Source organism: Barbus barbus (genome assembly GCF_936440315.1).
Source record: "Barbus barbus genome assembly, chromosome: 41".
NCBI lineage: Eukaryota > Metazoa > Chordata > Actinopteri > Cypriniformes > Cyprinidae > Barbus > Barbus barbus.
Genome location: NC_136719.1, coordinates 7,843,645 through 7,910,182, shown reverse-complemented (window position 1 = coordinate 7,910,182; position 66,538 = coordinate 7,843,645). Strand labels below are relative to the sequence as shown.

The window sequence follows — 66,538 nt, the reverse complement described above, 5'->3', positions numbered from 1 at the left end:
CAAAATAAAAATAGCTCAATTGTTACTCTACAATCAAATTACAATCAAAACGGTGCCGAGATTCAGATAATTGGGTATAAAATTACATCTTGCATGTACTGTATATTCTCTAGAAAAAAGTATACTACATTGGAAAAAAGAAGAATTCAAAATTATTGCATACACCAACACATGGAGATCAACTTTCAGACAAGAGGAAGCGGTAGAGGAGGTACGTTTCAGTTGGTCCTGCTTTTAACAGATCTAAGAGAAAGAAAAATATAATTTATAATGGTTCAGTCAGTTGGTCAGAGAGAGACACAGGGTAAAATCATATGCTTTTGATCAACCAAACTGACCAATAAAAGCACGTATGACTCATGTATACTCAAAAGAATTCAACATTATAAAAGACGTTTGTGTACATTTTCACTAAATGACCAGACCAAATAACCAGACACATATTAGTCTATAATATCAATATGAAAATACAAGCAGTCAGCTTTCAGAAATCATAAGAGCAGGTAGTTTTGTTTGAGAAATGAACAGTTCCTGTCCTCCAACAAATGATACCCCATAGTTTACCCCCTGGCTCAACAACTGTGCAGCCATCTGTCAGAAGACAACTGCCTGCAGTGTAGCCTCCTCAAGATGCTATAAGTGGAACAGACTAAATAACAAGTCTCTGGCGCGGCTTAAAGGGACTCGAGAGAGCTCCAAGCTTTGCCCAATGTTACTTAGGAAAAGCAACAGTAGCTTCTGACATCAAGCAGACCTCTCTGTTCTCTGTGACATCTAGGGCTTGACACTGACTTACAAGACCAAGCTGTGATGATGCAGTCTCTGTGTTGAGACAAGTCATAGAAGAGAAAGAAAAAACACTGAGCGGTAAAGAATCTGAAAATACCAAACAATGCATGCTGGGTATGAGACCATGGACATTGTCCTCTGAACAGGAATCAGTTGTGTGAACTTTCCTTTGTCATTTTCCCACTGTAAGATAGAGCTGAAGGTGTTAAATTTGCTCAAAGAACTATCCTAAGAAATATAAACATTTCAAGACCTCATGGTCAAACGGCAAACAAGGAAAAAGTCCATTTCATGTTTTTAAGAGCCTCCAAAATTCACCCAAAAATGAACAATTTTGTCATCATCACTTATTCACCATCATGTCGTTTCAGAACATTTAAACTTTTTTTAAAGCTACAGTCCATAAGTTTTGCCTCTTTGTCGCCATCTCTGTTTGAAAACCTGGAATTGCAGTTACTTGTGAAATTATCTTGATTACGTGGGTTGTACTCTGGCACGGCTCTAGCGCGGATGAATCTAATGTTTTGAGGTGAACGTGTAGCTGTCAGTCACCACACCGATGTGAATCCTGTACTTAGTAATCGGGCTAAAGTAAGGTGATAGTTTTGAACACTGGCTGGTTATGTATTTGCTCAAATAAGAATTTGGATCATTTTTAACCAAAAAAGTTACGTACTGCAGGTTTAACCATCTCAAAGGGGTCTAAAACAACACTGGACCCCATTGGAGATATTCAAAAAAATATCCACATTAGAAATAAAGTCCAATGTTGTTTGGAATGAAATGAGAGCTAGTAAATAATGACAGAATCGTCATTGTTGGGTGAACTATGCCTTTAACTGGCCTATCCTAACCAGCCAAATCTTTACTCACTCTCATTCTTACTATACTAAGCAGAAGAAGTGATATAACTGTTCTTCAAGATTCATTTATTCAGCTTAATTTACTTCCTTAATTGACTGACTGTCTCATTCAGACCAGCATTAACTGGATATCTGTCTGTATACTTGTAATAAAAAAAGATGATGAATATTTTTCCACAATTTTTTTCCACAATTTCTAAAGAAGTCAATAGCGATTGAAATTTCTTGGTCATGATTTATGTGTCACAGGATTAGGTCAAGTTCAGGTCACCCAGTTCACCGTGGCTTATATCACTGAATTTTTGATGAAGTCCTACTTGGAAACTCCATAAGCTTCAAGCAAGCCTTTACAACATCAGACAGGTTAATATTTTGAGAATTTCCATTTATATTCATAATCCATTTATATTCATATAATGACCTTTGGTGCCCACCATCATTATAAGCTTATCCAGAAAATCTTTCATCTGTAAAATTCAGTCTTTCCAGATACTTTTCCGCTACAGGTATACCTCTGGATAATATATTGTGTAAAATTACTATTTACCCTTATATAGTAAATATATGCTGAGCATTCTCCTTAAAAAGTGCAGTGCACCAAAGAGAGTCTCAAAAATGTACTACTTCAGTTAACTGAGTGAAAGTGGAGCAGGTCCGAGATGGTGGGATTGTGTGGAGGTGGGGACTAATTTGTGTATTTTTGGGACCATGTATATAGTAAATGAGGTATTGGTGTAGATTTATATTTAAGCTATTTTAAAGGGATAGTTCACCCCAAAAATTATCATTAATATGTCATAAATTTCTCATCCTCATGTCATTCCAAACCTGTAAGACCTTCACTTATCTTCAGAACACAAATTAAAATGTCTTTGATGAAATGCGAGAGCTCTCTGAACCTGCATAGACAGCAACACAACTGACATGTTCAAGGCCCAGAAAGGTAGTAGACATCATTAAAATAGTCATGTGACATCAGTGGTTCAACTCTAATTTTATGAAGATACAAGAATAATTTTTGTGCACACTACTCTTGTGAACACGCTTCGAAGACTGTTCAGACAGTTTTGAATATACAGTAGTTGTAATTTTTGTTTCTTTGCTGTGTAATTCATAAACGCAAATTTATTATGCACAGTACAATCAGATGACTGACTTTTTTTTCTTTTTTTATATTTTATTTAAAGTTTAGAAGTTATATTAACAAACACAAATGCAAAAAAATAGTAACCAACATAGGATAACAAAATAGACATATTTACACCCCAAAAAAAAAAATATATATATATATATATATATAAACATAAATGTCAATATTCACAATTGTTTTATAAATCCAGTACTCCAGGAATGTATATTTTTATACAGGAATGTAGGTTTACAGAATACAGAAATTAAATTTAGGTCCCCATGTGGCTTTAAATCTTTTCTGTGAGGAGAGCTCACCAAAACTTAACTATTCCATTTGGATAATGTAGAGCATCTCATTCAACCATCTCTGAAAAAAGGGCTTTGTGGAGATTTAATTGAGTAGTATCACTTTTTTGGCTGCAATCATGCCTATCATTAGAGCCTGTTGATGAGTATTGGCGGGGCTCGCAAAATGTCTAAATCCCTGGTAGCCCTTCGGGCAGGTACTCTCTAGATTTTGGTAGCCCGAAAAATTAATTTAACCCAAATAAAATAAAGACCATAAATGTCAATCAATAACATTTTCAATACACAAATATCAAGGAAAGAGTTTTATTTGACTATTTACAAGGTATCTGCAGAATTCTTAATTTAAGGCAATTTGAAAAATTATTTCTTATACCATTTAACGTATTTAAATAATAAAAACTCTTCAGTTTAGTTGTATCAAATTTAAGGACCTGTGGGAGCAATGTTCCCTCTAATTATTTTTCTTGCTGAGCAAAACTTTTCTCTATCGGGCGGACATTTCGGGCACCTGAGCAAAAGCCTTCTTTATACCAGACCTGTACAGCACGCACACAAAGTGTGTAACTTTTAACTTTAATGTGCTATTTATATTTGATTTGACCCTTGATGTAAGTAAATGATGTACATTTTAGGTTACCTGAGAAAACATGTCTGCTGTACAATACTGCAGTTCAAAAGTGCTCATCAAGGCTGTATCTATTTGATAAAAAATACTGAATATTATTTCACAAAATAATATTGTGAAATATCATTGCAATTTAAAATAAATGTTTTCTATTTTAATATACTTTAAAATGTAATTAATTCCAGTGAAGCAAAGCAGTATTTTCAGAGTCACATGATGCTTTAGAAGTCATTTTAATATGCTGATTTTTCATCAATTTTGGAAACAGTTGTACTGCTTTTTTATTTTATTTTATTTTTTATACTGTATTTTTTGGGACCTGAGATATATATAAAAAAAAAGCAGCATACTCAAATACAGCGTGTTTTGGCTCATACCCTAAAAGTGGCAATTTTAACAAGCTATAAAATATTATCTGTGGGGTATTTTGAGCTAAAACTTCACATACACACTTCAAGCACAGAAAAGTATGGCAACTTAAGACATTAAGGGCACAGAAGCCACAAGAGAGAAGCAAGGGCTCTCTATGTTAGATGATCATTGTTGAGAGTGAATTATCTGCCACAGCTGCAGAACCTCTGTGAGCACAGTATTTGTGGTAGAAATCTGTCCCGGGTCGCTCTCTATGGTGCTAAAGCCCTGATTACCCTGCCATCGGCCCACATTACCCACAATGCACATCTAGCTCCTGCAGCGCATGCAACTTTCAATGTAAAATGTGTAAGACAGTCATATATGCTGAAAATGATTGCACATCACAGAATGACACACCGATAAGCGCATCACAAACACGTCTTGAAAAGCACTTCTGACTCTGACGTGGGCGTGTGATGGTTCAGAATAGAAATATGCCTTAATGTTCTCTGTGAGTATTGCCAAATGTGTATATTTGCTCTTTAAAGATCCTCATTGACTCTCTGGTGAGTCACTTGAAGTCATTTTCATCCTTCTGTGTCTCTTCATTGTTTTTTTCCCACCTCCCCTCCCCCGTTTCCCCTTCGCTCACACCCACTCAGTCTCTCTCTCTTTCTCTATCCTTCCCCTGACTCCATCCTCTTCCCTTTAAATGCATTACAGTCATGGTTTCACTTACCGTTTAACACAAACAGACACTTAGGTAACTTCGTCTCTTCGGGCAGCGCTGAAATTCATTGAATCACGATCAGCACAATAAACTCCGGTTCAGCTGAGCAACACCATCCATCCAAGGCAGCTCCGCTCCAGCTTATGAATGAGAAATGAGCGTATGAAATATTTTAGATGGTTCAGGTATGCCGAGAGTGAGACCTGCTCTTTCCAACAGCATTGCATTCAATATTAACTACATTTCCTCGCTCAATCGCTCAGCAAAAGCAGAGAGCCAAGATACTCAGATCTGTTGACTGTGCAGAACTGTGATTACAATTTGGACCCATATTATTCACTCTAATGGCCTCCCATAGGAAAGAGGAATCTCTTTTCATTCAACATTTTGGAGTTGGTAAGATCATTTAATGCTTTTGATGGATAGAGTAGAAAAAAATATAAAAATACATTAAAAAGAGCAATATTGTGAAATATTATTACACTTTAAAATGATTGTTTTCTATCTGAATATGTAAAATGTCATTTATTTCTGTGATGCAAAGCTGAATTTTCAGCATCGTTACTCCAGTCTTCAGTCACATGATCCTTCAGAAATCATGCTGATTTGCTCCTCAAGAAACTTTTCTTATGATTATCAATGCTGTTATCAAACAGTCGTGCTGCTTCATATTTTTGTGCAAATATAAAACTGATTTTTTTTTCTGGATTCTTTAATAAATAAAAAGAAATGTTAAGAATCCTAAACTATTAATTATTTTTAAATTTAGTAATTTTATTGTGGATGAACTATAGAGTAATGTCTTAATACTGTTGTCATTATGCTCTGGGGTCTCTGATATACACAACTGAAAAGACAGCCTGTCGTACGCCTTATCTGCTCTGTGTTGTATCTCTGGGGAGGTCGCTGAGCTTGTTGTTGTGTTCAGTTTTCACGCCTGAGGAGAGCTGGGAGCCGCTGAACTGTGCTTGACAAGGTCAGGTCTTGTCTCCTCTTGTACACTATGCAATGCATATACCTTAGTCTGCATTAAGGAAAGACAATCCCAAGATGGAACGACACCTAAGGATTTTTAACGCAAAAGCCACTGGCGTATGCATGCGAGAAGTATAGCAACAATGTTGTTATCACCTAGCACCTTTGCAATGGTTAGAACCACTGTTGATCATACTTAGGGTTAGGGGTTTGAACACACACAACACCTGATCTTCAGCACATAACAGTCTCACGCATTAGAGCAACTGACACCTTATTATGTGGATTGTTGTGAAAAGGTGTTATATTATTTTTCACATACTTGCACTGAAGGTGGCATCCAAACCAAGAGATCAGAATATCATAAAGCGGTTGGCTTTTTGGTTTCCAGCAAGCCAAAATCCAGAACACCCTGGCAACCACCAACGTTTGCACAAGCACAAACACGACTTGTGTTTTCAGAAAATGCAAACATCTAGTTATTTCTCATTCTTTGTACAGTCCATCCAGGATTTTGTGATCAACATTTCTGCATTTCTGTCTTTTTTCTACAAATTTTCCATATTAAAAAAAAATTAAACTGGGGGGCCAAATAAGCTAATCAAAATGCATAATTTGGTATGCATTTTGGTACCAAACTTGCATTGAAAGCAATGGGACTTTGATTCCATCAGCAAGGGTTTAAAAGGAGAGAAAAGTTCAGATAAGAGGCCCATTCAAGACACAAACATTCATATTTTATATTTTAAAGATTTAATAATATGCAATATTGTGATCTCAACACACACACACACACACATATGTTTTTTTTTGCCTGTCCTCATAATACCTGATGTTATCAATATTTTTCATCATTATTTTACTGGATATGCACCTTAATTATTGAAAGAATGCAATCACTGATAATATTAAATAATATTAAAAAAACTGCAAAACAAATGCAAAAACAAAATTATGTTTTGTATGCATTGCATACAATTATAAGAAGAGACCATGATAAAACTGTTAAATAAGATATTTAAAAGCAAAATATTGTCTAACACAATACTGTACTTTCAGTATTTACAGTTAACTGTACTCTTAGCATGACTAACACAAACTGCACAAGAACATCATGATTATTGCTGGGTTTTCACCGCAAAACAACACAAAATACATTTTTGCTGTTATCAATATTATTGCAAGCTGTAGTGAATTAATTTATTTTAGACCACAAAAAAAAAAAAAAAAAGTCCTGTAAAATCCCGGTGGAATAGTTTGTTAGCAAATTTGGAAAGATGTACTTAAGGGAAGGATAACAAACGTTGTCCAATCAAAATTCATAATCACATTAGATGTATTTATGTGCTGATCTAGAGCATGATGCTGCCTATCAAGAAATAGTGCACTGTCAAGGTATAATATCCCACAACTAATATCAATGCCGTGTGTGGATACCAGATAAGTAAAACCCATACAAGCAGTCATGATCAAGATCTGTAAGCTAGGCTAAACTCTGAGCTTGTGTTTGCCTTATACCTTCTACGTTTCATCTAATATTCACCAGAACTTCATACTGAGGGCTCTTACTCTTAAAAGACAACCGCTCATATCAACAATAACAGCAGCACAAGTTAAAGTAGCTTTAGTGAAACACTGATACTGCCTTTCAAGCCACTGCAAAACCAAACACAGGAGAATTCCACCATCTTCTTAAGAACACAATCACAGTCAGTCTAAAACAATGCTGTTTTATGCAAATCCAAAGAACCAAAGAAGTGAAAGATGCATGAAAAGAAATATCAAGGACCTTCTGGGCTATACCTTTTCATCAGACGCTACACACACCCTGGTGAAGAAGCGCTCGCACCAGCCAGCACAAGGGAAGCTGAGTCATAACGCACCTCAGAACACCAGCCTTTGTACCAACCCCAATGTAAGGTTATATGTTATTTACAAGAAACTTTCAAATATAGTTACATATAGCCAAGTAAGAGAGAAAGAGACTGCGATTTTGAAAGTGAGCATAATTATTAAGCATGATTTCTCTTACGTTACTAATAAAATATTCAGTACATTTTGCCTTGTGCAAAGGACATAAACAAAAACTGAAAAAGATCAAAGAAGTTAAGATGCATATATTTTAATGTCTTGAAATCAGTTTCTAGTCTCTTTATAAAGTGTCTTGAATACCCCAAAATGTTCACTTGATCATAGTTACAAATTATAAAAATGCTTCATTTTCATCTCATTTTTCTGGGGCACGAGGTTCACCAAACTGTGAAGACACTTTTAATGTGTAAAGAGGTGTGAAGTGAGCAGGGCATGTGGTGCATCATCTAAATTTAAGACTCTTTTAATGAACTTGATGATAATCTTATGGGACGATGCCTCAAATCTACTGATACGAATCAGATCTCAATCAGGATGTCTTCCAGTTCAACCTTTGAAGCATTTTTGTTTTTTACTGTTGTGCAGAGTTTAATAGGTTAACGCACCTCTGAGAGCTATGAGCAAGAGAATTATATGCTATGCTAACGCTATCTCACGACCAATTCGTAAGTATTTTACGAGGGGGCTAATTCGTACGAATTCGTACAACCTCACTTGTACGATTTGTCTATACCCAGTGATGGGTAGGTTTAGGGGCAGGGTTACGTGTAGGTCATTCGTACAAATTCATACGAATTAAATTACAACTCGTAAAATACGTACGATTTAGCAAAAATCGTATGAATTCATACGAATAGTAGCCACCTCGTAAAATATGTACGAATTGCCGTGAGATTGGGCTGGTTATGCTAGTAGTTTAGACAAATTAACCCTTTGATGCATGACATCCACTAAAGTAGTCAGACTTTAACCAATCATGGTGCTGCATTCAAACCATGAGTGATGAAGTTTAACCATAATTTTATAGGACATATCTCTATATATGTCACTATATATGTCAACATTAAATTAAAATGGATGTTTCAAGTGATGACTGGAGTGATGATGGAAAATACCTAAAACAAAGACCAGTATAATATAATATAATATAATATAATATAATATAATATAATATAATATAATATAATATAATATAATATAATATAATATAATATATAAGATGCATTAAATTGATAAAAGTGACAGTAAGGACATTTATAATCTCTTTAATAATTTAAAATAAATTTCAAATATTGTGAACATTCTACTTATCAACGTAAAACAAATTATCACAGTTTCCACAAAGATATTAAACAATGATTTTCATTATTAATAATAATAAATGTTTCTTGAGCATATCAGTATATTAGAATGATTTCTGAAGGATCATGTGACACTGAAGACTGGAGTAATGATGCTGAAAACTCATCTTTGAATCACAGGAATAAATTAATATTTTAAATTATAATAATATTTCACAATATTTGTTTGTGCTATATTATTGATCAAATAAACTTGGCCTTTGTGAGCATAAGAGATTTCAAAAACCAATTGAAAAACAAAAATCAAAAACATTTTTAAAAATCTTACTGACCCCAAACTTTTGAATAACATATTAGTACAATTATTACAAATGAAAAATATATTTATAATTACACAGGACTAACACATTTTCTCCTTTGTGATGTAATAATTGTTGCATCAGAGGGTTAAATTTGATATTTCCATTATAGTTCAGAGTAGGATGCTGACGCAATGACAGATACTCTTATGAAGTAAAGCGCTAGAACAGCATCATGACCAAGTGAAGTGTTAACAGGCATCTGTGAGTGGTGTGAACTTCATTGTTAAATCATGATGCAGCAGTCTTCTCCTGGTGTGATGTGCATTACAGAGAACGGCCACATATCGTTCAGACATTTAATTAATGAACGTTGAGCTCAGAAGAGAATGATGCATCACCTGCAGCATCTACCAGTCGATGAGTAACAGAAAGCACTAGTAAAGCACACCAGACTCACTCCATTACTCTGTCTCAATCTCACTCTCACTCTCTCTCTCTCTCTCTCTCTCAGCTCATATATCTTTCTTAGCTCCATCGGTTTTTCCCTGTGCATTTTAATGCAAAAGTAATTCTTTTAATGCATTATTTTTAAGAAAAACAATAAAGTGCCACTCAAAGCAGCTCTTTTTCTGTTGAGCATCTGCCCAAGATTAATCTAGAAATGTATTTCCTCTGTATTTAAAGGCCTAAAAATACCTGCACTCAACAGTGAACAGTCTCTTGTAAAATTGTGCTGCTCCCACACTGCCAGAGTAGAATGAAAGTACCTGCGGATGTCATGTTACATCTGATTTTTTCATCGCTAAAAAGAGAAAAGGTTAATATGACTCTTGGCCTCATTGATTGCTAGCACAGCCGTGATGAAATAGTGGTCCCTACAGAATAAACCAATAAAGCTAAAGGTGATACTGCGGGGGATTCAAAGAAGTCATCTTTATCGCAATAGATTTTATGTTCAGATTGAAAAAGATCAACTGGTATTTTCTCTTATTCTTTCCCAAGACAGATTGCTTGGTCATTGTGCATTATTTCCACTCAACTTATACACTGGACCTCACGTTCAAAGCAAAGCGCTCCTGGTGACTGAAAGTAAAGCATGTTCAAATCATATTTCACACAATATATATATACATACAGTTTTAGGACTATTAGAATAAGTATTTACATTATTTTAATGACAATTAAGCACATAATTTACCCAAAAATATTGCAAGTTGTAACACATTTGGACATTTCACTTTGTCACTGTCATAATATATTCTTATTGTCTTGACACAGTAGCTATATCAAGACAATTACAAAGTGACATTTCCAAATGTGTTGCAATGTTGTGTATGTATATTATATATTGTGTATTTATGTGTGTAATATATTATACGTATATATATATAGAGAGATGGTATTTCCCCCGGTTTCACAGATAAGGCTTAAGCCTATAGTCCCAGACTAAAGTATAAGTCTGAGCTGTTTAACTGAAAGAAACTTGCACTGACTGATCTTAAAATATATCAGTGCCTTTGTTTTGTCTCAAGATGCACACAGTATTGTTCTTTCTAAGTCATGTTAATAAAAATGACTTAAGAATCAAAAAAGTCAAACAGGCGTGCACATCCCAACCACCCAGATCGGGCTCAGGTGCAGGACAACCAAGGAACTTGAACAAAGAAAAAGGAGAGAAGTCCGCACACTGAAAATAGCTGCTCCAAATGAATTTAATAACAGCAACGTTTCGACCCTCAGCTCTTCATCAGGCTCAATACCCACATGGAATAAAATCAGCTTTAAATAGCAACAGGTAATCACCTTAATTGGGTCCACACACAAACAAATTAAAATGACTTACATTTCCTTACTGAACAATGGCCTAAGCCCTGTCTGTGAAACCGGGCCTTACAGTATATATACAGTAGGCCTACATATATGTACAATACATGATTATATACAGTATATACACATACAGTAATAAAGTAGTTATTAATAATGTGTTACATTGACATTGACAATTAAGCACATTTCACCCAACAATTCTCATTAAATGCAAGACTTTTTTCATATTTTCTTTATGGTGATTTACAGTAAAACATAATTAGATTCTAAAACATTCAATTATCCTAATATATAGATCAATATATTAAACGTTCAGCATGATTCAAGCAACACAACAATTGCTGATGCATACATAGTAACAAAACAATATTTTTTCACATGACGGTACTGAGAACTGAGCGCAGATATATGCTTAACTGTTTTGGAAATAAAGTCACAATGTAAAAAAAAAGTAGGGAATCCTAAAATTGGGCTCTTTCTGGTTTCTTATTATAGCACGGTCTTGTATTTCTTTCCTCTGAATTTGGGGTGTAATATGACCCGGACATTCTTGACAGGCTAGGTTTGATGAGATTCGCCCATTCTGTAATGACAATGAATACAAACCAGCAATTTCAGACCACACCAACCACTCCAAATCACAGACTCCATGAGATGTGCTTTTTGTCCACCATCAAGGAAAGCTGTAGTCTGTACAGTAGCATCTAGACACCTCACTACATCAGTTTCTCCAGGAGACACCATTGACCCTCACTGTTGAATAGGCAGGAGCAGTGAATGCGCAGTCTCAGTGCGGAACGAAGGTATCACACACACCAGCCAATGTTGCCAAAGCAGCAAAAAATGCATCTCATTTCATCAGGTCCTCAAACCTGTATTAAACGATCACAGAGATGCACAAGGAAGGCTGTGCACACGAGACAAAAGACAACGAGGATCCTCCCTCAGTGAAAATTAGGATCTAAATCTTTTTCTCTGCTGGTAGCATAAACCACAGTTGGCACATAATCTGCTATGCTGTTTTCTGTTATAGCAACCATAACACAGATCCATAGGGAAATATTACTATGGGAGCCAGATGCATTTCATCGGGATAGGCTACAGACAGAGCATCAAATGCGGTTTAATTTGATTGATCACACTGAAATGAAAGTGAGGCTATTAACGCAGATTATGGAGCCACTTTCACCTCCATAGCGCGTGCAAATGAAAAGCGCTTATTCTACTGGCATCTCCAGACAATAAATGCATCATCTTACCTGCGCTGTGCGAGAGATCAATGCCAGACTCGCTGAGGATGTTCGGGTCACTTTGAGATCTGCCTCTGTGCAGAAGACATTTGTCTATTCCGTCCGATGAAGCCATGAGGAGCTATGAATTAAATATTGAAATCCCTTTCAGAGGCAGTCAAACCCGACGGTGAGGCGGATGCGTCTCGGTCTAAGAGCATCCAGCAGCAGGCATGCTGCATTAAAACCCTTTACAGTGACTGTATGTCTGTGTGTGTGTGTGTGTGTGTGTGCATGAGGGAGCGAGACCGAGTGTCATGCGGGCTGGGGTATTTGTGTGTGTACGCGCGCGCGCAGATGCCACCTTTATCCACTTCACAATGACCCGAGCATACGCTCTGAATCACAGGATGCTAGAGAATGATGCTTACAGTGCCTTCTTAGATGAATTCATTAATTTGGGGGTTTTACAGTTTCGTTTGGGACGAATCGGTGACTTTGAAAGGAATGAATCTGTTGAGTTAACAGTTTCGCTCGCATAAGTCTCTCTAATGTGAAGCGCGTGAACGAGTTCTGCCTTTAAAACGCACTACAGCGTGAGAAAATACTCGAGTGAATCCGTTTCGAATCTCCACCAGATTCGGATCCAATCCGATTTGGTTGGGGAGGGTATTGAATGAAAATCTGATTTAAAAAATAATAATAATAAAACTTATTGTTCAGCGTGCTTGTAAGAATGAATCCTAATAACTTGTAACGTATTATTAATAACTAAATTATTATTTATAACATCAGAAGCCTTGCAATAACACCGTTAAATAATTAGCTTATATGAAATTATTCTGAATAAAGTTAATGTAGCATTTGTTATCTAATATAAATGCTCATAATTGTATTTTATTTACTATTTATCGTTTATTCTGCTGCGCTGATAAATGTTTATATTCTCGGCTCCCATTGGTCATTTTTCTACATACCATTCTCTGATTGGTCAACGACATCCCGGAAGTGTGTGCGGTAAAGGAAGCGGTGGCGAAAATGGCAGCGCACAGGTGCGGTTTGTCTCTAGGATTTATTTTGATTCTCTCTAGTTTAGCACGACCCAGTAGTTGTGACACGCTTGAAAAGGCAAACGATAATACAGGAGAAAAACAGAGCGTTTCAGACACGCCACGAGAGGTGGATAGTATGGCCGCAGAGGATCTGAATGAAAGGCAATGGCAGTCGACTGATGTTGAGGCGGACAGAAGCGATGGCACCAAAGACAGCGAGTCTTTTACCGCAGCAGCCAGAGATCAGTTTCAGGAGGAGCTGGTCATCCGGCCCCTGCACTCCGGAGACATTTATGCCAGTTTCCAGTTCCGCACACTGTGGGACATTGACTTCCTGCAAGAGCAACAGAAGAGTGAGTTATCATCGCTGTAGTTCTGTCCCATCACACACTGGATGTGTCTCTGTACAATAGCACTCAAGTGGACTCCTTTTATGAAATATCACAAATGAAGGTATATGAGTTTCAATGTTAAAATTTAATGTAGCACCCACAACTCTGCACACTTCATAATGTGCATCATTGGATGCCTGCATAAAGGAGTTCACATTTCAATTATTAGCTGCATTTCTTTCACTGTCTGGTCCAATTTATCCATTAAAAATAAATGAATGAATAGAAATCATGTGTAGAATAATAAAAAACTAGTTTCAAACATTTAAACATAAGCTACCAAAACAGAAAGTTACTGATTAAAAAAAGCATACTGTATATTCAGCCAAATGTAGTGCCTTGAAACTAATAAAAGTAAGTATAGTTTGGTGTTTATGAATACAATTAATTTGATGCACAGTCTATTCATTTTATTCATACTTTAACATACTTAATTTTATTTGCTATTTATCTATTCTTCTATTTTCATATATTAAAAACTACACCATACTCAGTTTCATTGACAGTCTAATTAATTTTACTCAAGTGTAATTCCTTGTAGTAAAAACTAATCAAATAAAGTATAATGTAGTGTTTTATAGGGATAAAATGAATACACATAATGAATAAAATTAAATATAGTGTACAATTTAAAACATGAATAAAATGAGGAGGCCTAATGAATAAAATTAAATATGGTGTAGTATTTAAAATATGAATAAAATGAATAGACTTTAGATAATAAAATTGATTATGGTTTAGTGTTTGGAATGTGAATAAAATGAATAGACCTGGTTTATCAAATTAAGACTGGTATGCTGTTTAAAAATATGAATAAAATGAATAGATTTCAGTCTATACTCTATTCTGATGATTATGCTATGTTGGAAGTGAAAGAAGTGAAAGTTTGATTGAAGAGCTGATCCTTGCCCAGCAATTTTGACCAAGTATCACCTCAAGTCCTAACATTTGTTTTCAAGATTTGTCTTTTTTGCCTCCAGGTTCTCATTACCGGCTGTTCCCCAAATCCCTCGGCCAAGTGCTCTCCAAGTTTTCAGTGCGAGAGCTGCACATCTCCTTCACCCAGGGCTTCTGGAGGACCATGCAGTGGGGGCAGCCCTTCATCCCCTCTCCACCTGGAGCAGAGCTGTGGGTGTGGTTCCATGACACAGTCAGCGAGTGAGTACCTATATGTGCTTAAATTAACTGTGGAAATCGAAGAATCCTTGATTTATAAGTGCATTTGTTTTATTCTGCAAAAATGTAACTCCATAATGAACTAACAGTCCCCTGACTTTTGGTCAATTCTCAGTGTGGATGGAAACTGGAAGGAACTTACCAACGTCCTCTCTGGAATCTTCTGTGCATCTCTGAACTTCATTGACCTGACCAACACCGTGCAGCCCAGTGCTTCTTTTAAACCGCTGGGTCTGGGAAATGGTACGGCCCTTTCTGTGAATTATAAAGCAGCGTTCAAACTGACACTGATTTGCAGTGATTCTTCTTGCCAGCCTGCACTCATTCAAATGAAAAAATGCATGTTAATGATCTTATTGTAAACAATTCAACCATGCATGTTTCATTTTTTTCATTTATTTGACCTTGAAACGGCAGATTCTTTCTCTCCACACAGCTACAGATCACCGTTTTTTACGCTATGCAACATTACCACGTGAAATCGTCTGCACTGAGAATCTCACACCCTGGAAGAAGCTTCTCCCTTGTGGTTCTAAGGTTCAAGATCATTGCTTGTGATTTTAATAAGTGGTAATTCTAAAGAAGCCATTAATTCATGCATTTGCTTTTTCTTTACTCCAGGCAGGTCTGGCGGTTCTCCTGAAGTCAGAGAAGCTGTTTCACAGCAGTTTCCATTCCCAGGCTGTTCACATCAGACCCGTCTGTCAGGTAAGCTTCTTTTCAAACCTTTCTTTAACAAATAGATTCAAAACAATTCAGAACTCAGCTTGTACATTGTCTGGAAAATGCCTTGCTTCCTGATGACCCTCCAGATTTTCTCTTTTAGGATGAGCAATGCACAAGTAAAGCGTGGGAGCTGAGACAAACTCTCAATGTTGTGTTTGATCTCTACACTTCAGGCCAAGGGAAAAAGGGTGAGTAATAAATGAACGTTTGATGTTAGAAGATTTTCTCCTTTCTTATTTCAGTGTGACAAATAGCCATTCGTAAATTGATTTACCTCAAGTGTGGAAAAACTATGATGCTTTCCAAACATCGCTCACTATGAGAAACTTAAATATTTTTAAAGACAATTAAAAAACAAATGGGAAATTTTAATTAAAAAGAAAATCATAAAAGCATAAAATGGCCTTGACTTTGCAAAAGCTTTGTTGCACCTTAATTTTGCAATTCAGTGTGTTGTTTCTAATGACAGAAACTTAAAACAATACTATGCTCAGTCCATCTGTGTATTAATTGCTATCTTCATCTTTTCACAGAATGGTCTTTGTTCAAGATGTTTTCTCGAACTTTGACAGAGGCTTGTCCTCTTGCTACCTCTAGTAAAGTCTATGTGGACATCACAGACAACCCTGAGGTGAATCTTAAACAACAATATACTTTCTTTCTGCTTTTTGATGCTTTAATGTTTCTCTAAATGGGAAGTAGAACTGGCTAAGAAGTGTTTTTAAATTCTAAATGGCATTTTCCTTTGTAGCTGACTGCTGTATTCAGTCAGTTTGAGTGTTGTGCTGTTTGTCCAACAGGGGGAGCTGTTTGAGTTGAGTCCTCCGACTCCTCTGCTCAGCCAAGCTGTGGTGCTGGGGGACCGCAGGACATATTCAGTGTTTGACCTGACCAGAGCTGAGACGTTTGGCCAGTTACGTTCACTCAATCTCCTTCTGCGCTGGAAAGGAGACAGTGGTATGAATGCATTTGATAGGTGGTCTTTGAATCAATTAACTATTTATGTTGTTGTTACAAAGTGAGAATCTGTATTCTCATTTTTTATATTCGTCTGTGTTAATAGATCTGTCATGCCAACTTGATTCTGTGGTTCTTTCACCTTGTGCTTTAGGCGAAATGCTTCGTCCTCTGCTGCATGCAGAGCGCTACGTGGCTGGTTTTGGGCTGCAGACAGGGGAAATCCACACTGTCATCTACAATAACCACCCATATCGGGCTTTTCCTGTGCTGCTGATGGATTCAGTGCCCTGGTACCTGCAACTGTACATTCACACCCTGACAGTCACCAGCAAGTCCCGTGATAACAAGCCCAGTGAGTAGATAACATGTCCACAGTAGTATCTGTGCAAAAAAAATATAATGTGTGCTTTCTATATATTTATCACTTGTTTTAGGGCAATTTTCCAATTAAGGCCTCTTTTGACTTCCAGTACTTTAATAATGAAAAATGCTATATTTATTATAATATAAATCTACTTTAAATAACTAAATATTTCTGATGTTTAAATGCCCATGCTGCCGTTCTGGCCTTTTCATTTTTCATTGGCATCTTAAGATTCATTCATTAATTTGTTTATTTGTATGGAAAAAATCATATTAGTTCTTTAAAATGCTTGGTTTGATGCACTGATCTGTATACATCAGTGCAGGGTCTGATGTAATGACAGTATTATTTGCTTATTACTGACATTATTAGACTGTTACTGTACATTGCCTGTCAAAAGTTTGGGGTCTCTAAGATTTTTTTTTGTGTGTTTTTGAACATTTTTGAAAGTGAAGCATTTTTGAAGCATGTCTTATGCTCACCAAGGCCGCATTTAAGAAATCAGAAATACAGTAAAACAGTAGTATTGTGAAATATGATTGCAGTTTAATTAAAATCTATTAAAATGTTTATTATGGTTATTTGGTGCTTAATATTTTTGTGGAAACCATGACACATTTTTCTTGATCCCTTTATGAATAGAAAGCTCAAAAGAAGAGCATTTATTTGATATAGAAATCTTTTGTAACATAATAAATGGCTTTACTGTCATTTTTGTTTAGTTGAATGCATCATTGCTGAATAAAGGTTACTTATTTTCTTATTCTTACTGATATATCAGTATTGAATACATATTTTCAAAGGTTTTTTTTTTTTAGCTCCCATTCCGGCCATGGGTGCAGCAGGTGCAATGATATTACGCAGCGCCTGAAAGTAGTCCCCAGCTATATCATAACTAGTTACCTAGCTGGGGACTACTTTCAGGCGCTGCGTCATATCATTGTGCCTGTTGCACTCATGGTACGGCAGCAAAGTCCCTTGATTATTACGCCGGAATGAGAGTATAGTTCCTAACCATATCGGCCTAGAAAATCACAACTTTTCATTTTCCGTCAGTCTTAGTACACGATGTAACTACAGAAGAGTCAAGTTTTATATAGGAAAAATATCAAAACTCTTTGCTCATTTTTGAGCTTGATGCTAATGGTCTAATCAGATTCAATGATCTATGCTAAGCTAAGCTAAAAGTGCTACCGCCAGACCCGGAGATCGGCTGAATGTATTCGAAAACGGTAAAACTCAACTGTTTAACTCAACTGTAGGGACTTAGAAAATAAGCCTATTTTCAAAAAAAGTGGAGTGTTCCTTTAAAACGTCTGGGCAGGGAACAAGCCCAAAATAGAGAATTCTTGGCAAATGTTTCAACACTCTTCAAAATGAGGAAGTATACATAAAAGTCACAGTAAACAGTAAGTTTAAAGTTTTTACAAACTTTTCCTGAATGGACAGAACAAGACCCTTGCTTATGAACACAGAGAATACAGCCTTTATAGACCTTGTGCCTTCTCCTGTAGGTTACGTTCACTACCAGCCTGCTAAAGACCGCCATCGTCCTCATCTACTGGAGATGCTGATCCAGTTACCCCCTCACTCTATGACAGAGGTCACTGTACAGTTTGAAAGGGCCCTGCTCAAATGGACTGAGTACACACCTGATCCTAACCACGGCTTCTACGTTGGGTAAAATGCTTGCTTATCAAGTATTTTGAAAGATCTTATCTGTCAAGAACATCTCCAGCTTCTTTTGCAAGATTTAGTCTTCTCTTACGATCCTTGACTAAAAATAATTGTTGTACAGATTTTATCCTGTGTGCCACTCCCTATATCTGATTGAAGTACTATAAATATGTTATTGCAGGTCCTCTGTGGTCAGCGCCCTTGTGCCAAGTATGGTTGCAATGAACACCAACTTCACACAAGACCAACCGTTGTTTAGCACTTTGTAAGTATGAATTGGCCTTGGTTGTAAAAGAATAGTTCCCCCCCAAAACTGAAAATGTGCTGAAAATACACTCACCCTCGGGCCATTCAAGATGTAGATGTGTTTGTTTCTTCATCAGAACAGATTTGTAGAAAATAATCATAATCACACACCAATGGATCCTCTGCAGTGAATGGGTGCCGTCAGAATGAGAGTCCAAACAGCTGATAAAAACATCACAATAGTCCACAAGTAAACCACACCACTCCAGTCCATCAGTTAATGTATTATGAAATGAAAATCTGCATGTTTGTAAGAAATTAATACCACATTAAGGCGTTTTACTGCTTTCTGCAGTGATGTCGTCTTGTATGAATAAGGAGAGAAATATGCACAGATCATGCACCATTTACAAGCAAAAACAGTTGTAAAGAAATATGTTGGTGGATTTTGATGTGAGAGGACAACAGGAATTTTTTTACTGGATGAAGCGTTATAGATTATGGACTCGTATTTTGGCCAGAAGTGACTACTGGATGATGGATTAGTTTCTTACAAATATGCATCTTTTTTATACAAGACATTATTGATGGACTGGAGTGGTGTGGTTTACTTGTGGATTATTGTGATGTTTTTATCAGCTGTTTGAACTCTCATTCTGACGGCACCCATTCACTGCAGAGCATCCACTGGTGAGAAAGTGATATAATGCTAAATTTCTCCAAATCTGTTCTGATCAAGAAATAAATTCATCTACATCTTGTATGGCTTGAGGGTGAGTAAATATTCAGCAGATTTCTATTTTTGTGTGAACTATTCCTTTAACAGTAAGAAAGTGTACCTTATTTGTTTTCTTTCTTTTTAACGGTTCACCTTTGACTTCCAGCGTCCCAGTCAAAGAAGAATCAAGCTACTTTGTGCGAGTGTACACCGAACCGCTGCTGGTAAATCTACCCACGCCTGACTTCAGCATGCCCTACAACGTCATCTGCCTCACCTGCACGGTGGTCGCGGTGGGCTACGGCTCCTTTTACAACTTGCTGACCCGCACCTTCCAGGTGGATGAACCGAGCCTGTCGCTGGCGAAGCGATTGGCCAACCTCATCCGCCGCATAAGGGGAGTGCCACTGCTGACCTAAACTGCCGAGAGCAGGTCTGATGCCCGAAATGTCCATTTTAGGCAGTGGAGTGTATCGTGATGCTTAAACGGCAGCTGCTGGAGTTTTAAGATGCTTTTCAGTCTGGAAAGATTCGATGCCAAGTGACGAATGAGCTACCAAGATGGATTAGCCTCCTTTTGAGTGATGTTAAGTCATCTCAGTTTACTCCAGCCTTCTTGAGAGCGTGACTGAGCCTCATAGAAACACAGACACTGCAATCCGACTACTGAAAATGGATGTCTAAGAATGTGGCAAATATTTTCCATGTTCTGTAATGCACTGATATTTAAATATGTGTTGTTTGGAAGAATTGGACTGTATTTTTTTTTTAGTGTTTTGTTTTTACTCTGTGCTTTTGTCTGTGGGCTGACCACATAATGACCTCCAGATTGGGTGTTATGGAATTAAAATGTTGATGATGTTAACACTGGTTAACTTTCCCATAATAAACTGACTAGAAACCCATGTGTTAAGAACAGTTTGACTCTTTAGTGCAACATTTTTTGTTTGTGCCTCAAGGGATTTTGCGGAAGAATGGAATGTTTTTTTGGAAGGTTTAGGAAACTATTTAGCATCCCAGCAGTGCCATTCTGCTTGAATTACTGTATGAAAGAGCCTCTGCATTGGCTGATTGTAAGTCTTTCTGTTATTTTGGAATTTTATAATATATATATGCACTTAAATGTAGATGTACATATTTCCATTAACTTACTGGTTTTTAAACTAAAAAGTATCACAGATCAAATCAGACTGTCCGAGCACCACATCATCAGCTTACCTATTTTTGCCTGGCACTGCTGACTCAAGTATGTTGGTTACAATGTGTCCTAACTAGGCACAATACAAAACAAATTTCCAGAGACAAGCGATCTGAATGTCAACAATGAATGTGAAACATGATACAATCCCAGCCAATCAAAAGAGATTTGATGTTATACATATAACGTATAGTTATGAAAGCGATTTTGGACTAGTGGGATTTGGAGTGGACAGAAATGGAAGCCAGTGATCTGGATTTTCTAAATAATTCTAAAGGTTTCAAGTATTTTGATTTAATAACCTCAAATATATGTATGTATATATTATTATCTTACTCTCATTTAAAAAATACAGTAAAAATAAAAAAAGAATTTTATTACAATTTACAATAACTGTTTTCTCATTTAATATATGTTAAAATGTCATTTATTCCAGTGATGCAAAGCTGAATTTTCATCAGCCTTTTTATCCATTCTTCAGTGTCACATGATCCTTCAGAAATCATTCTAATATGCTGATTTGCTGCTCAAGAAACATTTCTGAAAGTTCAAAAGAACAACATTTATTAAAAATATCTAGAGTTTATAGACCTTTTGATCAAATTTAAAAAACAGTGTCCCTGCTGATTAAAAGTATTTTTTGAATCCTACTAACCCTAAACTTTTGAATTGTAGTGTCTAAATCAAATTTGGCATTTCTTACACAAAAGATGCAAACTTTGCTCTGTTTTCCTCCAGACAGAGTTCACGGTCTGTTCACATTCCTGGAAGCTGATGCACACTAACCTCAGTTTAGCACAAATTTTCTTCATTTTTGCACATTCATCTTTTCTCTTTATGTGACTAAATTGCCAAAAGTGCAGTATTGTTACCCAGCATTCTTTGGCTGTTTCATTTCTGGTAATTTAGTAATTTAGTTCAAGGCTTTTCCATCACTGTCATGTTTTTGCAGACAAATGTTTTGACCCTTTTGCTGCCAAGCTCCTGGAGAGGATGGAAACAGAGGTCTCTTTCATTACAAGACGTTTTGCACGTGTTTGGGTCTCGGGGAGGGGAACTTGTACATTCCTAAGCACTGATGCCAATGAGCTGTTATGTGAGAAAAGAACAGCCAAAGGAACACTGGCATACCAAAATTACCAACTTTTCAATGAAGCAATTTTCTTTGTTATTTTGTGGGCAAAAAACTCAACCACTGAAAGAAGGCTTACTGAAACTATGAGGTTTATTGTGTGGTTATAAATGGGAAACCTATGAATAAAGCATTAAATGGTACAAAAAACTCAAGTATGTATCTTCCATTGACTCTTTCTTCCTATGGTTAAATCAGCATGGTGCACTGCATGCATGACCGCAGGTGGTTGGGCAACATTTCTGTTCAGCAGGACACTGGCCATCATGGTAACAGTATTCTGCACACATTGGAGTCCCCTTCGGTAGGGCACATCGACCAGGCTTCACTGCATGGACACAGACAAACAGTTTGTCCCTTTAGCAGCATTCAGTCTCAGATATACTGCACAAAACACTCAAAGCAACATCATTTTACTTACAGAGTAAATTGTACTATAGGTATTATTTCATGTAAATTCATTTTGTAAAGCCACCCTGTGCCTGGAGCAGTACTATATTATATATGACATGTAATAAAAGGCAAACCCAAACATTAAATAAAAATAATACAATAATATTCAAACCTGTATAACAGGATAAAAACATTAAATAATACTTATTACAAAATAACAGAAACTGAGGCAGAAAAAAAATAAATAAATAATAATAATTTCCTTACCTGTATAACAACATAATAACATTAAATAATACATATTGTTACAAAATAAAACACAAATTGAGAGGAAATGAGAAAGCTGACCCATACATTTATATAATACAAACATAATAAAATATAATTATATAATCTAATAATAATACTAATTTAATAATATAATCATTTCCAGCGATATCGTTGACTTGAATGCACAGATTTAAACTGAATTCAATAATGAAATGCCTTTAACTGAAAATTGAGTGCTTAATCTGGTCATTTTACACTATTGACACACTTTTTTGATATTGTAAAGTTGCTTTGACAAAATCTGTATTGTTAAAAGCGCTATATAAATAAAGGTGATTGACTATAATAATAATAATATAATATAATATAACATGCATACCTGTATATGGAGCCATACATTCATGTCCACATCCATTGCTGCAGCATTTCTCATTGTTTGGACAGTCACTGTCATTGACACAGAACTCGGCACACATTCCTGCTCCAAATTTTCTGCGTGGACACACTCCTGGCTTTGCTGTAATACAGACACATGTCAAAGACACCATACCACTGCATGCTGAATGCATTACTGTATAAAGTTCATTTTGAAGTTGCAACTAAAATAAAGCTCAATGGACAAAAATGCTGTTTCAGTATTTCTATTAAATGTAATATGGTGTTCTATGGTGTATTTCTTACTGAAAGCAGGCGGCACACACACAGCCCCGCAGTCAAAGACACAGCATTTGTGTCCTCCAGAGCAGTCTTTATCAGAAACACATCCCCGACTGGACGGCACGACCGTCAGCTTCGCCGGACAGTGACCCACCACTACAGAAGAGCAGGAGCAGCATTACAGGAGAGACCAGGGACTGATGTAAGAGTTTGACTCAGCAGCTGTTAGTCAGTGGTTTTCCAATATATGTCTCAAACTTTAATGATATATCTGCTTCAAATTAAAGTCAGATTCATCGTCAGTTTCAAATACAAATTGCTGTAACAACCTACACTGTCAAAAATGATTTTTAGAAGATGTAGTGCAGTGTGCTTCACAGTCTTTCTACTTGAAAATTTCACATTTAATTCTTTGCAATTATTTGTGAAATTTGCTAGCAATTTCAGATTGAAAATAGTTTCACCATCCAATTTTTCTCAGTGTTACTCATTGTGTATAATAGCGAATAGTAATACTAATAGAAAACATGGACATCAGTTCACATTTTGTTCATTAGTTTACTGTTGTATTCAAAATAATTGTTATCTTCATGTCTACCGTTACAGTATTTCGATTCAAAACAACAAACAAACTCAAAACAAATTCATAAATACATGCATTTCATGGCATGCATATCTGGTTAAAAAGTCTCGTAACCATAAATATTCTCGTTTTACTGTGATATTGGTCTTTCAATAATATTGGTCACTGTATGTGTTTTTTCTGAATTTATATATTTAATCTGAACTAATGCACATAGTTCACCTTTCACTGGAAGTACGTTCGTAAATTGTAATAATATCATATTTTGTGGTCAGATTACTTCCAAATTACATGACAAAAATTCTATTTAGTAACATAATCCATTACATTACACATTTTAGGTAATGCAATCAGATTTAAATGCGTCATATCTTGTACCATATTAATATAAAAAGAGTAATAAAATATACTCTATTTGTTATTAAATGCATTAAACATTACATTACGTCAAGGTTTCCCAAAGTGGGTTTGTGAAGGAACTGTAGGGGGTTTATGAGTTAAAAGAAAAGCTAATGTTAATTTTAAAATGAATCAAAATAAACCACTTACTGAAAAAATACAAAACATGAACATGGAAATGTGATACTTCATTATTAAAATATAAATTTTTTAAATCTCAGGGGTATTTCAAGTAAATATATTAGGTGCAAGAATCAGATGATGGATTTATGCATTTTAATGTGTCCATGTGTTTGAATGAGTCATAATTCAAATAAAAATGATTGTGTTCATCAGTAGTTGATGCAATGTTGAAACACTTCTTAAACCTGAAGTTATTTTTGTAAATCCAGTGGTTGAATGCTGTGACTAAAGACTGTGAATGTCCACAAAACTGGAAGAATTATATAAGCAGTAGGCTAAACGATGAGTTAGTTAGAATGAAGAGAGTTAGAAAGATGGAGAATCAATTAATTATTACTATGTAATCATCATGTAATCCAGTCTAATTACAGGTACTTCATTTTTTTAATCTGATTCTGTAATCCAGATTATGTCATGTTACTACACAGCTGTTTGTAAAGCACATTAATGCATTTCTTCGTGCTGCGTTATGAAGATAAAAGAGCATGTATCTTCTCACCTGTGCAGTTTGGTCCTGGAGCCGCGTCTGCTGTGCTCAAGCATCCAGACAGACACAATAAAAACACACTCACCAAAAAACACACTCGAGCCGTCATCCTCTCGAGCTGCGGTCACACAATGAACTGCGAGTCAGAGTCAGAGTCAGAGGAGGAGCGGAGAGCTTCGAGATCCTTGCGCGAGAAAGAAAGAAAGAAAAAGCATCTACTGAACCCCGCGGTTCTGCTTATTACTTTAGAATTGTTTTGCCATCCTATCTGTAAAATGGGAACAGTACATACTCATGCTCAAGTCGTATTTTTAAAACGATGTTTTAAATAGTGTGCATACACGCACACTAATATTACTAAAAGGTTGTCCAAAGAAATCACTTTTCTCCAGACTAGAGAGTATTGACTGCGGGCCGCGCCAGTCAGCCAATCAGAACACTTGAAGCCCGCTCTCAACCAATAGCGTGAGTTGGGGGCGGGATGATTTGGCAAACAATTAAACATGTGGGCACTTGAGATACAAGGTATGTTGGCACATGCAACCACAAAATACTCCTAATTCAGAACGATGCCAGTTTTACTTCATGGGTAGCCTACTTCCAGAGATGTGTGTATTTTTTAATCACTTGATCTGTAAATGCCACTTGACTGCAGTAGAGCAAGCAATGTATAAAATGTTTTTTTTTCCAAAATACACTGGGAAAAACAAAAAATGGTGAAGAAATTGCTAGTAAAAACAAACGGCAATTAACACTTTGAACTAAACATGAAAATTGATTGAAGTTGTATTTTCTTTTAAGTCATACTCCAAAAATATTTCTTTACAGTGCACGTGTGAATGAAGTATGATGCTTTATTTGCCACATAATAGTTTGATTTTGATTATAACAACACTTTTATGGCAGTGTGTGAGCTGATCTGAAACTAATCTCTAACACACTGGACAATTTTCACAGTAAGCTCAATGGAAACCCCTCAATTTCTGCATGGAATCAGTTGCACAGCACAGCTTTTTTTCCCATGGATTTTTGACATTTCCTCTGCAGATGCGGCAAATTACATTTACATTGCAATATGATTTCAAGTAAATAGAGCCCAGACTGTACGCATCGCTTTGGAACAGGTTGTGCATTGACACAATGTGCATTTATTTAGTGGAATTCTATAAAGTTTTATGTGACCACTAGATGGCAGATGACAGATTCTTACAAATGAGCTGTAGGTGTTTGTGTTGTCAGTGCTGTATGGTGCTCTAAAGAAAACCACATTTGGTGCTTTTAGAGAACAGTGTGTGTAAGGGACCATCAAAACTGAATTTTGTAATTAATGCATTTACAAAAAACAACAAAGTTAAAAGGCCATAGGTTTAAGATTTGAGAAATGGGTCCAGTTGCATAAAGTCACCTGACTTAAAAACTAGTCTAGCCAACTAGTAGTTAGCCAAAAGGTAATCAGTCTTTCTTTTTGGATTCAAATTAGATCTATTTTTTGTTTTTTTATGTAACTGACTTGTAAAATTGATGACCAGTCTTAAAGAAAAAAAAAAAAAGGGAAAGGGAAGTGGGGCAATCCCTACTCGGAATTTGTGCCCTGCATTTAACCCATCCAAGTGCACACACAGTAGTGAACATACACCCGGAGCAGTGGTCAGCCAATGCTGCGGCGCCCGGGGAGCAGTTGGGGGTTCGGTGCCTTGCTCAAGGGTCTCACCTCAGTCGTGGTATTGAGGGTTGTTGGTTATTCCCTCCCCCACCTACAATCCCTGCCAGACCCGAGACTCGAACCCATGACCTTAAGGTTACAAGTCCAACTCTCTATCCATTAGGCCACAACTGCCCCTAAAAATGTAATGTAATGACTAAAAAAATGTAATGACTAACTTGTAAGACTAGTCTAAGCAGTTTATGCAATTGTCCCCCAGAGGCTGAAACTGTCTTTAAATATGGGTTAAATATGATTCGAAAGACAGATAGAACAAAATGACTAAATAACTTACTAAAAATAAATAAATACTAAAATTCACAGTCTACTCTCTCACCCAAAGTTACCGAGGAACCTAAAAAAGGGGAGGAGAATATAACACAAATGATACTTTTCCAATAACATAGAACAGTGCAAATTCTATACATCTGAGAGCGATGCAAATAGTTTATTGAACTATTTCAGTGCCTAAAATCATTTGAAATACAAAATTTGAATAAAAACCTGGAAGCATTTAGTTATTGCAAAGGCTTTTAGTTTGCCAAAATGAAATTACCAAAAATGTGTGAAAACTTGTAAAACAGCTTTGTGAAGAGTATATTACTTTATAGATTCAACTATACCCAAAAACAATAAATAAATATATAAATAAATATATTCAAGTTCAAATTTAGTAGGTAACATAGGGAAAAACGGTAATCTGTTTAACAAGTATACAAAATTGTGTGCAAGGGACAACAATTTGTAAAACAATTTCATAAAGATTACATAAAAAAAAGAATGAGCTCAGATATTAAAACTTTAATTTTTGAGCGTATTCATTCAATAAAAAGGCTCTGTCTAATACATTAATGAATCAATCATATTATTTGGAAAAAAAAAAGTCCTAAAAAAGTAATGCACTGCCTAAATAAACTGTTGTGACCTGAAGTTTTAGAAGCAGTCTGAGCTCAAAAACAAAACATAAAGATTAAAATTGTAGTTCACAGCACCAAAAGGCTGTTGTAGCAGTATCTAACAATTTCATTCACAATTTACACCGAAAGAGGAAATTCCCTTTACTTTAATAATTCATACTGCATTCTTCACCAAAAAGGCAAATCAGTCCAAGGCAACTGAATGTAAACAGCAGAATAGAGTACACAGCCTCGTTTAATTCTTCCCAATGTCCACTCTAAAGAATGTGTGCTACAAGTGCTCAAATGATGGTTGACAGCTTTATAAGACACAAAACAACCAGTCTGCAACTCATGACAGCTGAAAATAGGGAATTAAGTGGTTCAAAAGTTCTGTGTGTCACAACAAAACATGGTTCCCAGGTGAGGATTTTATAGGATACAAAAATAAAAGTTCAATTTGTTAACACCAATTAAAGCATTAGAGCTATAATAAACTAATAATATATATGAATTCTGAAAAAGTATTATTAGTTTATAATGCCGAATGCATTAAAGGGATAGTTCACCCAAAAATGAAAATTTGTTCACCATTAGGACATCCAAGATGTAGATGAGTTTGTTCATCAGAACAGATATGGAGAAATTAAATATTATTTAGCAGTGAATGGGTGCCGTCAGAATGAGAGTCCAAACAGCTGATAAAAACAATCACAGTAATCCACACGACTCACAAAGAGAAAAGAGTCATTTATTTTAAACCAGTCCTTCACAAAGATGTTTTAACGTCAAACCGGCTAAAATACGAGTTTCATCATATTACTTTCTCCAGTGAAAAACTTCTCTCATCTCATCTGAATCAGGAGAGAAATATGCAGAGATCAAGCACCATTTATAAGTAAAAACAGTCCAAAATACTGTAATATGTTGGTGGATTTTGATGTGAGAGGACAACATGGATGGATGGGATGGACTTTTTCACTAGAGGAAGCAGAGTATTTTGACCAGAATCGAGAGGTTAAAGTTAAAAATGTCTTGATGGATTTGTTTCTAACAAACATACAGCTTTTCACTTCACACAACATTATCTGACGGATTTGAGTCATCTGGTTTACTTGTGGATTATTGTCATGTTTTTATCAGCTGTTTTGACTCTCATTCTGACGGCACCCATTCACTACAGTGGATCCTTTGGTGAGCAAGTGACATAATGCTAAATTTCTCCAAATCTGTTATGATGAAGAAACAAACTCATCTACATCTCGGATGGCCTGAGGGTGAGTAAATTTTAAGCACATTTTCATTTTTGGTCAATTATTCCTTTAAGTAATGTTAAAAAATTGAATCATATAGTAAAGAGTTGCCAAATAAAGAATAAGTCTATAATAAATGCTACTGAAATGTGCCCATGAAATGTATGTGTATTTTGCATGCTGTGCATTATACAGGTTAGTATTAATTCCACATGTTTCCTTAGTAAACTATCATACATATTCCTATCGGAATCATCCCTCATAACTTCTAATACTCATATTAAAAAATAATAATCCTGAATGCTTATGGGACATCGTCACTTTTGCTCTTAGCCCTGAACAGCCCCTCACTGTCCTCGATGTTCTCTTTAATTAGACACTCCTTTAGGTTGGGCTGATTCCCGATATCAATCCCCTGCTCCTGGATGTCCTGCAGAAGAGCTTCCCAGCGCCTCTTGTCCTTCGAGACCTTCCAGGACAGCCTGACGTTGGATTGAAGGAGCGGGATGAGCAGAGGGTGCAACTGATGCTGCTGCAAAGCCTCCTGGGAAGGCGCTAGGTCCTGCAGGGCTCGGTCGCAGTGTTCCTGAGCCTCACTGAGCTCTTCTAGTTCTTGAAAGCAGGTGACCAAGGCAGACAGCGTGAAGAACCAATGAACCCTCTGGAGCTGGTTGAGCTGCAGAAGCTGATGGCATCCTAACTTCTCCTGGAGTCGCAGAGCATTGAGAAGAGAGCCCAGGGCGTCTTGGTACCGGCCCACTCGCATCAGCATCTGGCCCGCACGCAGATCACCCAGGTAGAAGAACTCAAGAAATGTAGGTGTGCTCCGTAGTTCTGGAAGGGAGTGAAGGTGGGTCAGGTACTGCTCGAATGCCCGGCTGCGCTTGGCAATGGTCTCGGCGGCAAAGTTCTTGCGCAGCTTCTTGCGAGGGAAGAACACGCCATCCATCTCGTCTCCGTGACGACGGCGCAAGCGGCTGTGTAGACGCTCGAAGTCAGTGTAGCGCCGCGTGATGACCGCGGGAGTTTTGTCAAACATCCCAGAATGGATGACGTGAATCATGTAGAGCTGATGAGAAAGACCACAAGTTTATTTGATTTCATCTGCAGCTAATAAATGGGTCAATGACGTGATGTTTACGGGGAGGGGGGGGCTTTCCGTCTCTTGGAAAAAATTTTAACGCAATTAATGCAGCATCCTTTTTTTCCTGTCATCCTTTGACTTGCGTTATGACAATATAAATTTATCAAAGTAATATGCAATTAATCGCGATTAATTACAGAAAAATTTGCAAATAATTAGTTTTTTTAATCGATTCGACAGCACTACAAAATACATAAAGAATTCAGTTCTTGAACCCAATAGCCTGAATATACTTTTTTTTTGATAAGCACATTTTTAATTTCTGAATTAAAATTAATTTTGATATTTTTTGGGGCATGAAACTGCATTGACAATCCAACACAATGGGCAGCACATTGAACACATTTTATAAGTGGTCAGAAACTTGTAAATAACTCATGAACGAATAAAGTTACGTTGAAACCAAGCACACCATTGTTTTTCTTGTTATATTACCAATAAGTTTGATGTGTCACATGGCCCTCTTCCTATTGAAAAAACAAAAGTTGTATCCAAGATGGCCGACTTCTAAATGGCCACCATGGTCACCACCCATCTTGAGGAGTTTGCCCCCTCACATATACTAATGTGCCACAAACAGGACTTTAATATCACCAACCATTCCCATGTTATTACGGTGTATCCATATAAATGGCCCACCCTGTATTTCTGTACATTTCTAAGAACGTGCATGTGTTTTAAACTACATTTTTACAAGTATTTTCCTTTTCTTTGGTGTGAACAGTCAAATTAGTCTTTTTCCCAAATTTAAAATGCTTGGTGATGAATGTTGGTGTTTTTGGTGACATAAAAAAAAAAACTGACAGACTGAATAATGGTTCTTGAAACTTGACTGAAATGGTTCACAGCTGGTGTTAGTGTACTTACCACATACTTGGAATTTGTCTCATGCACAACACTGGCGTCAGTCACCTCAAAAATTAGTTTTTGAGGAATGCACCGAGTTTTTGAGCTCCGCCAGTTTTCTTGTAGTTGTCTGGTGATCATGTTCGAGGTTTTTGGGGAAGGACCTATTGGGCTGGTTTCTATAAACCAAAGACAAGATTAACTGCAACTGTGAAGCATCAAGTGAACTAAAAGTGAACTAAAAAAGAAGAAGTGAAATCTGCCTACAAATAGATTATTGCAAATTCACAAGAACCATATCAAACGTGTTCAAGCTTAAAGGAAGAGCTCGTTCCAAACCATGTACTGTTTTTAAAAGAAGGATTTTTTTCCATACAAGCTCCTTTCCATACAATGGCAGTTCATAATGACCACAGCTGACAGATTTTACATCATTGTCACCAAAAACCACTGCTTTCCAATTTGTTTGGTGACATCAGTTTGAATACAGAATTTGATTCAAGAACTGCAAGTGTTCAGATAATTTTCAGTGAAGTCTGACCCAAATTTGAATCTAGTCTATTCTTGACTTATGAATTAAAATGGACTATAAGTCAAATGGACTAATTTTATGTTGTTTTTTAGACAACTCCGAACAATAATAATAGCACACACTACAGTAAAACTAAAAGTTTGGGGTCAGTAAGATTAAATAAAAATCAAGTTTTATTCAACAGGGAAGCATTAAACTGATCAAGTGACAGTAAAGATGTTACAGAAGATTTCTAAATGCTGTTTTTTTTTTACCTACTATTTGTCAAAGAATCCTGAAGAAAGTTTTTCCACAAAAATATTAAGCAGAATGAAATTAAATATTCTTGAGCATCAAATCAGCATATTATAATGATTTCTGAAATATCATGCGACACTGAAAACTAGAGTAATGATGCTGAAAATTCAGCTTAAATTACATTTTAAAATATATTAACAATAAACAGTCATTTTAAATTGTAATAATATTTCAAAATTGTAATGTTTTTACTGTATATTAAACAAATAAATGTAGTCTTGGAAAGCATAAATGACTAACCCCAAACTTTTGAACAATATTGTATGTCTTGAAGCAACAAGACTGAGCAAATTAAAATTTTTAACAGCTTCTGCATATGTATCCTGGACTTCAATTCACCCATGATACAAATTCTTCTATTTTACTCATCTAGGCAGAATATACCTAACAATTTCAGCTTTGTAAAACACATGTGTTATTGATGACTACCTGTGCTGCTACATGCATTATCTATGGACTCTCCAAAAAGGTCAGAGTCGCTGTCTGGCCCCGACCCGTCTCCTGCATCCTCCGAGTCCAGGACCCCATCACCCTCGAAGCACAGGGTTCCTCCGAGTCTGGCCGACACGCAGTCTGTGTCATCCTCAAGCTCAGAACTTTCTGGAAAGTCATCTGCTCCCTGACCGCCCGTCTCTGAAGGTAGCTCCCCTTCTTTGAACAGCGTACGGCGAAGTCTGTCGAATAGTTTAGAGGCCATTCCAGCTTTTCTCCAACCCTGAAGAGCACAAAAGACACATGATCCCACCACGACCTTCAGAAGCATTCCTGAATACAATAATATGCGTTCAAATCATGACATTACTTATGAGCAGATCCTTTAAAATCCTGTAAAACTACAGAAGCTACAGCAAAAGTATCAAACAAGCCTACAGACTGAGTCAGTAATGGAAACTGAAGCCTCTCATGAACTTTCATTGAGCTGTGAAACGAGAGAGCAGGGAAACTGATCGGTCACATACATATTTATTATTTATTGAGGGTTTGGTGAAAAGAGCCTCACAACAGCATTGGATTGCTGTCATTTCAATGGAAGAAATCTGAGTAAAAGCAGATGCCAGAGGTATTTGGTACATAAACACTGAATATACAGCACATTTCAGGTTCATATTTGAACTTCTCTACAATAATTCCCATAACCAAACTATATTCATCAGCATTCATTATTTGCTCATGGAGGAACTTTTGAAAACATCCAGGAAAGTGGGAGCGTCTCCTAGCTTGCTAACTTAACTTACGTGCTAATAATAATAACACTGTGCTGAATCAGCAGCGCTTTCACAAATTATAAGAAATTTGACGATAATTAAATAAATTAACCCCTTAAATCCGTCAAATATCTGGGAAGCAGCACTTAAAAGTTGCCAGACGCAGAGTTTGAGCTAACTTTTCTTGCTAACTATGGCTAATCCTAACATTTCAACTCCAAAGGGATGAACAAACACACATAAAACACAGACTGTGATCTGAAACGCGTGGATATCTGCACTTACCCGAGTTACAGACCTCTAAACTACATACGATCAGCTCTTCATGGTGCTGCTTAAATCATTTTCATCTGCAAATAAAGAGACGGAGCGGTGTTTACATGCCTGGGAGTTATTCACTGATCGCTTAGTTACTTAGAAGAGAGGGCGGACACTGACTGACAGGAGAAAACATTTTAAATACTTCATTATATATTTATATATCATTTCGTACATTTTTTTGATTGTGCTTTTAACTTTTAAAATTATTTAGTTTACAGAATTATTTAGCATTATTTAGTTTATCATGACGCGTAAATCTTGTAAATGTAATTTTTTTTTAATTGTTTCAGTAAAACGTACTGTATCTATCGTACATATGACATTTTATTTACATTTTATTAAAGCTACAACTTTATTACGTTAAAAATACAGCTTTTTATTATAAAATGTATTTAACAAAGGAAGTCAGTTAACTTAGTCTCACTATAAGTAATTCATTACAATGAAAAACAAACAAAACTTTGCATCATTTATAGGAAAATTGTGAAAATGTTCTCAAGTTGGGTTACTTTATTTCGTTCAATTGCACTCCAGTCCGACAGGTGGCGCTGAGCGCAGCTCATCTTAGCGCTTCAAACACAGAGGAAGAAAATCAATCAAACGCGCGGTGAAAATACATAACAACAGTCCTCGCATTGGTCTCGGTTTTCTGTGACATAATGGCATCCAAAAAGCCGTTAAATATACGTAAAGTAGCGAAAACCGCTTCAAGTGACTCAAAAAAGTAAGATTTCATATTTTAGATCAAGTTCAAGTCTTCAGTTCATCATATAACGTTAATGTTAGCTTGTTGCTTGAATAATGTAAACATCAATCTGGCTCTCTTTGAAGTGTTATGTATTACCTCATGTGAAAATAAGTGTGCTAATGTTGGTATTGTAACATGTATTTGTTTACATGTTAAAAGTATTTTCTCACCGTGATCCAGGCGACATAGTTTGAAAATGGCAACTTGACTTGATTTAAAAATTAAATACGAATAAAATGAAAGTAATTTATGCAGAAAATGGCGTGGTAAGATGACACTATTACTGCTAAATAATTATTTGGTCTAATAACAAGGAAAAGTTATGAACTGTCTCTGTATCAAAGTCCAAATTAAACTCCATGGGTTCAACCAGATGCTGTTATGTATCTGTATTAGACCTCACAAAACAGTATCTGGTTGTCATTTAACTTTTCTGTATGAATTCACTCTTATTAATCAGTTTCATGTATGCAGATATTCAGACAGCCTCTCTTTTTTTAGTTTATCCACTGAAAATGAAGCCAGCGGTGCAAATAACAGTGGTGCAAGGAGGAAAACCAAAGGTTAGAGCACCCACCATGCATTGTGTCATAACTCATTGATGTTATCCTCACAATTTCATTTGATCTTATTGATTTTTAGCGTCGGGCACGATTGTGAAGCCTCGATACATGCAAACTGAAACAAAGGCTCCTTCAAAGGTAACAGACAGCAACATAATGGGAAGAAACTGTATGTTATGTCTCCATAGTAATGTTATTCTTCAACATCTTTGCTGCTGTGTCTCATTTCTCTGTATCATTTTATATTAATATGAGGGCTGGTGTGTTCTGTAGGGCAGTGTACAGCAGCAATCAGTGCTGATGCCACCCAGACCATCCTCTCCCAGAGTAAGCAACCCGCGAAAGCCAAGGGAAGGCGTACTGTCGAGACGTACAATGAGCTGTCTGGCAGACAATGACTCTACCTGTGAGTGTTTGGCTAGACTATAGGTGTCAGATGAAATATTCACTTTGCATTCATTGGATCTAGGTTGCAGAATAAGCTTTGTTTTACTAGATAAGTTAATGTCCGTACAGGATAACTGGTGAATGTGATATTGAGCATGTAATGTTTTCCCACAGTGGTCGCTAGCATTCTGGAATCCTCAAATGTGGGAGGAAATGTCTTTCAGTCGACTGTTTTGGATGGTCACTGCATTCATCCAGATTTTGATGTCTCTGTCATTAACGGTGTGGTAAAGTCTAGAGGAATATGTTTTTTTTTTTGTTTTTTTTTCACCAGACCTGTTTGCTTAATATGTTGATTGTATTTTCCAGATAGAGTTGTACAGCCAAACACAGTGGATGCTGATAATGAGGAAAGGGACATAGCGATGGAGACATTTATTTTGGCCTTCCTCACTGCTAAGGTCTGAGGTTAAGTTAATCTAATTCACTGAAAGTGCCTCACAAATTTACCTATGATTTGTTTTTAAAATAGCAACATTTTCTCTTTAAATTTAATCAACTAGAATGTGCCTCACATAAATATACTGTTTGATTTGATTTTTTTATTTATTTTATCAAAATGATGGTGACTTGACCTTAGTCCTCACTGCTTCTGATGATACCTATCCTCAGACCTCAATACATAATTTAGATCAATTAGGTTTTTTTAAAAATTAAGGTGAAGTGTTAAGGTTATAAATTAACAATTTTTTAATTACTAATTCTGCTTATATATTATAATATATTAAGAAAATCTATTTAAATATTTGTCTTTTTAACTACTATTAAATATAGTACAATATAAGGATTCACAGTTGTGTCCCTACTTTTTGTCAGATATTTATAAAAAAAAATTTTTTACAAAAATCCAGCAAAATAAGGGGAGTCACGTGACGTGTTCGTGAACCTAGTCGCACTCGAGTAGAGCTCCGTATGTTTGGCCACTTTTTGCAGATTTTTTTCGTTTTGTTTTAAGTTTTATTCATTGGTGGTGCTTTACCTGATGGCATTCAGTCGCAAACAGCAGGAGTTGTCTCCGTCGGCTTCTCCGATTAAGAAGAAATCCAAGTCACTGAACTCAAGTGATATTATGGACAAGATTGCAAACACTGTTACACACTTTGAGGACATTCTAGGAGTTGACGGCGATGCGTAACGAGTTCGCTTCTCACATGTCAGTTGTTCAGTCGCTATGCTCTAAACTGGATCGTCTTACAGGGGAGACGAGAGAACAAAAGAAAGTTGTCGCAGATCACGATAGGCGAGTAGCCGTGCTCGAGCAACAGGTTGTGGACTTACAGGATCGCAATAGGCGCAGCAATCTGCATCTGGTTGGATTGCCTGAAGGTTCCGAAAAGGACGACCCTATGAGCTTTTTGAGGAGATCGCTACCGACGTGGCTCCCGTCTCTGGCGGGCAAAGAGATTGAAGTGGAGCGAGCGCATCGCGTGAACACACGGCTCTCCTCAGATCGCGCTAAACCACGAATTTTCATCTTTAAACTGCTGCGGTACACGGACAGGGAGCTCATTCTGCGGGCCGCCAGACTTCATGCCCCGGTGAAAACTTCAGACGGAGCAACGCTGTCTTTCTTTCCAGATTTTTCTCCGGTCACCGCAAAAAGAAGTGCATTTGCACCAATTAGGAAGGAGATGAGAGACGCTGGCATCCAGAATTTTCCGCTGAAGATTATTTTCAATCAAGGTGAACCTAAAATGCTATATTCCCCAGAAGAAGCAAGAGTTTTTCTCAGATCCCTTTCATCCACCAACTCTCAGTGAACTTCAGCTGGACATTTGCTGTCTAATCGGAGAAGAGATGCTCTAAATGGTTAGGACTGTGTCTTTCACTGTTCATTTTAATGTTCACTTCTTAATTCATAGTTCATTGTGCATACAGTATCGCTTACTGATTGATATTTTATGTGTTTGTTTATTTGAATGGTAACGGGGAGGGTGGGGGGTGGTTTAATGGTAGACTCAACTTGTTTTATTTTCAAACTTGTATTTTGTCTTATTATGCAGTAATTCTGTTTGATATCTATGACTGATCTTAATATTCTGAGTTGTAATATTAATATCACAAACGTACAGGTTTTCTGGATTTTTTGTGAAGAAAGATTGATATAGTGTTAGTTCAAGAATCCCATTTGAAAGAGGAGGATATACACAGGTGTAATAATAAGTTTTATGAAGTGGTATCTCACTCATCTTCGGATAAAACCAAGGGTGTCCTAATATTGGTGCGGAAGACTTTAAATATGACTATTTTAGATAAAGGTGGTGATGCAGATGGTAGAATAACACGCATAAAAACAATCGTGGAGAATAGGAATATTGTATTTCTCTCAGTTTATGCCCCTTGTTGCCCCTGAAGTTTTCAGATTTTGAAATTGTATCGGGTGCAGATATGAATTCTGTAAAGTTGCATATCCTAGATAGATCTGGACCGAAGGAATCATACTCTCAAGCTTTGTGTTCTGACAAACTTCGGCAATGTGTAACCTCATCCTCGTTGGTGGATAGTTGGCGTTTATTCAACCCTTCTGCTAAGTCTTTCACTTTCTTTTCTGCTACTCATAAATCCTATTTGCGAATTGACTATATTTCCATTTCTACTTCTTTATCTTCAGCTGTTCGTGATGCCGATATCTGTTCCTTATCTCTGTCGGATCATGATGGAAATTTGTGCAGATTATCTTTGATCCCTCGGCCATCTCGTGCCACTAGATGGCGATTTAACCCTAAATTGTTACAGGATGAAAACTTTTGCAGTCAATTCAGAAATACATTTGCTGAATATATTGAAATTAAACGAGGTTCAGTGGATGATCGTCGAACACTTTGGAATGCAGTTAAAGGGTTTATAAGGAATAAATCAATTTCATATGCCTCTTTGCTTCAGAAAAACCGACACAAAAAGATAGTTGAACTGGAATCACAGCTCCAGAATCTGACTAGAGATAATCAGCGTTGTTTCTCAGACAATACACTCAGTAAAATCATGACGGTTCGGTCCGAACTCAAATCATTACTGAGATCCAGGGCAGAATTCCTGATCCAAAGATCCAGGCAGAATTATTATTTTCAAGGGAGTAGACCAACCTTTTAGCCCTAAGATTACACAACAGTGAAAAGTTTGCTAATATTTCAGCAGTGAAATCCTAATCTGGGCTCATTATGACAGACCCAAAAGACATTAATATTGCCTTTCACTCTTTTTACTCTAACCTCTATACTTCTTCTGCTGATGGTGACCCTGACTCTTGCATCTTTTCTGTCCAATCTTGATGTACCTAGTCTGTCAGATTCAGATTCAGAATACCTGGCTGAACCGATCTCTCTTCAGGAGCTGGAGTCAGCAATTCTCTCTCTGGGTTTAAAATTATTTGGAGTAAGTCATGTTTACTTCCCCTCAATTCTAAAATTGATTCCATGTCCCTTTCTATATCTATTCCATTGGTTCAAACCTTTAAGTACTTGGGGATAGATGTTTCTCCTTCCCTGCAGGAAATCGTCTCAAAAACAATATAAAGCTATTCTAGCAAGAGTATCCTCAGATTTGGAAAATTGGTCTCGTCTTCCTACTTCTTCTTTTCAGGCCTTTTCATGCATCTAACGTGAAAACTGTTAATTCATGGCATTCAGCTTTTAATGATGTCTTCTTTTCTAAAATCTTTGTAAAAATTATTTTATTGTTGTTTATCTATTAATATTAATTAATATATTTATTGTTATTTTTTTTATTTTTAACTCTACCAAGGGGTGGGGTGGGTTGTAGTGGGTTCTAAATTTGTACAGCTGCTTTTTTTTTTTTTGTACTACTGTTCCACAAAATAAAATGTCAATAAACAGTTGAAAAAACAAAAATCCAGCAAACTCAGTGATTTTTACAACCAGGGTTATTATAGGAAACTAAAATTAAAACCATAAAAAGAAAACCTTTTCATTACCTGAAATAAAATAAACATGAACTAAAATAAAATACTTTATTTCAGCTAGTTGCCAAGGCAACATTTCTCATTTTATTGGTTTAACTTGATGTACTAAAATAATTGAAATAAAATGAATAAAAGCTATATAGATGTGTATTAAAAAAACGAATAAAAAAATGACAAAAGTACTAAAACATGAACTAAAATTAAAATGGAAAAATACTTTCCATATCTCCCCTGTATTGAAATAAGGAGAGATAGCAACACCAAACAAAAAGAAATGGCTACCAATGCATGTGAGATGCAAATTATGAACATTAATCCAAAATATTTGTATGCATAAATATTTTACGTTTCTTTCAGTTTTATGGCTTTTTTTTGTCTTAATGTTATATTTTGTGTTTGAAATGTGTATTTAAAGCCCTCGTTTGATAAGGTTTTTATGTTTCTCTGTCTAGATTGAGCATAATATCCGAAAATTTAGAGAGGAGGCTGAGAGGAATATTTTGGCGGTGATGGAGAAAGAGCAGCAGTTATCTGCTCAAGTTAATCGCAAGAAACGACAGTATCTGCTGATGGAAAAGCAGAAACATCTGAACAGTTTACTGGACTTACAGGTCATCTTCACACATTTAACACTGTTGCTTAAATCTCCGTGTTGACGCATCTCACATTTGAATCCCTCTTTTATGCAGATGGAGGCTTTAGGTCCGGTTGCTGCTGCAGTAAACACATTTGCAGAGGACTACAAGGCATTTGCCACTGCCATTGATACCACGAGACACAATCTTCCTGTGAAGAACGTGGACATTGGAGAGGACACAGACCAGTTTTTAGGTGAGATATGCTTAACCTGAAGGAAAAAAACTTTTTGTATTCGATACTATTTTATTTGATGTACTTTCTATCTGAAAATGTTTTGTCAGTTTGTGATTTTATAGTGATTCCAACCCAGGTTATTGAATAATATTTCTCTTGCACAGACAAAGCTGTTGAATCCCTGAATCAGAGTGAGCGTGTCTTGCAACATTATACTAAAGACATTCCCACGGATTGTGAGGCTTCAAAACAGTGTCTTCGAGAGATTGAAGATACAGCTAATGAAATCAGCCAACAGGTGACAAGGTAGGAGTGCTTCAGTCTCCATACAAGAAAGACTCGCACCTTACAGAGCTTGAGATTTTCTCTGCCATTATTTAAACTTTAACTGATTCTGTCTTTGTTTGGATTTATTTTCATTTTAGGACTTTTTGTGATCTTCTGGAGGTGTCCTCACTTGTAAGCCGAGAGACTGTTTTAATCGAGCAGTCATTGGAGGAAGAAGAGATCGGACCGAGCACAGCCCAGACTCTCTTCTGTCCCTCCACGTCGTGATGCATTATCACATCTGTTTACAATTAAATAACGCATGTTAATAATCAATGAATTGTAGGTATTTATTTCATACAGTGGGGATTGAAAGTTTGGGAACCCCTTGCAGAATCTGTGAAAATGTGGATAATTTTACCAAAATAAGAGAGATCATACAAAATGCATGTTATTTTTTATTTAGTACTGTCCCGAGTAAGATATTTTCCATAAAAGATGTTTACATATAGTCCACAAGACAAAAAAATAGCTGAAATTATTAAAATAACCACATTCAAAAGTTTGGGAACCCTTGGTTCTTAATACTGTGTGTGGTTACCTGGATGATCTACGACTGTTTTTTTGTTTTGTGATGGTTGTTCATGAGTCCCTTGTTTGTTCTGAACAGTTAAACTGAGCACTGTTCTTCAGAAAAATCCTCCAGGTCCTGCAGATTCTTCAGTTTTCCAGCATCTTTTGCATATTTGAACCCTTTCCAGCAGTAACTGTATGATTTTGAAATCCACCTTTTCACGCTGAGGATGATTGAGGGACTCAAACACAACAATTAAAAAAGGTTCAAACATTCACTGATGTTCCTGAAGGAAACACAGTGCATTAAGAGCCGGGGGTGAAAACTTTTTGAATTGGAAGATCAAGGTAAATTGTACTTCATTTGTCTTCCAGGAAACATGCAAGTATCTTCTGTCGCGTCAGAAGGGCAGTACTAAATGGAAAAATATGATATTTCAACAAAATAAGAAAAATTTTGACATCTTCACCCTGTTCAAAAGTTTTCACCCCCCGGCTCTTAATGCATTGTGTTTCCTTCAGGAGCATCAGTGAATGTTTGAACCTTTTTTAATTGTTGTGTTTGAGTCCCTCAATCATCCTCAGCGTGAAAAGGTGGATTTCAAAATCATACAGTTACTGCTGGAAAGGGTTCAAATATGCAAAAGATGCTGGAAAACTGAAGAATCTGCAGGACCTGGAGGATTTTTCTGAAGAACAGTGCTCAGTTTAACTGTTCAGAACAAACAAGGGACTCATGAACAACCATCACAAAACAAAAAAACAGTCGTAGATCATCCAGGTAACCACACACAGTATTAAGAACCAAGGGTTCCCAAACTTTTGAATGTGGTTATTTTAATAATTTCAGCTATTTTTTTTGTCTTGTGGACTATATGTAAACATCTTTTATGGAAAATATCTTACTCAGGACAGTACTAAATAAAAAATAACATGCATTTTGTATGATCTCTCTTATTTTGGTAAAATTATCCACATTTTCACAGATTCTGCAAGGGGTTCCCAAACTTTCAATCCCCACTGTATATTGCTGCAGAATGATTAAAAGGATGTGCCATGTGTTCAATCAGACTGGTGGTGGAGTGTATTTAAAAAAACAACAAACATATTGATTCATGTGCTTTCTGGTCTAAATAGTTTTTAAATCAAGATCAACAACCCTAACTTTACACCTAACATTAATTACTGCTAACTGAACTTGTGAAGGGAATTATGGTTGTTGCTTTTCATCCTCAGATATGCAATCCACATTTCCTAAAAAAAAAATGAACATAAAATCTATTTCAAGAAAACAATACAATAATGCAAAAAGTTTTTTTTTTTTATTAGTAGTAGGGATTTGATTAAATGTTTCATTTCACGTAAGAAATCTATAAGAGTAGGTCGTTTCTTAAAAAACGTTTTTTAAAAAATAACATTTTCCCACAAGGATAAGAAAGTAGATTCCAAGATTTGTTTTGGTTTTCAAAACAACAAATAAATGCGTAATCGGATATGACGTACAATTGCATGAAACCCGGCGACCAATCGGAGCAGTCTTTACAAGACCAATGAACAAAACAGCCATGAGCATCGGGTGAGTCTCCCAAAAGCTTGTTTTTATTTTGTTTAACGCACGATGATATGCCATGAACATATTTAAATACCATCAGAAAGAAAGCCTAACTGTAACTAACCATTTGATATAAAGAGTATCCGCAGTATCGCCGCTCGTTGTGACGAAGCTAATGTCATTACAGTATAAAGCAGAACTGGCAGGTTACAGCATGCACATGTCAGATTGTTATAACTGCATAATATGCAGTTTGGAAATAATCCGTTTTCAATCATAAACGAGATACATTTATGTCAGTAAAGGTCGCAGTGAGCACCTTCCAGAAACTAATGTGACCCTGGACCACAAAACCAGTCTTACGGGTCAAATTGAGATTTATGCATCATCTGAAAGCTGAATAAATAAGCTTTCCGTAGATGGCTTGTTAGTACAATATTTGGCCGAGATAGAGCTATTTAAAAAAAAAAAAATTAAAATATTGAGAAAATCGCCTTTAAAGTTGTGCAAATGAAGTTCTTAGCAATGCATATTACTAATAAAAATGAAGTTTTGATATATTTACGGTGGGACATTTTCTTAAATATCTTCATGGAACATAATCTTTACTTAATATCCTAATGATTTTTGGCATTAAATAAAAATCAATCATTTTGACCCATACAGTGTATTGTTGGCTATTGCTACAAATATACCCATGTTACTTATGACTGGATTTGTGGTCCAGGGTCATATATATTTTTAATCAAAATAAAATATATCTATTCAGCAGTATGGTCTAATAATTGAGTGTCAGATCATTCTGAATCAGCTGCTGTCAGTTTGTCATACAGTATATATTTATTTGTCTGTCTTGTTTAATGTTCAGGTGGCATCAGTCGAGGAGGGGCCGAGGACACAGGCATAAGGAGCAGGATCGAGCGAGCAGGGACCGTGCGGTGGAGCAGAAAGCTGAGGACTCAGTGCCTCATGGCACCTGTATGACTATGTGTCCTGCCTATGAATTACGCCAGCGGGAAGCACAGAATCGACTGCACAGGTTTGAGACGGTTGCTGGCACAGAGCGGGATCGTTTGCCGCGTGCTGATGTCTCACGTGCGGTCAAAGAGTATTCAAGACCTGCAGCGGGGAAAGACTCCACGAGAGCCAGCGACCTTCGACCGCCATCTGTGCTTTTGAAGACTGTGTGTTACCTAGTCGATGACATTGCAGCTTCTTCTACTTTTCAGCCGTGGACGGAGGTATGAAAATGGCATTTTGTCATTCCTTTTTATCTGTAATATGATGGCCATTTCAAGCTCGTCTTGTTTATGACCCACAGGTCTACAGTTTTGTGTTTGACCGTCTGCGTAGCGTTCGACAGGACATGATTATCCAGCGTGTGTCGGGGCCGGACTGTGTGGCCGTGCTGGAGAAAAGCGTGCGTTTCCTTCTCTACGCCTCCTACAGACTCTGCGGGCAGCAACTTCAGTATTTTGACCCACGCATCAATGACACTCACCTGCAGGAATGCTTGAGCTGGTTGCTGGAGAGCTACAGAGATGGGAAGCACCAGAATCAAGAGGAGTTTCAGGCATTGAGTCTTCTCTATAACTTGGGTAAGTGAGGAAGCTGCCAGAGCACTCAGTGCTGCTTAATATCAGTGCATTGATTCACTGTAGTGATCCTTTACAGTTTTAAAGGTTTTTTTCTTGATTTATTTATCTCAGACTTTTTGTTCCATTTTTATTAATTTTTTTATAAATAGGTTTCAACTGTATGACAAAAATCTTGTATGAATGAAAAACTGATGAGGAGAAATAATGGAATGACATTTTTAAAAAGTGATTTTTTTTACTACAGGATCTACATTTTCATGGGTTCAAATTATTATTATTTTTTTATGAGACTATAAATAAAACTTTGTGTATCAAAACCACTCTTTTCTTTGGGAGGGAAAAAAAGTGTAAATTTTTAAAATTTCAATAAGTTTTAAATTTGTGACCGCTGAATCAAATATTTTGTCTGTCAAAAGAAAATGCATGATAAAGATTACACGGTAGTATTTACGAGAAACCTGCAGAGGTCCAGAGAATACACACACATTTCCTGATAAAACCCACACTATCTGTGTTTTGGCTATATCATCACTTTCCGAGAAGAAGGCGCTCTGGACGGCTTCAACATGCTGTCTGTCAGAGACCGTAACATACCTAATACATAATAATACATTTGTTCTTTGCTGAAATTGACGGGTTATTTTTATAAAAAGTAGTTTGATCCATATCTTCACAGCTTTTTAACTGATTAAGGCAGTTAAGTTTGATAAAATGTTGTTTAATGTTCAGATAAGACCATACAACTTGATCATAAAACATGATTTTCTTACATTAATCTAACCCTTAGCAGATCTTGTCAGGTAAGCCGTGTTGCCCCTTTAATCTAGGAAATGTAAAAAGTAAATGTAAATTAAATTATTAGTATTATGCTAAAAGATTTTTGCAAGTCAAAGTAAATTTTCTGCATAACTGGTTATATAAATTTTATGTCCAAGCAAATTAATTTAGCTAATGAATAAAATAATTAATAATATAAAATAATGTTGAAAATGGGTTCACTACATTCAAATATCCTGAATATTTCACCTTTTTCCTGAATAATAAATAATAGTGTGTAGCAAAATAATAGCTTGGAATGGGACTGGGTGTGTTTTTATAATTAAAACTAAAACAAAAACTATTTGTTAATTGAAATAAAGCTGAAATAAATATTAGATGAAAAACAAAATTAGAAACTAATGAAAAGGACAAAAGCGCATAACTAAATGATTAAAACTTAAACTAAATTTAAAGTGAAATATGAAAATAACTGCTAAAAACTATAATAGTATTTATAAAACATTCTAGTCAAGTTCCAGTCCTTGATTATGATTGGTTGAGCCACTGTAAATTGTATACACTGCTTCATTAATGCTTCCACACATATTGTTTTCACATCTTACTTTGTCACACTTAAAGGGATAGTTCACTTAAAAATGAAAATGCTGTCATTAATTACTCACCCACATGTTGTTCCAAACCTGTAAGACCTTCGTTCATCTTCATAACACAAATTAAGATATTTGTGATTAATTCTGAGAGCTTTCTGACCCTTTTAGACAGCAAAGGTCCTTACATATAAACAGATCAAATCATCTTTTTTCATGTTTTCAGGTTCATCTCAAGCTTTTCAACATGTTCTTGAGCTGCCCGAGAGGATACGCAGCTCTCTGGCTGTTCAACTGGCTCTGGCTGTGAGCAGAGCACATATGGAGCGCAACCCAGTTCGGCTGCTCCGTCTAGCCCAGAGACTGGACTTCATCCAGGTCTGTGCCATCCACCGACACCTGCTGCCCTGCAGGAGAGACCTACTCCTGCTCTACAGCCACGGACACAGCAGCCGCAACTGCCGCTACCCGCTCCAGAGACTGGCACACCTCCTCTTTCTGAAAGATGCGCTGGCTGCGGAGCTGTGCCAGGTGTGCGGCGTAAATGTCACTGAAGAGTGGGTGAACTTCTCTAAGAGCTCCTTCACTGACGCCCTGTCTGGAGATCTGCAGTGCAGACGTATGCATGAGCCGCTGGATGATGAGCGGTGGAACTGTCCTGCTGTCTGCGTGATTCATGACTGTGTCTGAAACCTTTACACACTGTTGTTCATTTGTACTCTTTGTTACCTTTTTCTTGGGGTCATGTTCGTGTTTTTAATAATAAATATTTCAGAACAATTTCCCACTTCTGAATTGGTCCAAAAACCTGTGCATTTTCAATAAAGCTTTCATTTTTTTTGCATAAACTTGGCAAACTCAGGGTTTTTCAGTGGCCCGAGTTACAGACCTCTAAACTACATTTGATCAGCTCTTCATGGTGCTGGTTAAATCATTTTCATCTGCAAATAAAGAGATGGAGAGGCGTTAACACAGATGGAGTTATTCACTGACCATTAGAAGTGGACAGACACTCGCTTGACGGCTTATTGACAGCCATTTTAAATATATTTCATAATGTATTTACATATAAGTTTCTGCATTCTTTTGTTTGTGCTTTGTGTTTAAATCTTAACACTGAATTATTTAGTTCATCGTGAAATATGAATTGTTTTCAAGTAGTTGTTTTTGGTTTTTAGTGTCTACTTTATCTGCTATACATATAACGTAGATTTCACTAACAATTTATTCATATTAATTTAATATTAAAGCTGCATATTTATTACATAAAATTATTACTACAGATTTGTTAAAATTATAAAAAGTCTTAAATTACTCAAAAGGAAAAAAAAAATCGCAAACTATCTACAAAACTATTGTGAGTTTGCAGGTTGGAATTGCTTTAAGTCTTTAATACTTGTACTGAAGTAAACTATTATTAAATATTATTGGCCCTGCAGTGGATAGAGGAGAAGAAAATAAATAACACTCATTGAATATAGTATAAGATCTGGCAAGTCATCATGTAGGATGGATATTATTAATGAGATATTCCGTATGAAGTAGAGGCCTATAAAATTTGCGGGTAGGTATATCTTCACATTTAATTTGAGTTTCTGCTCATGTTGATGTGGAGGGAAATGAGAAGGTGGATATTTTGGCTAAACAAACTCTTTAAGTATAAAGCAAGTAGATCTACAAGTCCCATTAAGCAGAAGCTATAACATAAGAACATATGCACAATCAGTATGGCAGCAGGTATACTGAGATGACATGACTGTGTATGTGTGTGTGTATGAAATTTGATAGTCAACAAAAAACATGTAAATATGCACATACCATGTTTAAGGGAACAGACCTATTCTATCAATGTTTGCTCTGAAAGGAGATTTTTTGTTTGTTTTAACATCCTGATCATATGATTCCCTAGCTTTTTTGTTTTTGGATATTGTTAGCCTAAATAAGCTGACGAAATACACAGTTACTGTAACTGAAAGGTTTTGTAAGCTGGCTAACTTACTTTTACAACTCCCCTTGCTAAAATTTACCATAGCCTATGGTATTAAAATAAATAAATACATTTATTATATAAAAAAAATAAATGGTTACTATAGTTAAACCGTGGTAACCATGCACAAATTAACCATGGAATTACACTAACATTTCTATAAAATGTTTCTATATTATGAACTCAACATTCATATGATGTATCTCTTATGGCAAACTGCAGTTAGACCTGTGACTGAGATCTTGGGTAAGTGTAAACCTGTTTGGACAACTTCATCAGTATAAAGGCGGGTGTGAGAACCTCACAGACAGAGCTTTCTCTGTACCATTTCTGCAGAAGTTTTTTTTAAAAAAAAGGAAAAGACAAAATCTTGGACAGGTTTTTCATTCTCAGTTTCACATTTATTAATTGATTTAGAATTTTTCCACAACCACCATAGAGACAAAGATGGGATCCCTGTGTGATTCGTCTGGACCTGAAAATGTCGATGACTGATCATCCTAATCCAAAAAAAAAGAGTATTAGAAGGCCCAGACCTTCACCACAGGGGTGTTTCAGGAATTAGAGAAACGTGCAAAACAGTGAGACTGATTTTGAAATTCTAATTTTCATTTGAAAAATGATTTAAAGGATTGAATAAAAGGGTTTGATAAAGCAAATCCAATTCTTATTCCTCAAGATAGTGGAACAGGTCTTACAAGGTCATGAGAAAGTCCTGCAAGTTAGCGGGACAAGGATGTGGGAGGGGCATTAGTGCACTGGAGGTACAAGCAAGACTTCATGCAATGCAGTGCGGAGCCACACAGTGACGGTGTGAGCGGTTAAAAGGTTGGTTTATTACTAAAGTAAGGCATCTGGAAGTCGCAAATTCAGGGTTGACCTAGAAGTCCTGGACAGTCCAATTTATAAAGAAATGAAAAAGGGATATGGGGAGAAAATTATGGATGTGGAACTAGAATGGATTGGAAATCATGGATTTGAAGTCACTTACTGTGACAACTTTAAACAGAGTGAAAGACAGTTTGGAAGAATGTGAAAAGTCAAGTCAAGTCAAGTCAAAGTTTATTTATAAGGCACTTTTTTTAAAACAACAAGTGTTTATTTGGACAAATGTATCAGTATAAAATAAATGCAGTGTGGGCTTTCTCTGTATGTGAACTGATCATTTCTGCAGAAATTAAAAGACAAAGACAAAATCTTTGAATGGTTTTTCATTCTCAAGTTTCACATTTATTAATTGATTTAGAAGATTTTTTCCATTTCAGGGCAGAGGACACAGGCATAAGGAACAGGACTGAGTGAACAGGGAACGTTTGGTTTTCTAACTAAGCATAACACAACATAGCAATAAAATCAAGTGATAAACAGTATAATATAGGTGATGTACACTTGAAATGAAACACTTTTTTTTTTTTTACACACTATGCACTACAAATTAATTAATAATGTTTAAAAAAGTGAAATTATGCATTATCCACTTGTGCTGTCAAACGATTAGTCGCATCCAAAATAAAAGTTTTTGATTACATAATATATGAGTGTGTACTGTGTATATTTATTATGTATATATGAATACAAACACATGCAAGTATATATTTAAGAAAAATATTTTACGTTTATATATTAAATATATTTATATATACTATAAAATATAATAATATAAATGTATATGCATGTAAATATTTTAAAAATATATACTGTATGTGTGTATATTTATATATGCATAACGAATAAACACAGTGCACATACATATATTATGTAAACAAAATCTTTTATTTTGGATGCGATTAATCATGATTAATCATTTGACAGCACTATTATCCATCGACAAGAGTTTTGGTAGATTTTGCTAAACACTGTTAATTGGCCAATCTCAAAATGAGCTAATATTGTCTGATTTATCATTAGTATCTATTTCTTCATGGCGATCCATCTATTAAACAATTTCGAACAGAAAAATACATTAATAACAAACCCCTGTAAGGAAATGAACGTCATTCTGTTGTAAAATTAAAATATTCAAATTAAATAAAAGGGCAAACCTTGAAACTATGAAATAAACAATAATATAAATTGCTTTAAATGAATGTGAAGAGACTATTATTAATATCCCCTATAAGCACTTGAGTGATGTAAACATTTAAATAATAATAAACAATAAAAATAAATAAAAGGGCAAACCTTGAAAATCTGACAATATAAACAAAATGATATGCATAATAAATGTGAAGAGGCAATTAATAACAAACCCTTTTAAGCAATACTGACGTAAACAATAGCCTAAATAAATAAATAGAACTATTCCAAAGAAATAAAAAAAGCAAACCTTGAAATTATGATATTTTTTTTTTTGTAAATAGCCAATAGGTAAACGCTTGATGAAACCACACAATGCATCTATTATAATTAGTGTGTCTGTTATTGATCTGTGATCGTGGTGTTGATGAACTAGACCTGCAGCGGTGTGTCTGTGTCTCTGCAGAAACATGGGGGAAGCGGAGATTGTGCCGTCCGACGAAAAACAAGCAGAAACCGGCCTCTGTACCGCCGAGGAATCGCTTGTATGGAGTCAAGAAGTAGAAGTGTGTCTTTTTCACGCAATGCTGGGTCATAAACCCGTAGGTAAGACGAATTCATTCTTGATTTATGTGAATAACAGGCCCTGAACTCCACACGTGAAACAATAGCTTATCACATCATAAGACCATATGCTCCAATTAATTAATAATACAATTATTTAATCATACCAATACGATTTTAAAATACTGATAAAGCGTCTTGGAGTTAATTTGAAGTGTGATTCTTTATTGAGCTTTATCGAGTCCAGTCGCTAATTTTTAAAAGAAAATTGAATATAGGGATCGCATGCACGGCTTTGTTACGGTTTTGAGATATATTGTAGACCATCGTCGAATTTTTGTATTTTTAAGCACTAATATTGTGTTTGTGGAGGGAGTATAGCAGTGAATGTTTGTTGACGTTAGCAAACATTAGCACGGATGCTAACTAGCGTGATAGCATCGTGGCTAGGCTAATTTCCAGCAACACAAAGATGTAGCGTCTCTGTGAAACTGTCTCATATCTTCAGGAGTGAATCGACATTTCCACATGATCTGTATTCGTGATAAGTTCAGTCAGAACATCGGCAGGCAGGTGTCATCTAAAGTCATCTGGGATCACCTGAGCACCATGTATGACATGCAGGCGCTGGTAAGACAACTCCACTCCTGCTTTCTTGGGTTTATGAGATTTATTTTATGATTTGCATTCACTGCATGCATTGTACATCACAATAATGTATTATATGTGGGATTCAACACTCTAGATTGAAAATCTACTTTTTCAGTTCAACTTCTCATTGTTATGCAAATAATATAATCGTATTAAAAAAAGGGAGAAATGCAAAATAAAAGCATTTTTACTAATGGTCTTAGACTTTCTGACCCTAATACATTTTTGTTACTTGAAATAAAATAAATGTAAACTATAATAAATATTTTTTTAGCTGAAATAAAATAAGTACTTTATTTTTTAGTTTGCAAGGCAACATTAATCATTTTCATTTAGTTTAACTTAATGTATTAAAATAACCAAAAAAAAAATAAAAATATATATATATATATATATGTATTTGTGTATGTATGTGTGTATATATTTCTACTTTTGAAGTCTTGAGAGTGTTAAAATATATAGTTTATAGAATTAACTACATTTAATTACATTTATTATCAGAAGTTATCATTTAATTATTATAAAATTAATTATCAGCTGACTACTCCACTTTTATTGCTGTAATTTCCGACAGGGATAAAAGAAAGTTGATTCTACAACACCTCTCAAATCTAATCATTAAATAACTTTGTTGCTGCAGCACGAATCAGAAATACTCCCGTTTCCAAACTCAGAGAAGAGCTTTGTGCTGCCTGAAGAGATCATACAGGATGTCAAGGAAGGTGAGCCGCTAGTTTCTGTTGTGATTTACAGTTGATCCATTAGTTTTTACTGATTTACTTAAAAGCTCTTTGCGCAGGTAAAGTGGGATCTGAAGATGACGTGAAGGAGGAGTTCAAAGAAGAAAGTGACCCACCTGCAACCCATGAAGAAGGTTCTCTTCTCCTTCACTCTCTTTTTTTTAGCTCATCTACTCACCCCTTTCTTTTTCCTTTCCCCCTCTCTCTCTTTTTATTTTTTGACGAAAGCCGTCTATTAAAACCTGCGTCATTGCATCACTTTTTTTTCTGGATCGTTCTCCCGTTGGCGTGAAGCTCAGCGTGGCTCACACTGGTCATTTGTGTCTCATTTTCAAAGGTCTGGGTCCCAGTATGGCTGGCCAGGATTTTGCGAGGTATGGACAGAAGAAAACGTTTCGCTCTGTTCCAAAACTCCAGCTTGAGCTCAGTACAGACCAGCTCATTACCAGAGGCCTCTGTAGACAGCCTTCAGAGACCTCTGACCATGTGCGTCTTTCTCTCCGTCTTTCTTTCGCTGTCCTTCTTTCTCTTTTGTCTTTTTTTCTGTGTTCTGTGCACCCTAGCTTTATTCTCTGTGTGTATGAAGCATGGCATGTTGAGGGTTTACTTGGACAGGTTTATATGATAATGAGATCCCTTGCAAGTTCACCGTTTTTTCCAAAATTTCCAGTCACAAGGTTGAAGAAAGCCTTCAGTTTCAAAATTGTTAGTTGTTAGAGCAGACAGTAAAATTTGGTTATTAAAATCTCAAAACGCATGATTCTAGGCTTGAAAAGCATCAGAGATACAAGTTCTGTTCCAAAACCTGATGTTTTGCCCCATACTTATTGCCTACATGGCATATCAAGTTTATAAATGACTGATTTTGAACCCTCTACATAGGCAGTGGTGTGCAAATAGCACAAACACACTCAAAACGTCTGTAGAGTCAGTGTTGTGTTTGCATGATAACATATACCTAATAAGCATAAGGTGTGTTCACATTATTTCAGAATTTATGACTTGAAAAAATCATTCATGTCCTCAATGACTTGCAAACGTGGAATTTTCTGAGAGCTCAAATTTGTACAACCTGCTCAACAGCATACACAAGCACACAACTAGTAATAAGATACTGTCGTTTTGTCTATTGATGACGCAAATTACACAGATTAATTCTGCCATTAATGGTGTTGCCAAGAGTCTGAGTCCGAGGACGTGAACGGCTCTGAGAAGAACTGCGGTAACTACAACATGCTGTGAACACAACGATATACAGGGTACACAAGTATAGGTTCAAATGCTGAATGAAAATTAAAACCATTACCATTTCTCTTGCTTTGCCTATCTAGGCTTTTGCACTGCACATTGTAGTGCATTAGGGCATTCCTTTTCCACAGTGCTGTCTTAATATTCGTACCTGCTACTTGAAGTAAGTTAATGGATAGATTTTGGATTATTGGTGAACTACTTGTGAATGAAGGCTTAAAGTAATAGTTCACCCAAAAATGAAAATTTTGTCATAATTTACTCATCCTCATGTTGTTCCAAACCAAAGTTTCTTTCTTATGTTGAACACAAAAGAAGGTATTTTGAAGAACCAAACAGTTGTTGGTCCCCATTGACTTCCATAGTCAATGGGGACCATCAACTCTTTGATAACCAGCATTCTTCAGAATATCTTCTTTTGTTCAACATGAGAGAGAAACTCGTACAGGTTTGGAACGACAGGAGGGTGAGTAAATGATGACAGTTTTCATTTCTGGGTGAGCTATCCCTTTAAATTGTTACATTTTTAAGTCGTGGTCATGTGTATAACTTGGCTATTTGCCTTTCAGTGAGCTTTCAGTTGCTCATAAACAAATTTCTAAACATTGAAGAAGTTTTAAGTGACTTATTAATGTGGAAAATGGTGAAAATAATACTTTATTAGTACCAGAGATTATTTCTTGATCATCCAGGGGGCCTCACCGAATAATTCGAAAGGTCTGCAGGATTCCATAAATTTATATGAATAAATCATTCTTAAAATATCTAAATTAAAATAAAACATAAGATGTGATCTGAACTGTATTTCTTTGTATTTTTCCTCATACCTAGTGTTTTACTGAAGAACATGCAGTTATGCATATATTGCAAATATTTATATTTTGGGAGTATATTATATTAATCGTATTATATTCCCAGTTTCTGTTAATTAAAGTTTAAATACAAGCAGCTTTGTCATAAATAGAACAGAAACAACAGAAATAGCTTGTTTGGGGGTATTTTTTTATGGCAAAAGCATATTTTGGAAGTCAAAAGGCAGCAAATTATGCTGTTATGTAAAGCTGATTATTTAAATGAGGTTGACCTTTCTCTCAGCACTAATTAAGAGGATATGTTTTAGAAGAAAAGTTATCTATATATGGCCATTTTATAGACCTGCAGTTAAAGATGAAGTGTGTAGTTTCTGTGACACTAGCATCACCAAACTGAATTGCAAAAATGTCTGCTCAATTTTCTTCTCTATCTACCATTGTTTGGACAAACAGGTCCTTCCGCCACTAACTTTGACAATTGGTTATGCTAATGTCGGGCTTCATTTAGTGCATAAAATTACACACCACTTTTTAATTATAATAGAAATAATTAATTTAGGTTGAAATACGTTTTTTTTTTCTCTCTCTTATAGTGGTTTTAATATGGTTTGTTCTTTGTGTTCCCATATCCCACCCTTTTTTCCCCATTTCCTCCCTCCCTTTTCCGTTCGTCAGGCAGCAATTCCTCCGTGAAGATGTCGGAGAGGTCGGGCAGTGGGCGCGAGAAAGAGAGAGAGCGGGCAGAGAGGGGGGGCTCAGGTGAGACGGGCAGCGGGTCGAAAGAATCAGCCGGGGAAAAGAGGAAGAGGAGTCGAGCCGTGGAGAAGGTGATGAACTCCAGCAACCCCTCCAGCCCTGGAGGAGCCAAGCGCCGCAGGACGTAGCCGCAGCTTGCAGCAGGACGACTTGGGACATCAGACATTTGAAAAGAACTGATGGAGAAAGGTGTAGCTGATATTGGTCGAGCTAGAGCCAATGTGAAAGTGAAATGACATGGCATGCAGGGGATGTGTGATGTTCGTGAGCGTTATCTGCAGTCCAGAGGTTCACTGCGAGAGGTGTTCCTGTGCTTTAAGCGTTCTGAGCTGTTCACTGACAGATGGAGGAAATACAGACAAAGGAAAGTCTTTGGTGGTTGTGTAGGATCTGACTAGACTGATGGGGAAAGTCTATGATAAACAAATAAGCTTTCCTCTGCTGAGTTTGGAAACAAAACAAACATTTGAAAAAGATTTGTGTAAATTTTAAGTAGTAGTTTTATTTTATTTTCATCAGAGCTGACTTTCTTGAGACGGACCAGAGAATCAACTAGTTTGTTGTGTGATTTATTGCACTGCAAATAAGCTGAGCTAGTTATTAACTGTATGAAATAACTTGATTCTATAAGCCAATTAGACGGTCATAGATCAAATGCTTAGGAAATAGTGATTGATATTTGCACTGTTTCTGAGTCATGTTTGATTGAAATTTTTGACCGAATGCGTGTTAAACACATCAGGAGTATGTCCCTGATTAAAAAATGGTTGTGAGCCATGTTCGTCTGATTTGACTTCTTAATTCCTAATTTGAAAATGAACAATATTTAATATGTTAGCCTCCCTTTGATCTATTCTGGTAAACATAAATGATGCAAAAAGGAATTTAAAATGGTTTAACTTCCTGTGACATCACAAGGGAATTTTAGGTCTTTTTAAAAGTCAAATATCTTACAATGCTTCGAAGAACACTGGCAACTTTTTTTACTCTGTCAGCAGGTGATACTTACACTACTGTTTAAAAGATTGGGTTCAGTTGGATATTTACTGTGACTTAAAGTGACAGACAATTCTAATGTTACAGAAGATTTGTATTTCAAATTCTTTTGAACTTAAATGTATATATGTGTGTGTGTGTGTGTGTGTGTGTGTGTGTATACACACACGCACACACATTATTTCATTTAAAAAAAATTTTAAACACTAAAAGAAGTCTTTTGGTCTGTATAAGAGACAGGAAAAAAAAAAATAAGTCTGAGAGACCTGATCACAAGGTTTCCTGATGTGCATGTTGTGCATTTTCTACAAAATACACATTACATAGAAGTAACTATATCAAATTAGCAGAAGAATTGGGGTCAAAATATAATTTATTGATGAATTTTCAAAAAACAGACCAGGAAACTGATCAGACCCCTATGATAAACATACAATTTCTGATGTACTAAAATACTAACTACAGAAAGAAAGTTACATCTAGAATATCCAGGTAATAAACATTCTTTATATTAATAATACGTGTATATTAGGAATTTGTAGTTGTCATATTTCAGACCCACCCAGGGAGCCAATCCGATTCTTATCCAGCAGGAGTTAATTGAGGATAAGATGCTGAGTCACTGAACGCTGCTCTATTCCAGTGTGTTCCTCCTCCATCTCACGTACTTTTCCTCTCAGCTTGTTTCTGCTGCTGTTGCAGCTGTCTCACTGCAGTCCCTCACCACCAGCCTCCCCCCACTTTGAGTGCCGCATTGCTGTATCAAAGTGGGGTGAGTTCATTACGCACACAGACTTGGACTGTGCCGCCACCTTTGCAGGAGCACAGACTGTTGTTGAGGGGAGAACAGGGTCTGCCTGTCAGCTGCAGGTAAGAGGCCACAAACATCCTCCTGCTGATAGACTTTAACTATACTCAGCTTTTTTTTTAATTCTGTGTTTTTATTTAGTATTGCCTTGAAGCTATTCAACAAAATATTTACTTAGACAAATTAAAAGCAGAATTTACACATCCTGTCCAAAGTTTACATACCCTTGCATCTTAATTTCATGTTTCCTCCTGCATCAAATACTGTTCGTAGGCTTTTGTGATGGTTGTGCATGAGTCACTGGTTTGTCCCGAGCAATGAAGCTACCCACTGTTATTGACAAAAAGCCTCCAGGCACTGTAAGTTCTTTGCATATTCTGCACATTTGAGTTCTTCACAAGGTGGAGGTATGATTTTAACACCCAGCTTTAACAATCAGTTGAGGAACTCATTTGACTATGGTTAAAACAACATGCTCAGATAGAAATCATATATCTTGAATGCCTAGGGTTTGTCCATTTTTTGATTTGTGTAATTTATACTTTTTTTGTTTCATAAATTCAAATATATTATGCAACGTCTTCAGGGTAGTAGTAACTAAAAAGCTGGAAAAAAGGCATAGTTATCTTACAGATTCTGCAAGGGGTGTGTAAACTTGTAAGGAATGAGTTTTGAAAATGTGTACATAATTTATGATTGTTTGGTCTGAATAATATATGTTTTGAGATTGCAATTTTGCATGCGTTTTGGTAAACTGGTAAAATGATTGAGGTCAAATAGTTATCTTATTCTTGTATTGGTCGTGACAACAGTTCAATATTTTATAATAGTGTATATAATGTTTTATAATTGTATCATTTAATTATCTTTTATATTTTATCAGAAATATTTATCTCCTATTTTATGTTCAGAAATGACCTTGAATAGCTTAGTTGTGCTGTGCTCTGAAGACCGTTTACTGAATTGTGATCTTAAGATGAAAGTACGTGTGTCTGTGTGCAAATGTTCTTTGTCTGTTATGGCTGTAGACAGAAGAAAGCTCCATCCGTTCCCATCCTTTCCTCCTGTCCTTTGCCATCATGGGGAAAGAGAAGATCCACATCAACATTGTGGTCATCGGCCATGTTGATTCTGGGAAATCCACCACTACTGGGCATCTCATCTATAAATGTGGAGGAATTGATAAAAGAACCATCGAGAAGTTTGAAAAAGAGGCTGCTGAGGTAGGGAAGCAGGATCTCAAAACAATTTGGTGTTCAAGTGGAGTGAAATAACTGCGTTTGAAGCCAGATTCTGAATAATTTTAAGTTGGTAAAGTAATAAACATTGATCAAAGGAAAAGTAGTTCAGTTGCACCGTCCATTTAAATTTAAGTGACCTCATTGGCATAGCCAAATCCCTGATGCGTTGTGAGAATTGTGGTCTGTGCTGAATGATGGGTAACTCCAACCCACTTACTGTATAGGGCAATTATGTAAGAATCTCATCATGAATCACACTATGCCTTCCTCTCCTTTCGTGCACTGGAGAGCAGAGGGAGAATTGCTGTGTAATTACATTGAGACATTTACTCTTTGGAAGACGCCATTGGAGATGAAAGGAAAAGATAAATGGATTTCTGGAGCAGGCAGAACCATTAGTCAGGCCCTGCACTTCTGTCTTCCTGCCGCACATTAGACTGCGAGAATGAGGCCTGAGTAAATGGGTGCAATCCCAGTGGGTCCTTACACCTCACCTCTGTCTTTGAGAGTAACTTGTTCTTCTTCAAGTAGCAAAATGTAGGGTAGTAAAACTCTGTGTGCACAACAAAGCCTGTTGAATTTGTGTTATAGGTTTACTAAATATTAGGTACATTGGTAAGATTGACTGAACATTATCAGTCTTAGCAGTTTTTTTTTTACCAACAACAGGGATCAGGGATGAGCAACTCCAGTTTTTGACAGCCATTGTCCTGCAGAGTTTAGTTGTGAGATCATTGACTATAGAGATCATTGTGAAAACTTCAGTTTATAAGAGTGAGAGTTGTCTAGAGCAACTGCCTTGCTCAAGGGTACAAGATACAGACACTTCTAGGACTTGAACCTATAACATTCCAGTTGTGACATTTGTCTTAAGACTTATTATAAACTCAGTCAGCTGGGGAAAGTGATTTAACTCAATGGAACAACATTGAGGCCTAGTATGTGGACCCTTGTGGGATATGAACCCACAACCTTCCATCTGTGAAAAATGTTAGAGCTATTACAAAGACAGTCAGCTGGGGCAAGTGATTTAACTCATTGACACAATGTTGAGGCATTGTGTATCTCTTACATCAGGGGTGCCCAACCCTGTTCCTGGAGATCTACCTTCCTGCAGAGTTCAGTTCCAACCCTGATCAAACACAACTATCTAATTATCAAGTGCTCCTTCAGATCCTAATTAGTTGGTTCAGTTGTGTTTGATCAGGGTTGGAGCTGAACTCTGCAAGAAGATAGATTCTTTATTAAAGGGATAGTTCTCTGGAGCCAAGCTCAAGGACAAAATGTCAAGGCATGATGTTTGAACCCTTGCATGATTTGAATCTAAATCATTCCTATAATGAGGTCAGGGTTGACAAGTTTTTCAACACTGCATTTGCACTTTACACATTTGGCATTGCAATGCAGAGTTAACCCTACAAAAGCAGAGATTCATTACCCTGGGTAAAAATTAGCTTTATACTGGTATTCAGAATTCTACCTCTTGAACACCACTATACATTCCAAGCAAAATATCAATGTTTGAGAAGTCATTACTATATAGGTGTTGGTTTTTGTTCAAAGAACATTATGTACGGTCATAATCTTTAACTTAACTTTTTCCTCAGTGAAGGCATTTACCCCCTGTATGCTCACATAGTTTTGTTTTGGCAGATGGGAAAAGGTTCCTTTAAGTACGCCTGGGTTCTGGACAAGCTGAAGGCCGAGAGGGAGAGAGGAATTACCATAGACATCTCACTCTGGAAGTTTGAGACCACCAAGTACTACATAACAATAATAGATGCTCCAGGACACAGAGACTTCATCAAGAACATGATCACTGGGACGTCTCAGGTATTTTACAAGAATTAGTGGCATATCCATACTTGGTGAGAAGATCCCTACGAGCCTGTAGATTGAGTGACCCATGCAAAACAGTATGTTCATCTTTAATCAATGTGGCTCTCTCTTCCAGGCGGATTGTGCTGTTCTAATTGTGGCAGCTGGAGTGGGTGAATTTGAGGCGGGCATCTCTAAAAATGGACAAACAAGGGAACACGCCCTGCTGGCCTACACTCTGGGCGTCAAGCAGCTGATTGTAGCCGTCAACAAGATGGACTCCACGGAGCCATCCTACAGTGAGAAACGCTATGATGAGATCGTTAAAGAAGTGAGCGCCTACATCAAAAAGATCGGTTATAGCCCTGCCTCGGTGCCCTTCGTCCCAATTTCAGGTTGGCACGGCGACAACATGCTGGAACCGTCTTCTAATGTGAGTCTCATTGGCATGTGTGTGTTTGTGCGACCTCATACCGTTTGGCAGTTTCCAATTAAACTGTTGGCAGAATGCTAGCGATTTGATTAATAAAATGATCTAATTTGTGCTGTGCAGATGCCGTGGTTTAAAGGCTGGAAGCTGGACAGAAAGGAGCAGCATGCCAGTGGCGTTACTCTACTGGAAGCTCTTGATACCATCATGCCTCCAACACGCCCCACTGACAAACCCTTGCGTCTGCCCCTACAAGACGTCTACAAGATTGGAGGTGGGATTAACCTACACATTTTATAGGATGATGTCATTTTTAAGATCAACTTGTAGTTATATTTTGAGTTCAGAAAGCTTTGCTACATCACTATGTGTACATGCATATTCAGAGATGCCATGTCTTGCTCCTCAGGTATAGGCACTGTGCCGGTGGGCAGGGTGGAGACAGGTGTCCTGCGGCCCAGTATGGTGGTGACCTTTGCCCCGGTCAACATCACTACAGAGGTGAAGTCGGTGGAGATGCATCACGAGTCTCTGAACGAAGCTCTGCCAGGAGACAACGTGGGCTTTAATGTGAAGAATGTGTCTGTAAAAGACATAAGAAGAGGTAACGTTTGTGGGGACAGTAAGTCAGACCCACCTCAGGAAGCATCAGTGTTTACAGCACAGGTGGGACAACAGTCTTTGTCAACTTGTTTGTTTGTCTTGATATCTTTATTTATCTCTATCTGGATTTCTATTATTTCTCTCTTTTTTATCAGGTCATCATTTTGAATCACCCAGGACAGATCAGCGCAGGTTACTCTCCTGTCATAGACTGCCACACAGCTCACATTGCCTGTAAGTTTGCTGAGCTTAAGGAGAAGATTGATCGGCGTTCAGGCAAGAAGCTGGAAGACAACCCCAAAAGCCTGAAGTCTGGAGATGCTGCCATTGTGGACATGATCCCAGGAAAACCAATGTGTGTGGAGAGCTTCTCTCAATACCCTCCACTGGGTATGTGTCCGCTTCCCAACCTTACATAAAATATGAATCAATTTGCTTTTTTTTTGTTTTAAAGTTTATTTTTACTTGGTTTTGTTTTGTTTTCTTTTTATGGTTTGTTTTGATTCTTTTTTAGCTTTACTTATGTTTTTTTATTCTGATTTCTTTTGTTTTGATTTAAATTTTGTTTTTCTTATTGTTTGGCTTTGCTTTATTTTATGTCTTGATTTGCTTTGCTTTTATGTTTTGTTTTATTTAGTTTGGCTTTGCTTTGCTTTATTTTGTTTTTCATAGTTTCCCTTTTTGTTTTGTTTTGCATTGCTTGCTTATTTATTTAAAAAAAAATTCAGCATTTCTACCAATATGAATGTTTCTTTTGGTCGCATATTCATGGTAACAAAGATGGGGTGGAAAATATTCATAGAAATGAACTTAAAGGCATCTTACAGCAATATATATAAAAAAACAATCTCTTTCGACACTACTTGACTTCATCCTAAATTTATAAATGTAAAAAAAAAAAAAAAAAAAACGTTCTTTATTCCTTCCCTTTCTAGCTTGTACTTATTTGAACAATGCCTGAAACAATGGTATTACAAGCACTTCCTGTGTCTGTTTGCCTCTTTAAGAAGAATCGCTTTGTGTTCCCCAATTCTAAGTCGCTTTGGATAAAAGCATCTGCAAAATGACTAAATGTAAAAAAGGGGATAAAAAGGGATAGTAGAATTAATTTTAACATTTAAAAAAAATCACTCAAAAATGTGTATGTCAAACCCACACATAATCAATATAAGATATAATAAAACTTTGTGCAAGGCTTTGCTAATTAGTTCCTTGATATTTTTATCACAACTCACTGCTGGTCACTCAGTCTCATGAATAATGAGATTCACTGCAGTCGTTATCAGGTTAAAGGTTTGACTCATCAGTGATGTGAGACTCCACATCATCCCTTTGAAAACATGAGTTCATGATTTTCACGTTTCTCTCTCTGGATTACATTTCCTGAGATGCTGCAACTCCAATAAAACTGATGATTAGGCCTGTTTCATTATACAGTCTCTCATGTCTTTTGACCTGCTCTCACTGCGAAATTTGTAAAGCATCTTGTTCTCATCATTTTTTTCCCTAAAATCTCCATTAAAACAGTGTTCACAAAGAAAATCTTGTTTTTGTTAGGCACAGTTCTGACAGATGACTGTGGTTGAGTTTAAGTCTTTAGTCGGGTCACAAACACACCACAAAAAAACATTAGGTTTTTATGAAGCAATTGTCATGTTAAAAAGAAATGTGTGTTTCTGTGTTTTCCCAGGACGTTTTGCTGTCAGAGATATGAGACAGACTGTTGCAGTCGGTGTCATCAAAAGCGTGGACAAGAAGATCGGTGGCAGCGGGAAAGTGACCAAATCTGCCCAGAAAGCTCAAAAATCTGGCAAATGAATCTAAATTTCCAAGTAAGCTTGTCACCTCAGGCCCCGCCCCAGCTTACATGCCCCTCTTATCTGGGCATGCTCAGTCTGTTCCCCCCGTGTGCTTGAAATATACACTTGTACCAACCGGAGGTTGATGGACTGAAGGAAATAATGAAAGACTGACATTATTACATTTTGACTGGTTGCACTGTATATTCACTTTTACTAGAAGATTGGCACTCATGTTGCATGGATGTCTGTCTTGATATATGCACGGCATCTATTAAATGAATGTAGCTGGTATTGCTGAGTAATGTGTGTGTGTGTGTGTGTGTGTGTGTGTGTGTTTGTGGTTTGCAGTTGAAAGAAATCCAAATGGAAAACTGAATAATAATGATGTCAAAAGGAAATAAACTGCTGAAGTTTTGTATAGTTTATAACAGAGCGTTGATGGAAGGCTAATCGACCCTTGCAGCTGAAACCTGTGATGAAAAAATAAAATATTGCCCAAGTACATGAGTTTATAAATTAAATGTGTTTTTATTGTCTCTAAGGACAAGAACATGTATTCAGACATTAATTTCACAATTGTATTAGTTCACATGGATATTTAATGCATAAGAGAGGTATGGAAGAGACAGGCAGGTCTGGTTGCTGTCTGCAAGGAAGAGCCTTGAGCTAAGATTTGATTCTGAGCTTTACTGTGCCCTCTGGGCATGACTACAGTGGAAACAGGTCATCAGATGAAGCATGCAAACAGAGTTCCGGGATGGACCGAGATAAGTGGCTCTAGTAATGAGGTTCTAGTAATGGAGAGAGAATGTAAAAGCATCTATCAAATAAACTAGAAGAAGCCAAGTGGTGACAGAATATTAACTTTGAAAGAGAAATGTTTATACTGTAAATATACTTTAGATATTCACTTGGGTCCATTTGGGTTTGCATTTGCACTGTTCAAATGTTTGGAGTTCGTTAGATTTTTAGTTGGTTTGTTTGTGAAAGCCTCTTATTCTCACCAAGGCTGCATTTATTTGATAATGATAAAAATACGGTCAAAACATGATACTGTGAAATATTTTACAATTTAAAAGAACTGTTTTCCATTTGAATAAATTGTATAAAGTAGTTTAATCCTTTGATGCAAAGCTGAATTTTCAGCATCATTACTCCAGTTTCCAGTGGCTCACGATACTTAAAAAATATTTATAAGAAGTTGATTTGGTGCTCAAAAACATTATTATTAGTAATGTTGAAAACAGTGTTACAACAGCATTTATTTGAAACAGATTTTTTTTGTAAAACGTAAAAATCACTACTATAATCAGTTTAATATGTCTTTGAGTAAATGTATTAATTTTATTTTTTACAAATCATACTGACCCCAAAAGTCATATTAATCTGATTATTATTGTGTTCCAGAAATCTGAATCACATGCCTTGCTCTTGAAGGCTCAGTTGAATATACTATACCCCTAGTTTCACAGACAAGGCTTAAACCTAGTCCCAGACTAAAATGTAAGTCTGAGCTGGTTCAACTGAAACAAACTTGCACTGATTGATCTTAAAATACATCAGTGCGTTTGTTTTGTCTCAAGATGCACACCAGTAATGTTTTTTCCAAAGCACGTTTATAAAAATTACTCAAATGTCCTAATTGAACTATGGCCTAATCCTGGTTTAGCCTAAGCCCTGTCTGTGAAACCGGGCCTATATACTTTTAAGTCATAAAATGTGACCTTGGTCTGGGTGAAGGGATGATGACTGACTTTGAGTCTTAAAACCAATGTAAAATGTAGTTTTCTCCGTATTTTCTCAGAATTTTATTAAAATTGATAGTCTGGTCCTTGGATCTTAATTTTGGGGTCTTAAATTGTCTTAAGACTTTGAGAGAACTAGGTTTTTGGTCTTTGCATGACTCAGTACAGCCACAAGAGGACACTAGTGTATTTGCTTGAAGGTGACTAGTGCGCGCTCTCTCTCTCTTTTACAAAGGTAATGTTTATCTCTTGACTTCTAGATTAAATCAAAAGTCCAAAGTGCTGAAACTCTGTGGAGAGAAAAAACAAACTGATTTTCTCAGTTTATAATTGTTGGGTTCTCAGAGCAGTTTATTGAAATCTAAGGTTACTACATGCACAGAGTTCACAAGCCATTGAACCCACGTTTTCTCTTGATTATTTCACTTTTATTTAGCAATGCGAGGCACTTAAAGGCATTTAATAAGCAAAGATGGTCTTTAAAATGGTGGTCTTTACAGGAGAAGTGCATTCTGGTTAGGGTCTGCAGTGCAGCAGAATGGTTTTAGTGAAAGAGCTGTGTGTATTGAAAAGCTTTCTCTTTTTTTTTTTTTTCTTGTCACTATCGGTTCTTCAGAATTCCACTCACTGCTTTTTAAATGGAGTTTTAAATGAATCTGAGGCTGAATCACAGCAGTTAATGGTGGTCGGCTCTGCTGTGGTATGAATGGCGATGGAGGCCAGAAGCAGTCTTTTGAAATGATAAGTGAAATAATTACGGTGAGTGAGTAGAAATGCCTGCAGAAGGGCCGTGGGGTTGGGGTGTTGTGTTTGGTGCGATAAATTAAATCGTCAGGCCTTTTGTCCAGCCTTTCAACGAAGGGACATGAATCATACCCCTGTTGAGTCCACGAAAACAGTCAAAGAGATCGACTGGAATACTAACTTACTGCCTACAACACGGTACATAAGCTCTCAAAAACTACTGAGATGCCTAGCAAGACTGTATTTTTAGGGCTGATAAGCTAAGATTTGTATGCGATGGATCTGTTTAGTATTATATATAATTAATATTTTTGGAATTAGCCTTTATTTTTAGTTGAATTTCTTAAGTTGAATTAATTTTGTTCTGTATTTTTGTCATTTTTATTAGCTTTATAGATAGCTTAAGATAAGCTATTATCTTATATGTCCCTATTTAGGTATTCATTTGTATATATTTTGTTATATGAATATATGAACATACAAAACATCAAAAGAAAGAACAGGGTATCTGCTTGTAAACAAAACATTTTATTTTAGCTTCATGCGTTCTTTTTTGAAACACTTGAATGTGGGTGAGTTTCATAAAGAAAAAATAAAGAAAAAAACAACATTTTGAACAAAAAGCTGAAAAAAGACTATGATTCAGAATTCAGATTCAGATTCAGAATTATAATCAAAACGTAGATGGAGTCGATCAACACCCCAAAGCCCAAAGACAGTCATTATTACCCCTTCATTGGTCGACATTTTATTCCATAACGTTACACAGTTTTGATGCTATTTTATGTCTGATGATCATGATAGAATACATGTGGAAGCATCTGTTGTTTCGGTTTCTTCTTCACTTGTGTTTTTTTGGGGAAATTCTTTACAAACTGTATAACAATGAAAACACTTATTCTAGGAGCACAAGTATAGCTCAAATATATTTAGACTTAAGTATAAGTCAAGTATACTGAAATGTAATTTTAAGTATATTTCTGAGAAGTACATAAAGCCCATTTCTGAGAAGAACATAAAAAGTAGACAAAGTATACTTTCCTATTTTTAGTTTAAAAAAGTATACTAATAGCACACTTGAATAAACTTCTTTTTTCGTAAGGGTATGCATGGAGAAATTGTACAGTATAGTATACATACTGCCAACTCTATATGGAAATATGGAATTCATACTATGAAAATAGCCACAGGATAATGTGTAGGAATGCATGGAGATAAATATGCTGTACATCCAGATTTTAAGGCGGGAACTGAAAATAACATTTCTACAACACTTTTGACTTGTGATACCAAAGTTAACATAATAAGTAGAAGACTCAGTTGTGTTTTTATGTATTTACAGTGTGGGAATTTGAAAACAGTGCATGTGGCCTTATCAGTATTCAGTGGTCTTCTACTTTGCACTGACATTTACAGGAAGTATTGGCTGTGGAGAGCAGAGAAACCTTGTTGACCTAAGGAATCCTTCTCTTTTGTGGACATACTCAGCCCTCGGGGAGGCCAGAGAGAACGGGAACCTATAACATGAGATTTCTGCTCAGTAAATATATGTGGACAGTACCAGAGAAACTCTAGTGTTTACTGCTACCGCTTAAGACTCACAACGGGTCTCTAATTGGGCGTCCTTAGCATTATTTCCTTCAGTTAATTTCATCAATGCACATTTTCTAATAAACCAGCTTTACTTATTTATGAGGACTCCATTAATGAATTCATCACACATGGACAGTTGCATCGAAGAGGTGAAAACTTGCATTATTGCTAATGGATATGCACTGTCACAGCTCAGTCTGACTCACTGCCAAAACTGTATTACACACTCTGTTTGCTTGCAGATGGAATCTGCAGACTCTTTTTTTTCCCCCCACTGCTTTCTGGGAGAAATCTGCAGAAAAGATTGAGCCGAGTGTGCTATACTCTTCTTGGGAGCTAAAGCTATCACTTTGTTAATGACAGCAGAGCTTTCTAGAAAGTCCTGTGTCAGCAGATTATGTTTGCCTGCTTTAATGGACAGTTTTGTGGACAATGTTGTCAAAAGAGCTATGGACTTCTGCATATCTTCTGCATAGTGCTCATGGAAGGCCCTCTATTCCATCCAGCAGACTCTTAACAAACGATCCAAATATACCAGACTGATAAATAATTGAGCATGAGCTTTGAATAATTCAGAGCACATGTTAAAGTCTGGTTGCTGGGATGGTTTTGGCGAGTGGATGTAAAAGAGATAAATGTTTAGTAAGAGAATAAGAGGGCTCAGGTTTGTCCCACAGAGAATTTTGGAACAACACTTTTCACCCTTTCACTAAGCTCCAGATTTCATTTGCATATGTTAAAATAGGAGTAAATGCTTAGGAGCAACGTGAAACCCTTTGCAAGCAGTCATGCTTTAACTTGAGCTTTTTTCTTCCTATGTTTGACGTTTTTTTTTCTTTTTCCAACCTTTGTCGGGGATGTGTTGTCTACATGTTATCTTAACTCACTGTGAAGAGGTCAGAAATGAACTCTCTATTAGCCTCCAGGGGGGTGGAGGAAGTCGTCTTGGAGGTAGCCTAGTTTTCAGCCCAGTTAGAATAACACAATGGCCATCACTCAGTCCGCTAAGAATAGCGATGGA

General features: G+C 36.5%; 7 protein-coding genes across 10 annotated transcripts; 5 read left to right on the top strand and 2 right to left on the bottom strand.

The window, feature by feature from the left end:
* Positions 1 to 13,309: 13,309 nt before the first annotated feature.
* On the top strand, positions 13,310 to 22,092 carry pigt (phosphatidylinositol glycan anchor biosynthesis, class T). The gene is made up of 12 exons (XM_079402042.1): positions 13,310 to 13,712; positions 14,732 to 14,909; positions 15,043 to 15,170; positions 15,364 to 15,464; positions 15,549 to 15,635; positions 15,754 to 15,841; positions 16,187 to 16,284; positions 16,454 to 16,610; positions 16,765 to 16,965; positions 18,492 to 18,657; positions 18,836 to 18,919; positions 19,785 to 22,092. The coding sequence occupies exons 1-12, from the start codon at positions 13,346 to 13,348 to the stop codon at positions 20,035 to 20,037; spliced, it is 1,908 nt and encodes a 635-aa protein (XP_079258168.1). The 5' UTR covers positions 13,310 to 13,345; the 3' UTR covers positions 20,038 to 22,092.
* Positions 21,367 to 25,295, bottom strand: wfdc2 (WAP four-disulfide core domain 2). The gene is made up of 4 exons (XM_079402043.1): positions 24,933 to 25,295; positions 23,293 to 23,424; positions 22,991 to 23,128; positions 21,367 to 22,276 (listed from the first exon to the last, which is right to left on the bottom strand). Exons 1-4 carry the CDS (start codon positions 25,027 to 25,029, stop codon positions 22,143 to 22,145), a joined length of 501 nt encoding a protein of 166 aa, XP_079258169.1. The 5' UTR covers positions 25,030 to 25,295; the 3' UTR covers positions 21,367 to 22,142.
* A 1,753-nt stretch (positions 25,296 to 27,048) lies between these two features.
* Positions 27,049 to 33,220, bottom strand: snx21 (sorting nexin family member 21). Of its 2 annotated transcripts, none has more exons than XM_079401669.1 (4): positions 33,081 to 33,220; positions 32,020 to 32,305; positions 30,783 to 30,940; positions 27,049 to 29,840 (listed from the first exon to the last, which is right to left on the bottom strand). In XM_079401669.1, the coding sequence occupies exons 2-4, from the start codon at positions 32,285 to 32,287 to the stop codon at positions 29,076 to 29,078; spliced, it is 1,191 nt and encodes a 396-aa protein (XP_079257795.1). In that variant the 5' UTR covers positions 32,288 to 32,305; positions 33,081 to 33,220; the 3' UTR covers positions 27,049 to 29,075. The 2 variants fall into 2 exon arrangements, with proteins under 2 accessions (XP_079257795.1, XP_079257796.1); XM_079401670.1 differs by having other exon boundaries at positions 33,094 to 33,191.
* A 423-nt stretch (positions 33,221 to 33,643) lies between these two features.
* On the top strand, positions 33,644 to 40,208 carry haus8 (HAUS augmin like complex subunit 8). Its single transcript, XM_079401668.1, has 10 exons — positions 33,644 to 33,840; positions 34,366 to 34,427; positions 34,507 to 34,565; positions 34,701 to 34,833; positions 34,989 to 35,096; positions 35,184 to 35,275; positions 39,246 to 39,404; positions 39,483 to 39,624; positions 39,771 to 39,912; positions 40,032 to 40,208. Exons 1-10 carry the CDS (start codon positions 33,776 to 33,778, stop codon positions 40,159 to 40,161), a joined length of 1,092 nt encoding a protein of 363 aa, XP_079257794.1. The 5' UTR covers positions 33,644 to 33,775; the 3' UTR covers positions 40,162 to 40,208.
* Positions 40,209 to 41,970: 1,762 nt separating this feature from the next.
* Positions 41,971 to 46,280, top strand: sac3d1 (SAC3 domain containing 1). Of its 2 annotated transcripts, XM_079402068.1 has the most exons (5): positions 41,971 to 42,022; positions 42,867 to 43,239; positions 43,320 to 43,596; positions 45,190 to 45,289; positions 45,416 to 45,765. In XM_079402068.1, the coding sequence occupies exons 1-5, from the start codon at positions 41,997 to 41,999 to the stop codon at positions 45,651 to 45,653; spliced, it is 1,014 nt and encodes a 337-aa protein (XP_079258194.1). In that variant the 5' UTR covers positions 41,971 to 41,996; the 3' UTR covers positions 45,654 to 45,765. The 2 variants fall into 2 exon arrangements, with proteins under 2 accessions (XP_079258194.1, XP_079258193.1); XM_079402067.1 differs by having other exon boundaries at positions 41,979 to 42,022; positions 45,190 to 46,280.
* Positions 46,281 to 49,375: 3,095 nt separating this feature from the next.
* On the top strand, positions 49,376 to 55,246 carry LOC306860769 (MRG/MORF4L-binding protein-like). 2 transcript variants are annotated; one of them, XM_079402664.1, is made up of 6 exons: positions 49,376 to 49,572; positions 50,039 to 50,160; positions 50,822 to 50,903; positions 50,981 to 51,055; positions 51,259 to 51,295; positions 53,657 to 54,515. In XM_079402664.1, the coding sequence occupies exons 1-6, from the start codon at positions 49,437 to 49,439 to the stop codon at positions 53,742 to 53,744; spliced, it is 540 nt and encodes a 179-aa protein (XP_079258790.1). In that variant the 5' UTR covers positions 49,376 to 49,436; the 3' UTR covers positions 53,745 to 54,515. The 2 variants fall into 2 exon arrangements, with proteins under 2 accessions (XP_079258790.1, XP_079258789.1); XM_079402663.1 differs by lacking the exon at positions 51,259 to 51,295 and having other exon boundaries at positions 53,657 to 55,246.
* LOC306860767 (elongation factor 1-alpha 2) lies at positions 54,974 to 61,948 on the top strand. The gene is made up of 8 exons (XM_079402659.1): positions 54,974 to 55,603; positions 56,570 to 56,764; positions 58,436 to 58,615; positions 58,737 to 59,033; positions 59,154 to 59,304; positions 59,440 to 59,696; positions 59,789 to 60,023; positions 61,324 to 61,948. Exons 2-8 carry the CDS (start codon positions 56,621 to 56,623, stop codon positions 61,449 to 61,451), a joined length of 1,392 nt encoding a protein of 463 aa, XP_079258785.1. The 5' UTR covers positions 54,974 to 55,603; positions 56,570 to 56,620; the 3' UTR covers positions 61,452 to 61,948.
* The last annotated feature ends 4,590 nt before the right edge of the window (positions 61,949 to 66,538 follow it).

Excerpts from the sequence above, each read along its gene's own strand:
- pigt (XM_079402042.1), top strand. The coding sequence starts at position 13,346 with ATGGCAGCGCACAGGTGCGGTTTGTCTCTAGGATTTATTTTGATTCTC. Across the intron at positions 16,966-18,491 it reads GTCCCGTGATAACAAGCCCA|GTTACGTTCACTACCAGCCT; the intron begins GTGAGTAGATAA and ends CTTCTCCTGTAG. Across the intron at positions 18,920-19,784 it reads CAACCGTTGTTTAGCACTTT|CGTCCCAGTCAAAGAAGAAT; the intron begins GTAAGTATGAAT and ends TTTGACTTCCAG.
- wfdc2 (XM_079402043.1), bottom strand. The coding sequence starts at position 25,029 with ATGACGGCTCGAGTGTGTTTTTTGGTGAGTGTGTTTTTATTGTGTCTG. Across the intron at positions 23,425-24,932 it reads TCCAGGACCAAACTGCACAG|TGGTGGGTCACTGTCCGGCG; the intron begins GTGAGAAGATAC and ends GCTCTTCTGTAG. Across the intron at positions 23,129-23,292 it reads GTGTGTGCCGCCTGCTTTCA|CAAAGCCAGGAGTGTGTCCA; the intron begins GTAAGAAATACA and ends TCTGTATTACAG.
- snx21 (XM_079401669.1), bottom strand. The coding sequence starts at position 32,287 with ATGGCCTCTAAACTATTCGACAGACTTCGCCGTACGCTGTTCAAAGAA. Across the intron at positions 30,941-32,019 it reads TAATGCATGTAGCAGCACAG|AAACCAGCCCAATAGGTCCT; the intron begins GTAGTCATCAAT and ends TTTGGTTTATAG. Across the intron at positions 29,841-30,782 it reads AGACAAATTCCAAGTATGTG|CTCTACATGATTCACGTCAT; the intron begins GTAAGTACACTA and ends CTTTCTCATCAG.
- haus8 (XM_079401668.1), top strand. The coding sequence starts at position 33,776 with ATGGCATCCAAAAAGCCGTTAAATATACGTAAAGTAGCGAAAACCGCT. Across the intron at positions 33,841-34,365 it reads GCTTCAAGTGACTCAAAAAA|TTTATCCACTGAAAATGAAG; the intron begins GTAAGATTTCAT and ends CTCTTTTTTTAG. Across the intron at positions 39,913-40,031 it reads ATCAGCCAACAGGTGACAAG|GACTTTTTGTGATCTTCTGG; the intron begins GTAGGAGTGCTT and ends TTTTCATTTTAG.
- sac3d1 (XM_079402067.1), top strand. The coding sequence starts at position 41,997 with ATGAACAAAACAGCCATGAGCATCGG. Across the intron at positions 42,023-42,866 it reads AAAACAGCCATGAGCATCGG|GTGGCATCAGTCGAGGAGGG; the intron begins GTGAGTCTCCCA and ends TTTAATGTTCAG. Across the intron at positions 43,597-45,189 it reads GAGTCTTCTCTATAACTTGG|GTTCATCTCAAGCTTTTCAA; the intron begins GTAAGTGAGGAA and ends TCATGTTTTCAG.
- LOC306860769 (XM_079402663.1), top strand. The coding sequence starts at position 49,437 with ATGGGGGAAGCGGAGATTGTGCCGTCCGACGAAAAACAAGCAGAAACC. Across the intron at positions 49,573-50,038 it reads GCTGGGTCATAAACCCGTAG|GAGTGAATCGACATTTCCAC; the intron begins GTAAGACGAATT and ends TCATATCTTCAG. Across the intron at positions 50,161-50,821 it reads TGTATGACATGCAGGCGCTG|CACGAATCAGAAATACTCCC; the intron begins GTAAGACAACTC and ends TTGTTGCTGCAG.
- LOC306860767 (XM_079402659.1), top strand. The coding sequence starts at position 56,621 with ATGGGGAAAGAGAAGATCCACATCAACATTGTGGTCATCGGCCATGTT. Across the intron at positions 56,765-58,435 it reads TTGAAAAAGAGGCTGCTGAG|ATGGGAAAAGGTTCCTTTAA; the intron begins GTAGGGAAGCAG and ends TTGTTTTGGCAG. Across the intron at positions 59,305-59,439 it reads AGACGTCTACAAGATTGGAG|GTATAGGCACTGTGCCGGTG; the intron begins GTGGGATTAACC and ends CTTGCTCCTCAG.